Genomic DNA, 72,089 nt, shown 5'->3' with positions numbered 1-72,089 from the left:
ACAGTTTCAGCACCTGTTAGCTATACAATTGTCCACTGCAAATTCTTCTGTTAGTTACTAAGTATACAAATTATTAGTCTATTGTGCTGTGCCGCATACTGTATCACCAAACTGATTTCATAATGCTATTTTTTAAATACACTGAGCAGCACTGTTGACAAAGAATATTCTGCTTCCTACGTAGTATGCCTGAATTTGGGTTTAATAAAGAGAATCTGTGTGTATTTCTCTGTGTGTGTGTGTGTGTGTGTGTGTGTGTGTGTGGCTGCTGCACCGCACTCGCCCCGACTCTACTCTCGGTGGAAAGTGCCTCGTTGGGCAGACGCTGCTGCTCAGGCACGTTATGCAACACAGCAGCGCGGCCCGGGCCTGCGCGGCAGATGACGCCACTTTCTAGCGCTTGCGATAAAGTAACCGGCCATCCACGTCGCCGGGGAACAACTTCTTCACGCAGCCAAACGAGCGGTCCCCCAGCTTCGCTTCGCGGGACAGACCAGCGACCCTGCTGCTGCAATGGTGGACGGTGGGTTTCGTACCTGCTCTTGTTATCTGTGCCATCAGATTCCCTCTGGAGATATAAGCATTCTTCAACAAAAGCACCGACTAACGTCAGATTCCGCCAATCAATGAAAAGTGAACAGTGGGAAAACTGAGGAAGAAGGTACGTTTTTGCTGTTGTGTTCTTCGGTCCAAAGACTGGTTTGATGCAGCTTCTCTCTTTAGGATGGTTGTGCTTGAGGTGGCGTGCCCATGTGGGCGTTGAGACAAAGACACTTGTGTTTTCGGGATCGCTTGGGTTAGAAGCATCATGTGGACGCTGTCCGAACATTTCATGGTCCTGTATGTTGAAATTTGACGACTTTGTCTCGTGTTCCATTTCGAAGGTGGTTCCTACGCTTAACCTAAAAGTAGTTGTGGTGGGATTGTACTCTGCTCTTACCTTTGACACAAAATTCTACTTATTTTTCAGCTTTATAGATCTATTTTGTCAGCAATGCTAAAACTGTTGTGCAGAGCAAAAGACATGTTCCATGTTCAACGACCAGTATAGTTCTTTCATTAGCTCATCTGTGAATATAGATCATGGTTCACGTCACTATTCCACTTATTTAGCATTCCTACAGGAATTACAGACTATACACAGTTACTTGTGTTCTAATTGTGATGACTTGTGGTCCTTGTATTTCATGTGGTCCCAGGAAGGACTGCTTAATTTCTTTGCCGAGCTATGGTGTTGTTTTTCTTGAATAACAATCCACAGTTATTCCAATTTTTTAAATTACTTCTCATCCAGAAATAGTAATTAATCACATTTTCTTGTTGATCTTCCATGTGCTCATTCATTCTTTGTCTAAACTCATAACCAACGTGAACTCAAGTGAATACGTTCTACTTCAGTGGAATAGTTGTTTAGACAAGCTGCCATCAGCAGAATTATGCATATTACAGCAAGAATAGGGTAGGTTTTTGCTGCAGAGAACACAGGTACTGATTTTGAATATGCCGAAAATGACTATTGTGATTAACATTTCTTGTGAACGGGTGCTGCCTTATACAACAAGGAGTCTGTATGTCCATTGCTCGTATGCTCCCTATAAGAGAGGATTCTATACACATTCTTATCGAGTTAGTAAGCTTTGAATAAATTTGACGTAATTTTACATTGCAGAAATATATGTTCAAGATCATCTATAATTAACGTTCTGCTATGAAAGTCTTTCCTACCTCAGAATACGTCATAAAAAATTATTCATTTATGGGTCAAAATATTGCATGTAAGAACAACACACTCAGGCGCCAAAGAAACTGGTATAGGCATGCATATTCAAACACAGAGATGTGTAAACAGGCAGAATACGGCACAGAGGCCAGCAGCCTCTATATAAGACAAAAAATGTCTGGTGCAGTTGTTAGGTACAATGGCAGGTTACCAAGACTCAGTTGAGTTTGAACGTGTGAGAAGTGGCATGAGCCCCCTCTCACATTTCTGTCTTACTCTGTCTTACTAATTCGATTTTCCTCTCTAATTGCATGTGGTGAAAAGTTGCTATTCCTTCACATGAAGACTTCCCACGCGGCGTCTCTCGTCATCCGGGTGGTCCAGTGACAGGCAGGTTCTGCTGATCTAGAAAGGGTTAAGCAGATGGGTGTGAGGGAGTCGAGAGGATGCTTTACAGACGCCGACATTGTCATAAGAGCGGAGGCGACACGCCCACAGGGGCCTGACGGAACGGCTGGGCTAGAGATTCCGTTACTTCGCAGAAAATTAGTGAAAACACTTTCTGGCGGGCTACCAGCGAGGCGTGGGAATGACTTGTGTTCCCAGGCAGTCTTGGCGGGCAAATTCCCGCATTTTCTGCAAAATCATGACTGTGATTGGCTTGCTCAGGGGGTAGCTCCGTGACGTAGCAAAATCGGCGCCATCGGCAATAGAGGGGAATTTTCCGCCGGTTTTCGAGTTGCTGATTGGAACGTTTAACCATGGCCACTGTCGTTGGGGTGGGAATGTTCTGTGTTCGGCTTGTACGGGTGCTCTTGAGAGAGTCGGCTCTCGGCTTTCGGTCGGAGTAGGTTACAAGAAAAAGATGGCTCTGAGCACTATGGGACTCAACTGCTGAGGTCATTAGTCCCCTAGAACTTAGAACTACTTAAACCTAACTAACCTAAGGACAGCACACAACACCCAGCCATCACGAGGCAGAGAAAATCCCTGACCCCGCCGGGAATCGAACCCGGGAACCCGGGCGTGGGAAGCGAGAACGCTACCGCACGACCACGAGATGCGGGCTAGGTTACAAGACTGAGCTCTCGCTGCTCTGGACAGCCTGCCTTCCGTTGGCTGTCTAATATACTGTCATTTAATTGTAACTGTTTGACAAAGTTGCTCAAGTTTCGAATTCAACACAACTTTCCGAGTACAGTTGGCAATTGAGCGTTCTGCGTACAGGCGGCCTATGTTGTCCGTCTAGAGCAGTTTTGGCTAAAGTTGACTGTATCAGAGTTACTGTGTGACTTCTCTTGTTAAAATCACTCACTGTACCGTCAGTGCTTGTGTAGCGGGCCTTTTTCGTCTCCCTCAAAGGCGTATTTGTGTTGCTAGGGTGTCTTTAGTCTGGAACAACCAGACCAGGAGAATTTGTTTCGGGCTATACTCGTGACGTTATCATCACCACGACAGGACGTCGATTCAAGCAGCCATCGCCTCTGGCACGCCACATCGTGTCCTTGCAGTTAAGAAGACAGCTTGGTAACGTATGTCCGCAGCACCAGCAGATTAGGGAATTTTGCTCTGTGATAATCAGAGCTCAGCAGAGCGCGCCAGTTCCCGTCTTTTCTTACGTGGTTCTGTCTTGGATGTTCACTGTCTGAGTTCTCACTACTGTAGCAGCAATTAATGTTGGGTTGGCTGGGTGTTTCTCTTAAGATTTGAGTTGCAGGGAATTGGCTCCACACACCACTTGGTCATAAACGTCACAAGCTAGTTTATGGACAATTTCACCTTCACAGCATTTATTTGAATATCTAATTTGACGTATTGTAAATGTTTCATGTGTTTTGTTTATTATTTTGAGTTTAGCCATTATAGATCAAATTGTTATTTTGTACAGAACTTTCATTCTGTGAATCGGTAAAGCAACCCTTTCATTTCTCACTGCATTAATGAAACTTTCCTTTATCTAATTTCTATCCAATTAAATTATTGCAGGTGCCAAACTCTTTTCTACTCCACTTGCAGGGTTAATTACAGTCAGTCCGCGTTTCTTCTTAATCCACGTGCAACAGCAAATGTCGGAGTTAAAAAAAAGGGCGGGGGGGCTTAAAGCATCATTTCCATATGAAGATTCGAGAAGAATTTAGTGTTAAATACGCTGCTAACCCCGGCACCTCGCACTGTTTACCTCGCTGCTCAAAGTGTGACGTAGAAGCACGAAGGTAATTTGCATATTGTTACCTTTACAGCTGAGGGGGGACGTTTCCTCTGATATTTGAGCACTACTTTACTGGGCTTTCAGATCCGAAGGCGCACTCGTGTGTCCTTGATGACTGCATGACACAAAGCTTTACACCTCACCTGGTCCTGTCAACAAAAACATTGGACTGTTGATGTCTGAAAACATTTTGCCTGTTTGGACGAGTCTCCTTTCAATTTGTGTCGAACTCATGGACGTGTACGGGTATGAAGACAACCTCATGATTCCATGGATCCTGCATGTCAACAGAGGAGTGTTCAAGCTGGTGGAGGTTCTGTAATGGTGTGGGGCGTGTGCAGTTGGAGTGATATGGGACCCCTGATACGTCTAGGAACGACTCTCAAGTGACACGTACGTAAACATCCTCTGTAATCACCTGCGTCCAGTCATGTCCATTGTGCATTCCGACGGACCTGGGCAATTCCAGCCGGACAATGCGACACCCCACACGTCCAGAATTGCTACAGAGTAGCTCCGGGAACACTTTTCCGAGTTTAAACATTCCCGCTGGACACCACACTATCCAGACATGAACATAATTGTGCATAGCTGGGATGCTATGCAGCGTGCTGTTCAGAAGAGGTTCCACCACGTCGTACTCTCACGAATTTACGGACAGCCCTGAAGGATTCATGGTATCAGATCCCTTAAGCACTACTTCAGACATCAGTGGAGTCCCTGCCACGTCGTGTTGCAGCACTTCTGCGTGTTCGCGACGGCCCTTCACGATATTAGGCAGGTGTACCAGTTTCTTCGGCTTTTCAGTGTATGTTCAGAGCATTGATACTGAAGTCAGACAGTTTACGTACTGAGATTAAATTTAATAACGAGTAGCTGGTTTTCAACACATCGGATCTTCAGCATCCTTCAATAGCACTACATTTTGAAAGTTTCTCTTCTCTTATTATCGTCCACGTTCACTTCCGTACAAGGGAACACTCTTAAATTACAATTCGATGTTAACAAACTTCTTTTTTTTCAGAAATGATTCTCTTACTATCACCAATCTTCATTTTACATCCTCTCTAATTCGGCTATCAGCAGTTGTTTTGATGCTCAAATAGCGAATCTCCTTTGGTGCGTGTAATGTCTCATTTCATAACCGAACTCCCTCATTATTGGCTGATTTAATTCCACTATATTCTATTTCCCTTGTTTTACTTTTCTGGGTGTCGATCTTACACCATACTTTCAAGACAATGTCCATACCATTCAGGTGCTCTTCCAAGTGCTTTGCCATCTCTTACGGGTTTACAATGTCATCGGCGAGCCTCGAAGTTTTGTTTCTTCTCCCTGAACTTTAATTCCATTTTCCAATTTTTACTTGGTTTTCTTTACTGCTTGCTCAGTGTATACACCGAATGGTATGAGTGACAGGCTAGAACGCTACTACTGCTTCCCTTTCATTGTCTTCGATTTTCATCACTATAGACGGGTATCTATACGAGTCGTAAATAACCAATATTCTATCCGTGCTAACTTCAAAATTTCAAAGAGTATAGTCCACTCAACACTGTCGAAAGCTTTCTTTAAATCTACATATGCCATAAATGTAAGTTGTAACATCTCAATCCCGCGTCCGGCCATCCTGATTTAGGTTTTCCGTGATTTCCCTAAACCGCTCCAGGCAAATGCCGGGATGGTTCCATTGAAAGGGCGCGGCCGGCTTCCTTCCCCGTCCTTCCCTAATCCGATGAGACCGATGACCTCGCTGTCTGGTCTCCTTCCCCAACCAATCCAAATCCGTAACATCTAAGATAAGAGGAAGGGTGAGTATTAGCTCAGGTGTTCCCACGCCTCTCAAGAATGCAAAATGATATCCCCAAGATCAGCTTCTACCAGATATTACATTCTTCTACAAATAATTTGTGTTAATATTTTGCAACTACGACAGATTAACTTCATGGTTCGGTCTAATCGTATTGAAATGGTCAATGAACTAGGTTCTTAGGGAGTGGTAGGGATAGGGCGTCAAATATGCATCATTCATACAATTACAACATTAATAAGATAAACCAGCACTGCACTCATTAAGTAATAAGATACAAGCAGTTGCCTAAAATCTTTCTGTACAGTTGTAAATTCCAGCATGTAGCCAGTTAGTTTTCTTTTGCAATCAACTGAATGAAGGTAGGACTCAAACTCGGTACTAGTTCACAGTACTGGACACACCGTTCTACAGCACGCTAGCAAAATAGGGCGGTAACTGATTTCTAAACCACATTAATAGAATACGTTTAAGAAACTCAGTATAAGCAGTAAACAAAAGCGGGTGGCTCTTCAAAATTTCACAGGTTTATATACTGTATTGTCCACGCCCAGAAATACATTCGAAATAAACTTTCACAGTGGTAATAAATAACTTAAAACCCACAAATATAATTAAGAAACAGTTAAAACAACAGTGCTTGTACTAACGCCAGTAGCTATTAACTGTCGCGTAAGAAACCAAGAACAAGAAGTCCTGGAAAACCTCGTACAAGCGTAATACAGCTGGGTTGAAATTTGCAAGAAACAGTGATGACGGCGGAGGCGTACTCGAATAGAAGTAAGCGAACGGTGCGGTATCGACCAGAACAGCTTAAAATACTCACGTAATAAAAGTCTTAAAACAGACGCACTCGCTGAGCAAGTTCAGACCAGCCGTACAACTCGAATCTATTCTCCCAGTGCACACCGGTACTCAAAGGAATAAATGGCTAATTTAAACGTAGGGGAAATAACATTTAATTCTTACCCGTGATAACAGGAACAAGTCAACGGGTTGAAGCAGTTTCAAACACCGAATAAGAAACCGACTAGCGAGCGGAGTTCCGAAAAAAAATGGTTCAAATGGCTCTGAGCACCATGCGTCTTAATTTCTGAGGTCATCAGTCGCCTAGAACTTAGAACTAATTAAACCTAAGCAACCTAAGGACATCACACACATCCATGCCCGAGGCAGGATTCGAACCTGCGACCGTAGTGGTCGCTCGGTTCTAGACTGTAGCACCTATAACCGCACGGCCACTCCGGCCGGCTCGGAGTTCCGATAAAGAGCACTAAACCAGACTAGACCGTATATCAAAGTGAGCTCCGCGGGGCAAGAGCGCACAGCGACAGGAAATGTTCTGAAACGTGCTGACCAAGTCCAGTTGTTTCTCGCTCAACAGGGGCTGTTCCAAGTGGTCGCTGGTACATCAGTCATCCTTTGGTCGCCCCCGCGACCCGTCGATTCCTTCGACTGCTGTACAGTCATCAACTTCGCCTCCTGTCAGCACGCTCGCCGAGGCACCGCATCGGCGTCGTGCAGTCGTCCACAATATAGAAGCGCCGACTTCTAAGGCTGTCGCCGCGAACGCCATCTCGGCTGCAACGCACTGATGCCGTTGCTAGGTAACAGCAAAAGAGTGTAATGACATGCTATATCGATAAGAGCGGGCACTGCTCACATTCCTGTCAGGACCTCTCTTCTTTGGAATTGGTATTATTATATTCTTTTTGAAGTATGAGGTTGTTTAGCCCGCCCGGTTAGCCGTGCGGTCTAACACACTGCTTTCCGGAGAGGGAAGGAGCACATGGTCACCAGCACGAATTCGCCCGGCGGATTTGTGTCGAGGTCCGGTGAGCCATCCAGTCTCTGGATGCTTTTTAGGCGGTTTTCCATCTGCCTCGGTGAATGCGGGCTGATTCCCCTTAACCGCCTCAGCTACACTATGTCGGCGATTGCTGCGAAAACAAGTTCTCCACGTACGCGTACACCACCATTGCTCTACCACGCTAACATAGGGGCTACACTCGTCTGGTGTGAGACGTTCCCTGAGGGGCGGGAGGGGGGGGGGGTTCACCGTGGGCCGAACCGACCATAACCCTGCGTTCGGTGTGGGTCGGCGGAGGGGTGAAATGGACTGTGGTAGTCGTCGTGGGGTTGTGAACCACTGCGGCTATGGCAGGGACGAAGCCTCTCCGCCGTTTCTACGTCTCCGGTTAACCTACAATAAAATAAAATACAATACCATGAGGTTGTTTCGCCTGCCTCATACTGCTTGCACATCTGGTGGACTGATTCCGTCATGACTGGCCCTCCCAATGATCTCCGTAAGAGGGAATGTCATCTTCCCCAGGGAATCTTGTTTCCTCATATGTCTTTCAATTCTCTGCCAACTTTTCCTCACAATATATTTCCCAGCTCATCTTCACCTGCTGCCTTTCCTCTTTCTGTAATATTATCCTCAAGTGCGTTTCCGTCATATAGACCATCTATATATTCCTTCCACCTTTCAGCTTTCCCTTCTTTGCTTAGTACTACCTTAACTCTTGATACTCACATAACTGCTTTTCTTTTCTCCAAATGGCTGAGCTTTCATGTAGGCGGTACCTATCTTTTACAGACATGCACATTTCTGCAACCGTGAATTAGTCCTCTTAGCCATTTCTGCTTAGCCATTTTGTACTTAGCGTCAGCTACTCTTATTAGTTAAATTCAGTGCCTTGTATGCCTTGCAAGGATTTCTTTTAGGCCTTCTATTTTTACCAATGTTAACGTCTTTGCTGCCTTCACTATTTCAACCCTCATATTTACCCAATCGTCTTCGATTGTTTTCGTTTCCCTGTTTCTGTTGTTGCCTACGGCTTCCTCCGAAAATTTCGCCAACCTCTATTTCTTTCAATTTGTTCAGGTCTTCCCTTTTGAAATTCTTACTGAGCCTCACGTGTCACCTCTCTCGTTGAGGTGGACAATAACACAAAATATCGAAATATCTTAAATTTACTATCGCGAAATGGTGTGGTGGTCTCGGCCAATTTACATACAGGTAGCTTCATTACATTTTTATTTTGAAAACACAAGTAACATTAAATATAAAACAATGCTGATTAATAAATATTTGCTGTGTTAACAGTACAATGCAAAATCGTAAACAACACCCAGGCGATTTAACGTCTGCGCAGTTCAACGAAACAGTTAAGAAAGAACATGTTAATTTAAATTTAATATCAGTTAACGTGTAATAGTTTGGAAATTTGACAAATTAATTAAAATTCAGTAAAATGTTTAGTTAATTGTAGTTAATAATGTCTTTAAAACCTGAAATCATATAGGACATCAAATAATTCCAAAAGTGCCAGACATACCTCGCCATGCCCAATGTGGCCTCTACAAAAACAAATGTGAACAAATTCTGGCCACTGGCATTTACAGTGTACCACTAAAGGTGTTGATAAAATCGTCAACAGCATTCAGTTTCCTTATTCATCTCCAACCAAGGTACAGCAGGTAACCTTTGGTTGGCAGTCTGAAAATGAAGTGGTATTAGTACCATGCAGCGGTAATGTAAATTCGTTATTTCTGGTCAGTCTCACAGGACACGACCTGTAGTCTACACGTCTGATGTCTCTTGAGTGAATTAATATCTGAGCCACTAATAACTTATCAGCTAGACTCCGCTTAGCATGATAGCTTAAAAACTACAACGCAAACCACGTCTGCTTAAAGACGCCCATGGGATGTTGCTTTTAGGAAAAAAAAACAGTTTATCAAATAATCATTGCGGCCTCACACCGTTAATGTCACACAACTGCACATGCAGCTGAGAAATTGGCCAAAAGCATTCGGTGAATCTGGATATGTTATATAAAGTAACAACTAAGCACAATCACTCCTGTACTTAACCAAAAGCTCCGAATAAAACGTAGCAAGGTTCACAAAGTCTCCACTCCCCTTCGCTATCGATACTACGAATACATCACACTTATAACAACAGAAGTCAACATCCGTTATTCGGAACAAGGTTGAAGACACCGACCTCACTTAAAGAAAGCTGAGTAAAATAGCAGTTCATTCCCTTGTAACTTGTATCGGCAGAGCACATTACATGCCCTGCATGCCTTAAGACAAGTGCCACACCAATTCCCTGCCTCCGCAATGTCTTTCTCCGAACTACAAATCATCCAGTCAGTATGACGGAGAGGTTCTTCCTCGCATACCCTGGCCACTCTCATTATCTACACTATGAACGTTGGTTTACCTTGACACGAGACTTCACTTGCAACCATCAAAACCAAGTCGCATAATAATCTACAGCAACAGTGCCTCTTTTCGCAAATCGTTATCCACTGTCTCCAGTACACTCGCCGGGTCCTGCAGGTTCGGTCTGCAGGTACTGTTAGTTCTTAGTAAATGGCACAGTAGGCACTTCTTCTGACAACAGAACAAGCGGCAGATTCGAAATGTGCTGGGAAGTGGCACGCTGCCTATATGCAGTTTCTTCAGTATTAATCTGCAGTTCACAACCAATAAATTATGGAGTTCTTTCATGATTTTTTTAATATGATTAAATTATGTTCCGTGCGAAGTTCTATCAAGCGACTTGCCCTTTTACTTATTTTTCCTAGCCCATGTTCTCCTTCTAATTTTCCTTGTCTTCTTTTTACAATTATCGAATTCCTGTTACCCATCTCAATCAAATTTTTGTCTCACTTAACTACCTTAATAATTTCCTTTATCTCATCATACTTTCTTTTTATCTCTTCTTCATCTACGGAGCTAACTGATACATAAACTTGTACTACTGTGGTAGATATAGGTTTCCTGTCCATCTTGGCTACGATAGTGTGTTCACTATGCTGTTCATAGGTTCATAGTAGCCTATCCGCATCCCACTTTCCTCAGTCACTATTGGACCTACACCTGCATTATCTTTATTTGATTTTGTGTTGTTAATCCTATACTGACCTGACCAGAAATCTTGTTCGTGTCACTGCAGACAACTAATTCCTACTATATATAACTTTCACCCATCCATTTCTCTTTTAAAATCCTCTAACCTAAATACCCGATTAAGGGATCTAACATTTCGTATTCCGGCCCTCAGAATGGCAGCTTCGTTTATCCTGTTGTCAACATCCTTCTGCGTGGTCCTGTCCGGAGACCCTAATGGGGCATTGTCTCACTTCCGTAATATTTTAATAAAGAGGATGACATCATCATTAAGCAATTCTATGTAGCTGCATGCCCTGGGAGAAAATATGGCTTTAGTTTCCCCTTGTTTTCAGACGTTGGCAGTATCAACACAGCCAGACTATGTGGGCTAATATTACAAGGCCATATCAGGCAGTGGCCCCTGTAACTACTGAAAAGGCTACTGTCCCTCTTTAGGATACCACTTCGTCGTGGTTCTTCTTACGGTACGGTTACCGGTATGGTATAGGCACGCAAGCCCCCATCACCTCGTGAAGTTTGGGGGCGGGGGGGACGGGGGGGGGGGAGAGGAAGATTTGATTTAGATTATCAAGAGAAGTGTGTTAACTATTAATTCAGCAGATGTGTTTAGTATGAGGTATTAGGAAGAATACTGAGAGAAACAATCCCAGATAAAGCCATTAGTATAGGAATGCGTATGTTGGAGAAATATGGCTTCAAATGGCTCTGAGCACTACGCGACTTAACTTTTGAGGTCATCAGTCTCCTAGAACTTAGAACTAACGAAACCCAACTAACCTAAGGACATCACACACATCCTTGCCCGAGGCAGGATTCGAACCTGCGACCGTTGCGGCCGCTCGGTTCCAGACTGTAGCGCCTAGAACCGCACGGCCATTCCGGCCGGCCGGAGAAATATGTACGAGGCACTAACAAAAATGCACTCTGGACTAATTATGCTACGCTGCATTTTAAAAATTTTAGAACGATGTTTGATGACTGTAAGGTGATATTAAAAGTGTTTATCATCTGGTTTCAGACCTGACTGGTTTTTCTGTATCACGTCAGACTACTGCACAAATCATACCTGAAAGTTTTAGCTGAAATCACTTTTTTTTCTAACAGGTAATTTTTAGAATGCGCTTTTCACTCTGCAGCGGAGTGTGCGCTGATATGAAACTTCCTGACAGATTAAAACGGTGTGCCGCACCGAGACTCGAACTCGGGACCTTTGCCTTTTGCGGGCAAGTGCTCTACCAACTGTGCTACCCAAGCACGACTCACGCCCCGTTCTCACAGCTTTACTTTTGCCAGTACCTCGCCTCCTACCTTCCAAACTTCACAGAATCTCTCCTGCGAACCTTGTAGAACTAGCACTCCTGAAAGAAAGGATATTGCGGAGACATGGCTTAACCACAGCCTAGGCGATGTTTCCAGAATGAACTTGCCCGCGAAAGGCAAAGGTCCCGAGTTCGAGTCTCGGTCCGGCACACAGTATTAATCTGTCAGGAAGTTTCAGGTAATTTTTAATTTGCAAGAAAGATGAATTATTTACTTCCTAATCTTGTGTAGAATCACTAGACACTGCACTAAATTAGACGTAAAAAGAACTTGAGTATATCACACCTTGAATATGAATGTTTAATTCTGAACCATTGTACACTTTTGTTATCACATTTAATGTTTATTAAATGCCATTCTGGTTAAGTTTTAGGCCAATGGTCAATTGAATGTTTGGTGTGAATTTAAGTGTCATCAGCCAATGGCATTGTTGCTTGAAGTGAGATCAAGTGGTGTACTCAGATCACTGTTTCAGAGTAAGACTGCTTCCGTTTCCCTTTCATGCTATACTCCAGCAGTAGAGGGGTGCTCGCCGTCGTTGATAACGGCGCCACATGGTCCAGGTGGGCGGATTCCCATGTCTGGTGTCCACCTCGCTCAAACAACGCCGGCTCCTACAACTTTGCTTCGCATCTCAAGGATTTGACTTAACGAAATTTGAGTTTGAGAGATTAAATATAGGATAAAAAAAATGTGTGTCAGCCCTAACCCCCTCACTCGCAAACAACCCAACTCTCTACTCTCAAACAGTTTCAAAAGTGCAACACTCGTCTCCGGACACTGTCCGTTAGAGTGATACACGGCTGTGAGCGGTACTTTATTCCTTTTAGACTTACTGGACAGCAGAAGTCGATAGACCAACGAATCAGACAACTTCATTCACGGTGCGGTCACGGGCTCGTCCGAACACCATAGCTTGCTTCCTTCACTGTGTCACGACTCCATATCGACACAACTTTCTGCGCTGATTCCGTACAACTGACTGAACTGACTGGAGCGTGCACACACACCACTTCACTGCTTTAACGTACAGGGCACTTTCACAATGTTTCAAAGCTAGTGTCATAACAAAAAATTACTAGCCACTTTTCTACAGCGGGGTAAAAGTATTCGAAATATGACCCTTGGGCATCAATACGCAGCTGCCAGTGTTTTTTTTTTCATTGTTGTAGGCTCCTTGGAGCTCTTTGCGCGGAAGGCTGTCAAAGGACCTGGTCAAAGCGGCCTGAACTGCTGGAATCGTGCCGAATCGCTTCTCTTTCGGGTTCCTCTCGATTTGCGGGAATAAATAGAAATTCCTGAGAGGTGCTGTAAGTCAGGGCTGTAGCGTGGTTGCAGCAGTGTTGCCACGTTGAACTTGGACAAAACTGGGATGTCGCCAGTCACACGACCGCACCGCTGCCTGAGAGATCGATCCGCCGGATGTGATTATCTCGATAAACGGAACACAAGAACGGCTTTTTGCTAGCCGAAGAGTACACAACCAGTCGAAGTACTTGTGCTCGCAGCGAGGCGCCGCTAGGCCACTTCATGTGTAGCAGGAGAGTAGTGCAGTTGTGGCAGTCTACAGTTAGTAGCCGCGCTCAGTGGTCAGCAAGCGCCGATGTTAGTCAGACATCGTCTGCAGCTCTGTCATTACTGCCACCAAGTCTTTCCAAGTTAGTCTTCAAATTCACCGGATTCGACACTGAAGATTATGAGAGATTAATTCGTCACTTGTAATCTCCCCACCGCAATTTTTTAAAAGAAGATATAGCAATACTTAATAGAAATGGGGGCCAAGTGTAACCTCCCCACAAAAATTTTAAAAGAAAATAACGATACTAATTAGAAATGCTGATGGACATGGCTCTATGCGTAACCTGCCCACAATCAAATGTACTGACAATGGCAACAAATGTGAAATTCGCAATCTGACTCAATTATAAATCCTTCAAAAAATTAAAGTCCATTCAGTGACAAGAAAATTCAATTAAACCGAAATATCGGTCTTTGGCCCTGTGTAAAAACAATCAGAATTAAAGTCTTACCTCAGAATAAATGGATGTCACATATCTGCTCTTGTTGTTGCGCACCACTTGGAGGAACTACATTGCAAATAATAATATTCTCCTTTTTTTTTGTAATTCTAGTGAAATTTTTCTTCAAAAAGAAGTGGAATGAAATGGGAAGTGCAACGAGATCTTTAGTTCAAAAAAATTAAACTTTTGGGAAAATGCTTTTGAAATAAAAAATTATTATTGGGAGACTTGTTGGAGAATAATTACAATAAATAAAATTTTTCATTATCTAATAATTATATTAATTAACAGTATACCTTATTCCTCATCTTGACCATTGTTGCCGACCGCCTACATCACACAACCGCACTGGGCTGCTACTACTGACCGACCGCTCTGCATGACGACTACAGACTGAGTACTGCTCTCAACTAGACAGAGCTACAGACTCGCAACGACTGACTGACTGCTACTCTGCATAGCGACAACTCACTCGCAAAGACTACTACAGACTGAGAACCGCTCGCAACACTCGCGCGGTCAAGCGCATACTCTCTGGTCACAGATGCTACAATGCCTCGCCATCGCTGCTGCGTTACATACGTGTTTCATAACCCTCCACTCGGGGGGCAAAAATTTGGCAGCGATGGTGAGTCATTTGGACTTGCCAAGCGCGGCAAAATTTTTCTTTAATTAACAAAATCCTACAACTTACAGAATATTTAAATGTTGTGCACACGCACTAAGTACAAAATATATCAGACAAGGACAAAATGTGAATACTAAACATAGTAGCAAATCAGAAAAAAGTATATACAAACTTTTTGACAGATAAAGTGCACAGGCACTGAAAAAATTCTTTAGCATATGCAGAACAAATAAACAGACTGGCAAGAATAATTAGATGTAGTACATAAAGTAAATGTTGTGCACACGCACTAAGTACAAAATATATCAGACAAAGACAAAATGTGAGTACAAAACATAGTAGCAAATCAGAAAAGTATATACAAACTTTTTGACAGATAACAAAGTGCACAGGCACTGAAAAAATTCTTTAGCATATTCAGAACAAATAAACAGACTGGCAAAAAATATTATGTTGACAAGTGTACATGCACTGAAAAATGTCTTTAGCATTTTCACAACAAATAAACATAATGGCAAAAAAAAAAAAATTCATGTCCAAAGTGCACATGCACTGAAAAATGTCTTTAGTATTTTCACAACAAATAAACATAATGGCAAACATCATGTCGACCAGTGACATAAGTGTACTCACACTGGAGTTTAGCGAATCGAAAAATGTATAACCTATGAACATAAATGATGTTACCAAAGAAATTTTTTCTTTATGTGACAAGAATCAGGATAGGAAAGGGAAGGATTGCATCATGGTTGTAGCACTTTAGATTGCACACAGCTGCTCTGAAAGTCCATATCTTTCCACAGTAGTACAACACCAAGTGACACAACTTGAAGTTCTTTTCCCATCAGAATTTATCAGTGTAGCCAAGACACTGAACTGTCGTAGTAATGTTCCATGTTTTCATTTTGGCAGTACATTAGGTACACCAAACAGTGGGACCATAATAATGTCTTCATCGCTCATGGTGGTGGACAGCATGTCGTGTCAACACCACACTCTTACAAGGCACACCAACGTAGAATTAGTGCAAAACCAAATATAGTGCTCCATGATCACTGGGATAAACAGGACAAATGGACATTGCAGTAATTCAGGGTAGTCAGCTTATGAGGTGAAGGACATCAAGTCACATAATATTGACAATTACAGTCTTCATTGATAGTTCGTGGCATTCATAGCCCAGTTATTGAACATTTCTGTACCAAGTATGTAGTATTACAGAAAAATGTTCATTAATTGTTTTACATAGAATCAGTAGCCTTCTTTTCCTGGTTACAAAGCATTATGAAATAATCGCATTCTTTTCAGTTACAGAGTATAATCAAGAATCATTAACCTTCTCCTAATTACAGTTAATTAATCATTTGTCTTTAATTAATCATTTGTCTAATTACAGTTAATTAATCATTTGTATAATTACAGTTAATTAATCATTTGTCGTTAATTAATCATTTGTCTAATTACAGTTAATTAATCATTTGTCGTTAATTAATCATTTGTCTAATTACAGTTAATTAATTAATCATTTGTCATTTCAATATACTAAGAATTATTAGCCTTAATTAATTACAAAGCATTATTAAACAGTACCATAGTTAATTAATTATGTGTCATTCCAATCTATTAAGAATCATTAGTCTTTTCCTAATTACAAAGCATTATGAAACAGTCACATTCATTTCAAATTACAAAGTATCAACATTGGAAACAAGAGCTAATCAATGGCATAATTAATAACAATTCGTGGAGTGACATTAATTATTGGCACTCAGTGGCCAGCAAGTATTGAATAAAATCATCATTCAGTATTATTCAGATTATTACGAAGTCATTATTAAAAATCAGTTAATTACAGTCATAGCATTAATAATCATGGGCATTACACTCATTACAATAAACAGTGGCAGTTATTAGCTAGTGACAAAGCATCATTTTGAATATAGTCTCATTAAGAGGTCATTACTCGAGTGACATGCTATTCAGAGTTGATCAGTATTATTCAGAATTATCATAAACTAGTGACATTATGTGGGACTGGTAATACATTTTTTTGGTAGCAATGCATTGCGTTGGGATCGATAATTAATTGCTGAGGCATAATACTTTTTGCTTTTGACCTATTGCTGCAAATGAGGATAGGTAACGTCATTCGTCATGAGTCAGCTGTAGCAAGATTATGTAACAAGGCAGTACATGTGATCACATTTATAAATGATAAACACAAATGGGTAAAAAATATAAAAATGCAAGTACTAGAACAGGTATAATAAGTAACAGGTTTAGTAAGTGTCATGAAAAACTTCTCCTGGAAAAAATACAAAAACGGATTATTGACCTGAAAGAAGAAACGCACACTATGCTGAAAAGTAGTGAACTTCGAATTAACAAGTAGTGAAATGTGTATAAAATGTGTTCCATAGCTGTCCTTTCCAAAACTTTCCGTCATCCTACTATGCAATGTAACACCTGCTGTCAAAGCAAACTGCAACAAATACTTAAATAACTACGTAGCATAAATACATTACTTCAACATTATCCTCATCTGTAAAAAAAAAACTTCATTATCCATATCATCATAACCTCACTATTATCATCATCTGTAAAGAAAAACTTCATTATCCATAACATCATATCCTTCATCATTATTCATCAGTATTCATTATCATCTGCAAAAAATCACTTCATTACTCATTACATAACTATTCCTTATCTCTAGCATATTTCATCACTAAAACTAAGATGTGTAGTTCTCTCTGACAGCCTGCATCAATCACCTTGTATTCTGAAAGAAAAAATTAGTTAAGACTGCTATTCTTCGATGAGTATAGTATATTCTTGTTAATGTTTGTTAATCCTGATCCCTTTACTCTTCCTCATAAAGTTATTGCATCTCCTTTCGTTTATTCCGTAGGTGAAATTCCCATTTATGTTAAATTTATTTCTTAGAATCATCATTCCTTTCTGAAATTGATGAACAAAGATTAATGTCTTGCATTTAAATCCTATACCCACTAAATAATGACTGGTTTATGGTGACACAATTAACCATACAGCATAACATGACAGAAAACGTAATATGTCCAAGACATTGACAGCGAAAAAATGTACACAGAATAATACAATGCAGTAGCAAAAAAAATGTGAAACAGTCACGATGTTGAGATGTCATAAGGCAAAAAAAAAAAAAAAAATGTCAAAGTCGACTGGTGTGTGTTATATCTTAACTATTTCATAGTGCATACAAACAAAACTGGAGTACAGTCATATACACAAAAAAATGGAAAATGTGCACGGTCTGATGTGTAACGACAAGAAAAGCGACCTGCTAACCTTACCTTGCCGGGCACTTGCCAAGAGAAAAAAAAATACGATAATCATCAATAAGTAGTCACATAAATATAATTGCAGAAATAGTCGTAAATGTGTAAATTCATCTGGAAAAATATGCACGGTCTGATGTGTAACGACAAGAAAAGCGACCTGCTAACCTTACCTTGCCGGGCACTTGCCAAGAAAAAAATACGATAATCATCAATAATTAGTCAGGTGAATTAATTGCATTAGTAAATGGCATCATAGTGTGTTGAATCATACAGTGGTTTCACTCAATAAACGGTTTAATGTTTGAGATATGGTGATTGCCTTTCGATTTTCTGGTTCTCAAAGTTTCGACGTGTACAACATTGGGGTGAGGGATGCTGCGAATCCGATACGGACCTGCGTATAGAAGTTCAAATTTACTGCACTTACCTTTTAATTTGCTGGATAAATAGTGTGTACGTACTAATATCTTCTGTCCAACGTGAAAGTCGCGGCGTGTACAAACCTGTTTTTGCTGTCTTCTCCGGCGCTCTGCGGCACGTTCGATGTTGTTCAGCGCAATGTCAATTATTTCGTGGTGTCGTAGGCGACGATTTTTGGGGAATTCTATTAATTCTTTAATTTTGTTCGGTGGTTCAACGTTTTTCAGTATAACAGTCGGAGATAGCATAGTGGATTCATTTGGAATGGAATTAATTACATCTTGGAATGAGAGTATGTGTGTATCCCAATCAATATGTCTTTTGTGGCAGTATATTCTGCACAGCTTACCAATTTCCTTCATTAATCTTTCACAAGGGTTCGAAGAAGCGTGGTACTTGGATATATAGATCGGAGAAATGTTTCTAGCTCGTAACATGCGTGTCCATACACTACTACGAAATTGAGATCCATTATCAGAAATTACTTTCATTACATGCCCTACATGAGATAGAAAATGTTTTACAAATGCTTTCGAAACAGTTTTAGCAGTAGCTTTGCGTAACGGAGTGAAAGTAACAAATTTTGAAGTGAGCTCAACAGCGACAAATATGTAGCAAAAACCTCTGTTAGTTCTGGGAATCGGACCAAAAATATCTACTGCGGCCATGTGTCTTAATTTAACAGGTATAATGGGATATAAAGGAGGAATATGTGAAGTGGTGTCTGATTTAGCTTTCTGGCAAATTTTACAAGACGCTAAAACTCGTCGTATACGTTTTTCCATGTTAGTAAAATAACAGTTTTGTCTCAGTATAAGAAAACATTTTCGTGCTCCGTAATGTGCGTAACTTAAATGAGTGTACCAAATTAGTTTGTTAACCAGTTCGTCAGGAATGCATAATAACCAAATGTTGCTGTCAGGATGAGAGCGGCGAAACAGAATGTCATTGCGTACAGTGTAGTGGTTTCTAATCGTAACATTATTCTTATCTTCCCAAAGGTGTTTAATTTCTTTCCACACATTGTCTTTATTTTGCTCTTGTGCTATGTCCTGTAATGACGATGAAATAAAATTTTCAAAAGCAACTTGCTGAATGTACATGACGCTGAAATTTGTTTTGCAGAAGTTGGTTGCTACGTCTTGCTGATTGTTGCCGAGAGAACGCGATAGTGCGTCTGCTATAACATTTTGCGTGCCGGGAATGTGAACTATTGTAAAATTAAATTCCTGTAAATAAAGTTTCCATCTACTTAACCTGTCGTGAGTGAATTTAGCCGAAAGTAAAAATTGTATTGCTCTGTGGTCTGTGTAAACTGTGGTATGTCTGCCATAAAGAAAGTGCCTAAATCTCATAAAAGCCCATACAACACATAATGTTTCAAGTTCTGTAACGGAATAATTTCGTTCAGCAGGTGACAGAATGCGACTTGCAAATGCGATGTTTTTAATTACTGTAGAGCCATCTTCTTCAATTTCCTGGAAAATATGTACGCCTAAAGCGGTGTTGGAACTGTCAGTGGCAATGGAAAAATTTCTGGTAAGATCTGGGTGCGATAAAAGTGGTGCATTCAACAGAGCATGTTTCAGGTTCATGAATTCAGAATGAGCTTGCTTATCCCAAGACCAAATAGTGTTTTTACCCGTTAATTGGCATAGTCTAGGCGTGTCTAAAGCAGAATGGTGAATAAATTTACGAAAAAAGTTAATTAAGCCCAAAAAACTGCGTAATTGTTTCTTCGTCGTAGGAACACTAATGTCACGTAGAGCCTGAAGTTTTTCTGGATCAGGCGTAATGCCTTCTGCTGAAATCACGTGTCCGAGAAATTTTATAGAAGTTTTGCCAAAGTGCGATTTACTAAGATTAACTGTAAGTCCTTGTGCATAAAAGGTTTGTAACAGTTGTTCAAGAATCAGATTGTGTTCAGACCAGTTAGCTTCTGCAATAAGAATGTCGTCTACATACGTCGTGATCCTGTCCTTAAGTTCTGTCGGAAGTATTGTGTTCAAACCGCGAATAAAAGCTGCAGAAGAGATAGTTAAGCCGAATGGTAATTTGCAAAATTGATAACAGTCGCCGAAACAGAGAAAAGCTGTATATTTTCTACAATTCGGATGAAGTTGAATTTGCCAAAATCCCGATTTCAAATCTAATGTGGAATAAATAGCAGTGCCGTGAAATTTCTGTAAAAGTTCCTCTAATGTCTGTGGTCGATCTGTTTCATTAATAATAATGTCATTAATGTGACGTGAATCAAGTACAAGGCGAAGTGAGCCATCTTTTTTCTTAACAATATGTAGTGGGTTTATGTACGGACTAACTGCTGGTTCTATAATTCCTTGGTCGAGCATATCCTGCAATTCTTTTTTAACTTGTTCTCTGTGAATATATGGAATGGGATAATGCTTTGCTTTAAATGTGTCGTGCGGTTTGACTTGAAATTCATACATAAAGCCGGACATAGTACCAGGAATGTTGTCAAAAACTGGAGCTTGCTGTAAAAGAATTTTGTGTAATTGCGTTCGTTCGTCGTCTGTAGTTGCACTGCTCTCTTTAACCTTATCAGAAATTAACTGCATAACGTCGTAGTCAGCTTCGTCTGGAGTATTATAGTTATGTACGTACGTATCCGTGAACAATGTGGGATTACAGTCTATGTCACGTGTTGCGGAAATGACCTCTGTGCGGTTAATTGTTTGCTCTTCCGCAGATAGTGAGTGCTGAAATTCTAAAGCAAGTTGTACGTTTTCATCCTTTAACATTAAATAAGAATTCTGAAAATCGATAACTGCGTCGTGTTGTACCAGAAAATTCGTGCCTAAAATAATGTCTGTTGTCAATAAAGGAACAATCCAAAAATTAGAGTGGAAAGTATGACCTCCAATAAAAAATGATAAATGTGTCTGTAATTTAACGTCTACACCTTTACTCGACACTGCTCCTTTCACTTTTGTTTTGCCTAATGGTAATGTCGGATAAGTATTCTCTTTGTTGCACTCATTAAAAGTCTCCTCATTTATTACTGATATTGGTGATCCGGAATCAATTACTGCTGAAAATTTCGATGAACCAATTTTAATTTCGATAACAGGATGTGAAATGGTTTTCTGAATAACTGGTCTTTCCTGTAAAAGAGTGTCTCTGATGTCGTCAAAAGTAATTACATTTTCGTGAACAACATTTTGCGTGTCAAAGGTAGTGCTTGTGTTACTAGAAGATACGTCCTGTGCAGTATTTAGTCAGATTCTATCTGACGTGTTATTATTATTAGGAGGATTCTGTGGCATTTCGACTATTTGAACTGTCCTATTACTTCTTCCAGGCGTGTTACGCTCTGGATGGTACCTACTGTCGGGTTCATTCATGAGAATATGTTCTTGCGTATGATTTTGCTGCTGGTATGACCGACTGTTGTTAGATGTTCGCTGAAAATTGTCCTCATCATTTTTACGTCTGTCATGATAGTAATTTCTATACGGCGCATAGCGATGCGAGTTGAAATAGTGTGTTGTCTGTACGTAGTTATTTCTTTGCTGCCATGCGTTACTATTTGTTGGGGCTGGGACTATACGTGCACGCGGCGAAACATTAAAGTTTGGTTGACCTTGTAGACTGCATTGTTGGTTAGGTATGCTAAGCGGCTGACTTTCATGCTATTGTGGTGAAAAGGTCTATTGTTACCAAAAAATGCGTTTGCTGTTAATTTTACACATACTGATGATTACGATTTTATCCGTTATTAAAATTACGCTGGTTCTGGAGTGCCTACTAAAATTGTCACATTCGGTAAAGATTTGTCATATCCGGTTTTCATTACATGTTTCTTAATACTAGGTAGAGCAATAGTTAAAGAGCAGTTTTGATAGATATAAAGGATAGTAGAAGAGAAGGCAGCAGTGCAGAAAACTAAAGATGAAACAGCACTACTACAGCTCGGGGCCCTATGCTCGCTACGGCACATATTCATTAAAGCGTAATGAATCCCCTGAGGTCATTTACGCACTGCAAATAAATTTTAGCTTTTGTGTTACAGGCAATAGCGGTAAAATTTCAAAGGCAAATTGTTGTATTCGTGCTAATTCAAATTTCTTCATTACAGGCAATGCTGTTGTAAATACAAAAATAAATTGTCGCATCTGGTTCAAAGCTAGCTTCTGCATTACAGGCAATAGCGGTGAATGTACAAAGATAAATTGTCGTATACAGTGCAAAGCGTGTGCCTGTACGCTATCATTATTAAATTCCTTAGATTTTCTTACAAATGCAAATTGCTCGAAATCTACGTTCTCGTCACTTAGTTTGATAATACGTTCAGGTTTGTGTGAAAGTCTGTTTGTCTGTGTGATTTCGGATTTCAAGTTGCGTAGCTTTTCAGATTTTAAGTCGCGTGGCTTTTCGGATTTTAAGTCGCGTAGTTGCTGTAAATTGCTCACATTATACACGCTGCGTGAGTCTGACAAATGTTCATAAAGTGGCGTCTGTTGTGGTATGTTATTAACTGAAATGTTTTTCATCTCTGTTACTTCTTGTTGTAAATTTGATAACTTCCGACGTAACGTGTTGTTAGATGAATCGATTTCATTAATTGTCAGCTGTAAATTTTGAAATTCAGGTGTTTGGATAAAAGAAACCGGTGCAGTATCGTCTGATTTATTGTCATTAGTATTTTCGATAACATCAATACGACTGGCCAATTCATCACATTTTTCAGTCAGTATTTTAACCTGATCATCGGTTTTAGAATCAGACGCATTAATCTGTTTTTGCAACTTGCGCGTAGTTTCGCTCAGTTTTTTTAACATCAGCTTTGATGACATCGCAATCCTGTGTTAGATCTAGTTGTTCGAATCTATCTGTCACTGTTTGAATATTTACTGTGTGTGTATCCGTTTTTGCTTTAAGATCAGAAATTTCATCCCGTAATTCCTCGTTCAATTGTTCTATGGTATTAATTTTGTCGGACACTGTAGTAATATTATTGTCTACATACGTCTTCGCTTTCGCGAATATTTTACGTTTGTCCTCTTGTCTCTGTGCAGTGATTGTTTCCATGACTTGTCGTTTTACTTTGTTTTGATCTTGAATAAATCTGCGGAAACGCGTATCACTGTTCTGTATGTGCTGACTAAAGCGCTCGTTAATCTGAGTGTTCTGCTGTTCGAATTTCGCGTCTATCTTTGCGTCCATAGTGCGCGAAAGTTCTACCGTCATTGCTCTAAACTCGTCCCGTAATTGTGCAGCTTTTTCAGAGCATTGTTTAGCGACTCCGCTAATTTCGTCTCTGAGTGTTTCTGTTGCGGCTGTTTGCATTTCTCTTAATTCTTGCGCAACAGACTTAATTTCTTCGCTATTTTTTTGAGAACAAGCCTCAATTTCCACGCGCAACTGTTCCTTAGTGTCATGGCACTGCGCGGCAACGTCTCTAATTTGTTCACTAAGTTTGTCTTGTTTTTTGTCATTATTGTCAAGTTTTTCATTTAAGTGTTTGTTATCTTCCCTAAGTTGTTTGAAATTTTCACTCTGTTGTTTATTATCTTCCCTAAGTTGTATCAGTATTGCCATAATTGGATCCGAGCCAAAATTACCATTTCTATTATCTGTACTGTTCAATAGTGGATCTGGAATTGTTTCACTTTCTGTAACCATTTGGTCATTCTGAAATTTACAAAAAGGTTTGTCAGTCAAATGTATACTATCAGTCATTGTTTCGGAATTAAATACATCTGTCCTACTTTGTGTGATCTGTTCATTTTCATTAGACAGATTTGACTGTACATTACTTGAATTTTCCAAATCGGGTGTGTTAAGCTCTACAGCGCTCATTACCATAGAGCATTCTGCGTCATCAATTGTCGTCAAGTTAACAGACGAGACAATTGAGTTCGTTTGTTCATCATTAAGGTGAAAGTCATCATTAGCGGTTGGAATGCACTGATTGTTAGTGAACGCAGGATTGTCATCATTACGTTGCGTATCACAATTACTATCGGTCACGTTGTTTAAGTCGGTAATTTCATTCACAATACTTCGCGATACACTATTCACAGTCTTTCGCGGCATTTTTACAATAGTCAAAATTTTTCACAAAGCAAATAAGCACAATGCAAAAGCAACACACAAATACAACAAAGCAGCAAATTGCCGTTGACCTGTAGAAAGAAAGTCACAATATTATTAAAAGCGTTGCGCCAAATCCTAATTATCTAAGCAAATAAAAGCAGATATCTGACTGTCGCTCAAAAGACTCTCAACGAAATACGATCCTGGACTGGGTGTCGCCAAGTGTAATCTCCCCACCGCAATTTTTTAAAAGAAGATATAGCAATACTTAATAGAAATGGGGGCCAAGTGTAACCTCCCCACAAAAATTTTAAAAGAAAATAACGATACTAATTAGAAATGCTGATGGACATGGCTCTATGCGTAACCTGCCCACAATCAAATGTACTGACAATGGCAACAAATGTGAAATTCGCAATCTGACTCAATTATAAATCCTTCAAAAAATTAAAGTCCATTCAGTGACAAGAAAATTCAATTAAACCGAAATATCGGTCTTTGGCCCTGTGTAAAAACAATCAGAATTAAAGTCTTACCTCAGAATAAATGGATGTCACATATCTGCTCTTGTTGTTGCGCACCACTTGGAGGAACTACATTGCAAATAATAATATTCTCCTTTTTTTTTGTAATTCTAGTGAAATTTTTCTTCAAAAAGAAGTGGAATGAAATGGGAAGTGCAACGAGATCTTTAGTTCAAAAAAATTAAACTTTTGAGAAAATGCTTTTGAAATAAAAAATTATTATTGGGAGACTTGTTGGAGAATAATTACAATAAATAAAATTTTTCATTATCTAATAATTATATTAATTAACAGTATACCTTATTCCTCATCTTGACCATTGTTGCCGACCGCCTACATCACACAACCGCACTGGGCTGCTACTACTGACCGACCGCTCTGCATGACGACTACAGACTGAGTACTGCTCTCAACTAGACAGAGCTACAGACTCGCAACGACTGACTGACTGCTACTCTGCATAGCGACAACTCACTCGCAAAGACTACTACAGACTGAGAACCGCTCGCAACACTCGCGCGGTCAAGCGCATACTCTCTGGTCACAGATGCTACAATGCCTCGCCATCGCTGCTGCGTTACATACGTGTTTCACACTGCGAGATCTGTGACTTGTAAATTATGTCATTCTGCAGACGGTCAGTCTAGTCACGTCTTCTATAATTGTCAACCAGCAGATCATGGACTACAACAAAATTAAGTAATAAATACTTTCTATTTTGTACACCTGCTAATTAATTGTGTTTTCCTATTGTAGCTACCAAGCAGTCTTGTCATAGTAGAACCTACGTTTCGACCTCCTTAGCTACCTCATATTTGCTACCTGATGTTGATGGACTCGGTTATGGTGGAAGATCGAGAGGCATCAAAAACTTCTCCGGCGGCGACTGACGTGTTAGAGGGCGCATTGTTAAGGTGAAGAACTCAGTCTTCATCTCCGGACGGACGCAGAGGACTCGATCCTTCAAACTATGGAACACTCCAACATAAAACAGAAGAAATGCTCTTTCATCAAACTTTCATCAGTTCGGCTTGTTGAAGGTCTCCAAGGTCGGTCATTATTTCAACGTCCTCGTGGCCATCTTTGAATCTCTTGTGCGACATGAAAACCATTGCAAGTGAGATGGTTTCGTCTTTATAGTCCTCTTGAATCATACCAAAATCCTCTGTAACAGATTTGCGCACTTTCGCACAGAAATTTATCGAGTAACGCTGCTCCAAAAGATGCTACATTTTCGACTCTCCGAGTTTTCGACGGAGGTCACTGACACGCACTCACGCCACTAGCGATCTACTCGTTGCGGCGTCTTGGAGGAGACTGCCGCTGGTGTGGTCGGTTACGTGACACCTCCCACTACTTCACCCTGTTGGTGGAATCAGTCTGCGCTCACTCCTCCTCGCAGGAAAAAATCCTTCTTGAAAAATTGTGGACGCACCCTCTCTGTCGGCAATGAAGGGTCTCGTGATCGCTTTGTACCCGTTTTACGCCTCTGCAAAGCGACCAGTGCCTGTTTTCAGGAGGTGATATAGTCTGTCTGTAAACTCAAGAGCGAGCAGCGCTTTTGGTGGGGGAAGTGGCCTTTCCCGGAATAAACGCTGCCACCAGAGTAAAGGGGCACCCAAAAGTCTGTTACCCGTTACCTGTCTAGCGGTGTAGATCGACTTGCAGTGATATACGTCGTTTCTGTTCATACGATCTTAGTTTCCAGTGTCAGTCAGTAAACTTTGTATACTTACTGATGGATAATCGTTTAGCATTGCAAGAAAGTGTGCAGAATTCGAGGAAGAGGAGGTATTTACGGAAAAACGAGCGTTCGATCGTGTCTAATGTTATTACATTACCAGTTCCAATCAAAGGGCTGCAATTTATGCAAACGTCAGCCTCGTCCATAGGACGCATAAGGAAGGAACGCGAAAATAAGCCGCATGGTTTAGTGGAATCGCCACGAAGGAAAACTTATAATCTTGGGAGTAAACCCATCGTTATGGAGTTTCAAAATAACGTAAGACCTTTGATGCTTATGGAACACTAAATCTCTATCTAGGTCGCTATTCACCTGATTCTGAGACATATTGCTTGAAATTTGTGCGCAATTGCTATTCTAAACACTGCTGAAATTTTCTTCGAAACATGTACATCGATTCTGGACTTCTAAGCAAAAGGCTTGACATACGAGGTGCGTTCACGTAGTAATTTTTAATTTTTGGTAAGAACTTTATTTGTTAATCTACAACGATGTTATCCTCTTCAAAATATTCCCCATTACATACTACATACTTGTGCCATACTTTTTCCAATTCCCGAAATTCTTTAGGAACTGTTTCTTCGGGGTCGTTTATAGGCCTCTTAACTGTGCATTTTTAATCTCACCCATGCTTGTAAAACCGCTGTCCTTTAAGGCCTGCTTTGAAATGTTTATACCACTTGTATGCCCTTGGTTCATTTATAACAGGCTCACCAAAAGCAATATTTAACATTTCTAAAAATTTCGTAAACTTCATTCCATTTCTATAACAAAATTTAATAGAGATTCTCTAACCTATTTTTATACAAAACAAACAATCTTTGCTGCTACCAAAACACATGTAACCTTTTTGATAGCTGGTAACCGAGTAAATACCCAATATGTATAACATTGTACACACACTTTTGAGACATGTTTACGAAGACAGTGACAGAAAAGTAGTGCAAATCGGACTAATACAACACGCAGAATTATAAATTTATGCTTACTTTTTAAACACTTATCGTGTTGCAAAAATTGTTAAGTTTCAATGCAGTCCTTCAAAGAAAACTTCTACCTTCTAGTAGAAACACAAGGTAAGAACAAGCCTCAAACTGTACAGATTGATGGGGTTCGTTTTACGAATAGCAATACAGGAACATCAATACATTCGCATGAACATTCTTATCTTAATATTATTTACTCCATAATGTTGTGTTTCGGAAGAAGCTATCGTTTTTCGTATTCCTTATGGTCTTAATACATTTATCTAAAAATGAAAGCAGCCGAGACGTATCTACACACGGCATCGCCACACATTTAAAGCGCGCGCCGCGGCAGGGCCGGTACTACGTTGTGAAACAGCCTGTAGAAGCGCCCTGTGACGTAGCTGGGTTGGCAGAGTGCGGACTCGCTCGCTCGCTCTTCAGGTTACCAACAGACTATATAGTCCGGTGAGTCCATTACAGAATTAAATCATCAGCCTTGAACATAACTCTAAGAAAAAAATTATTCTTCCTGTGGGCTGTAGAGTTGATATTGACTGTGTCTTTTTCTTTTTTTCATCACAGCCTAACCAAACAGCATTGGAAGAATCGCCGCAGACGGACTGCAGCTGGGAGTGGTGACGGCGCTCGGAGGACGGGGCAGTGCTCAGCGGACAGGCAGCTAACAGCGGCCATTGTCGGCGATTCGTTCCTGTCACTCGGCGGCCGCAGGCGCGTCACGGCGCGGGCCTCCGGTCGCCGGGCGACTCCGGCAGGTGGTCGCCGACACGACAGCCACTGCAGTGCCGGCCGAGGCGGCGCGGCGCCCTCGAGAACAGAAAACATTCCACTTGTCACAGATTCCCATCTACGTACCACATTACAACATTCACGCATTCACCGCAACTCGACACTGTTAATTAGTCGTTCTTACAGTAATCCTACTTGTGCATTTACCGGATGGTTGTAATTAAACTTTCGCTATGTAAGACGTTGTAACACGGAAACTAATTACCGCACGACGATCAGTTTTTGTAACATTAATGTCACTGACATGGGGAAGAGGAATAATGCAGAGTCAATTCAATTAAAGCGCTTTTAATCTGATGCTACGGTCCATCATACTATTACAAAAGGGTCCCAATATGGTGCCCATCAGTGTCCAGAAGAGTCTGAAAGCGCGGAATTAAATTCTGCACAGCATAACGAAGCATGTCCGTAGCTTTGCTGACTACCTCTCTTGATATGCTGCGCTTCAGATCAGATTCACACATGTGAATGTTCCCCTGGTAAACCCTGTCCTTCAGGTTGTTGTTGTTGTGGTCTTCAGTCCTGAGACTGGTTTGATGCACCTCTCCATGCTACTCTATCCTGTGCAAGCTTCTTCATCTCCCAGTACTTACTGCAACCTACATCCTTCTGAATCTGCTTAGTGTATTCATCTCTTGGTCTCCCTCTACGATTTTTACCCTCCACGCTGCCCTCCAATACTAAATTTGTGATCCCTTGATGCCTCAGAACATGTCCTACCAACCGGTCCCTTCTTCTTGTCAAGTTGTGCCACAAACTCCTCTTCTCCCCAATTCTGTTCAATACCTCCTCATTAGTTATGTGACCTACCCATCTAATCTTCGGCATTCTTCTGTAGCAACTCATTCCGAAAGCTTCTGTTCTCTTCTTGTCCGAACTATTTATCGTTCATGTTCCACTTCCATATATGGCTACACTCCATACAAATACTTTCAGAAACGGCTTCCTGACACTTACATCTATACTGGATGTTAACAAATTTCTCTTTTTCAGAAACGCTTTCCTTGCCATTACCAGTCTACATTTTATATCCTCTCTACTTCGACCATCAACAGTTATTTTGCTCCCCAAATAGCAAAACTCCTTTACTACTTTAAGTGTCTCATTTCCCAGTCTAATTCCCTCAGCATCACCCGATTTAATTCGACTACATTCCATTATCCTCGTTTTGCTTTTGTTGATGTTTATCTTATATCCTCCTTTCAAGACACTGTCCATTCCTTTCTACTGCTCTTCCAAGTCCTTTGCTGTCTCTGACAGAACTACAACGTCATCGGCGAACCTCAAAGTTTTTATTTCTTCTCCATGGATTTTAATACCTACTCCGAATTTTTCTTTTGTTTCCTTTACTGCTTGCTCAACGTATGGATTGAATAACATCGGGGAGAGGCTACAACCCTGTCTCACTCCCTTCCCAACCACTGCTTCCCTTTCGTGCCCCTCGACTCTTATAACTGCCATCTGGTTTCTGTACAAATTTTGAATAGCCTTTCGCTCCCTGTATTTTACCCCTGGCACCTTTAGAATTTGAAGAGAGTATTCCAGTCAACATTGTCAAAAGCTTTCTCTAAGTCTACAAATCCTAGAAACGTAGGTTTGCCTATTCTTAATCTATTTTCTAATTAAGTCGTAGGGTCAGTGTTGCTTTACGTGTTCCAACATTTCTACAGAATTCAAACTGATCTTCCCCGAGGTCGGCTTCGGCCAGTTTTTCCATTCGTCTGTAAAGAATTCGGTAGCCCTACAATAAGAAATCACCTGGAGATCTTCAGCAACCACCCTGCGATCTTCATCCCTGGGCTTGGTGTACTCAAATGCTGAATATTGTGCACCTGTTTGGACGAACAGTCATCATACAAAGCTTGTTGACACCCAGCTGATTGCGACAATGCGCGTAATATCTGACGCAATCAGATCTACTCCAGTTTATTGGCTTCCACTGTTAACCGGTATAATGCCGCCTGATCTACGCAGATCTCCTGCCCTTATGAGAGAATTCCACAAGATCTCCAGGAATTCTAACCTACCCGTGCATAGCGACCTCCCACTTTTAAATCGTAAGAGACTGAAATCACGCCATCCAACTCTGTCCGATGCTGACATGGTTACTAAGGATTTCAAACCTCTTGAAGAGTGGAAAGGTCGGTGGGAAGCAGTGACAGATGTGCACCTGCATAACATCTTCTCAGGTGCTAAACTTCCAAGTGGATTCGACCTACCACGCAAGACCTGGACTACTCTCAACAGAATCCGTACCAGCCATGGCCGATGCAGGGATGCTCTCTTCAAGTGGAAGAAGCTGCCTGATCCAGCCTGTGACTGCGGGGCTCCATACCAGACTGTTCACCACATTATCAGTGAATGCAGGATTCGAGCCTATCACGACACCACAGACCTCTTCCTGCTGGCAACTACAGATGCAGTGCGCTGGATTGAAAGATTGGATATTCAGTTGTAAAGAGAAACTTACGTTTCTTGTTCGTCAATATGTACATATCTATGTGAGATTTAATTTGATGATATGTCTGTATTAGCCATATGCTAAATAAATAAATAAATAAATAACCGGGTGTGAGATCAGGTGATCGTGCTGGCCAAGCATTTGGAAACGATCGGCTGGTAATTCGATCGTTACCAAATGTGTTTCAGAGAAGTAGATGAACTTCAAGAGCGATGTGCGGTGGAGCCCCATCTTGCCTGAGAACTGTTGAGTTCAAACCGTCTGTCTCCCGTAGGGCAGGTATGTTATACTGGCGAAGCATATCGCAGATACGCTGGCCAGTCACACTGTACGTCTGTGGTGCTTGAGCTCCAACCTGTTCAAAAAAGAGTGGGCCAGTGATGAACGTAGTCTTGAAGCCACACCGTACGGTGGCGCATTCACCAATCAGAGGAACTTCGTGCACAGTAACTGGATGTGAGGATCTCCACAATCGGCAGTTCTATGTGTTCACCTCACTCGTCAGAGAAAAATGAGCTTCGTCTGTCCATAGGATGGTAGTGCCAGCCCTCGTGAATTTCAATCCTTGCGAGAAAGTGGAGAGAAAAGTCAGCAGGTCGTTGTGCGTCCTGTGGTGCAAGCTGCTGTACGATACGGATCTTGTACGGACACCATTTGAGAATAGTTCGAAGCACCTTCCGGACAGTGGACCACGGGACGTTAAACTGTCGTGGCACAGCACGCGCATTGCCTGACGATCATAATTGGCGCGCAGCGTTGTCTGCCATAGCAACAGCGATTTCATCAATTACCTGTGGTGCAACCGGTTGTCGGCCTCTTCCCAGAGCGGTGCCCAGTTCTCCAGTTGATTCGAACTTCTTCATCATGCTCCGCACAGCAGGTGGAGAAAGACGACCCTTCCGTAATCCTTTCAGCCGGCGATATTCTGGAAGTGCAGCTGTAGCATCAATGTTGTTTTGATAACAGAGCTCCCCCAATAGTGCCCTGCTCCTTTTGTCTAATCCCATGTGGACTCGTCAACGAGTGCACTGCGACTGGTCAGGTGTGTGAGACTATGAATCTCTATGACTGATCATGACACCTGGTGGTCATAGTTGGAACTAGTCGGTGGCTCTGTGACGCATGGAAATCATGCGGCCCGTGTTCTGAATATTAATGCTACCAAGTTTGGTACTCGTACGGTAATTAGTTTCCGTGTTAAATTAAGAAAGTTTAATTATAGCCATCCGGCATATTAACCTGTTAAAACTCTCTTATATTTCCAAAGCATTACGTAAAATATTGTAAGATTTAAATGTGAATGTAAACGTGATTGCTAACAAATGGTAACAAGCACTCAAGCAGCGCAATACAACTCCTTGGGTCACCATTAAAATGGGTTCGCTGTGGATTGTGACACGAGATTCTGCATTATTTAGGACCTGACCTACATCAGCTGTGATGCCAAGACATGATTCCCATCTTGGATTGCTCTTTAGCCACTGACTGGGTCATATTAACGTTAGATTTTCGAAAACACAAAGTGTGACTACTACCTTTCTTGGAAGTCTTACTTATTTCACCACACTGAGTGGATCCTGATCTTGTGCAGTTTCACAAAAACTTCTTCTGCTTCTTTTCTTGTATCTCTACCCCCTATCGACGGAGGGTCAGGTTGTTAACGGATTTGGCGTGGCTAGCTTAAGGGGTGGCCGAATGCAGCTCCTGACGCCATCCGTTAATACCCGGAACAGATTATGTGTGCCCCAAATGTCTGCGTGCAGGTCATTCGCGCGAAAGTAAGCGAAAAGTTTCTAAAGGTTTCACAGTCGTGTACTTGAGGCAGGGCTTGGGAACCAGCCCGGCTTTTACCTAGAGGGATATGGGAAACTGCAGGTTAATGAAAACAACCGTTTCAATTTACTTTATTTACAGAAATCTATTTGTTACCTTGCTTTCTTTGTTAACAAAATCCCCCACCTCACGTCTAAGGATCACGCCCAATCTTGAATGAATGCGAAAGCCCAAGCTCGAAAATCTGACATCTATTGCATAAAAACGCAAATACAACGAAAACGCAATTGATTCGGCGTGACCGTGTGTGGGCGAAAATTCTTACATCAAAACTTTCAAATGTCAAACGCTTAGATTGGTACCACAAGTTGAATGTCGATAGAGTATCAACGAAAATTCCGATTTCGTTCGTACTATGTGCTGCCGTCCAGCACAATGGGCGTAAACGTTAATTAAAAGTAACACCAGAACTGCGGAGCACACGACAAGTGCTGTGTCGTCCGAATGAGACACAGCCAGGGCAAAAGCACCACAGGCGCAAAGACGAGACCTGGTGCCATTGCCATAGTGTATAAATATCTATGGAATGAGCATAGCCTACTGCGCATGTTCTCAACATCAAACCAGGGGAGTCACGTGGTACAATGGAGTCGCTGTTTGCAATTTGTGGTAACAGCGAAACTTTAATATTACATGTATTCACCTGTTTTTAAATTTGTTTCTACATGTTTTATTGGTAATAACAGCTATGGTGCAGTATTGTTGTTGCTACGGATGTAAAGAGAAGTACGTGAAAGGAGGACCAGTTACTTTTCATAGGTACGTACAACAAATCTCTAATAGTTAATATCATATTGATGTGAGGCGCTTTATATGTTCAAAAATATTGAGACGCAGTACTGTAATGTCTTGTACTGTAGAGCAAATTTCTGCTATATATACACTCCTGGAAATGGAAAAAAGAACACATTGACTCTGGTGAGTCAGACCCACCATACTTGCTCCGGACACTGCGAGAGGGCTGTACAAGCAATGATCACACGCACGGCACAGCGGACACACCAGGAACCGCGGTGTTGGCCGTCGAATGGCGCTAGCTGCGCAGCATTTGTGCACCGCCGCCGTCAGTGTCAGCCAGTTTGCCGTGGCATACGGAGCTCCATCGCAGTCTTTAACACTGGTAGCATGCCGCGACAGCGTGGACGTGAACCATATGTGCAGTTGACGGACTTTGAGCGAGGGCGTATAGTGGGCATGCGGGAGGCCGGGTGGACGTACCGCCGAATTGCTCAACACGTGGGGCGTGAGGTCTCCACAGTACATCGATGTTGTCGCCAGTGGTCGGCGGAAGGTGCACGTGCCCGTCGACCTGGGACCGGACCGCAGCGACGCAGGGATGCACGCCAAGACCGGAGGATCCTACGCAGTGCCATAGGGGACCGCACCGCCACTTCCCAGCAAATTAGGGACACTGTTGCTCCTGGGGTATCGGCGAGGACCATTCGCAACCGTCTCCATGAAGCTGGGCTACGGTCCCGCACACCGTTAGGCCGTCTTCCGCTCACGCCCCAACATCGTGCAGCCCGCCTCCAGTGGTGTCGCGACAAGCGTGAATGGAGGGACGAATGGAGACGTGTCGTCTTCAGCGATGAGAGTCGCTTCTGCCTTGGTGTCAATGATGGTCGTATGCGTGTTTGGCGCCGTGCGGTGAACGCCACAATCAGGACTGCATACGACCGAGGCACACAGGGCCAACACCCGGCATCATGGTGTGGGGAGCGATCCCCTACACTGGCCGTACACCACTGGTGATCGTCGAGGGGACACTGAATAGTGCACGGTACATCCAAACCGTCATCGAACCCATCGTTCTACCATTCCTAGACCGGCAAGGGAACTTGCTGTTCCAACAGGACAATGCACGTCCGCATGTATCCCGTGCCACCCAACGTGCTCTAGAAGGTGTAAGTCAACTACCCTGGCCAGCAAGATCTCCGGATCTGTCCCCCATTGAGCATGTTTGGGACTGGATGAAGCGTCGTCTCACGCGGTCTGCACGTCCAGCACATACGCTGGTCCAACTGAGGCGCCAGGTGGAAATGGCATGGCAAGCCGTTCCACAGGACTACATCCAGCATCTCTACGATCGTCTCCATGGGAGAATAGCAGCCTGCATTGCTGCGAAAGGTGGATATACACTGTACTAGTGCCGACATTGTGCATGCTCTGTTGCCTGTGTCTATGTGCCTGTGGTTCTGTCAGTGTGATCATGTGATGTATCTGACCCCAGGAATGTGTCGATAAAGTTTCCCCTTCCTGGGACAATGAATTCACGGTGTTGTTATTTCAATTTCCAGGAGTATATATATATACTCCTGGAAATGGAAAAAAGAACACATTGACACCGGTGTGTCAGACCCACCGTACTTGCTCCGGACACTGCGAGAGGGCTGTACAAGCAATGATCACACGCACGGCACAGCGGACACACCAGGAACCGCGGTGTTGGCCGTCGAATGGCGCTAGCTGCGCAGCATTTGTGCACCGCCGCCGTCAGTGTCAGCCAGTTTGCCGTGGCATACGGAGCTCCATCGCAGTCTTTAACACTGGTAGCATGCCGCGACAGCGTGGACGTGAACCGTATGTGCAGTTGACGGACTTTGAGCGAGGGCGTATAGTGGGCATGCGGGAGGCCGGGTGGACGTACCGCCGAATTGCTCAACACGTGGGGCGTGAGATCTCCACAGTACATCGATGTTGTCGCCAGTGGTCGGCGGAAGGTGCACGTGCCCGTCGACCTGGGACCGGACCGCAGCGACGCACGTATGCACGCCAAGACCGGAGGATCCTACGCAGTGCCGTAGGGGACCGCACCGCCACTTCCCAGCAAATTAGGGACACTGTTGCTCCTGGGGTATCGGCGAGGACCATTCGCAACCGTCTCCATGAAGCTGGGCTACGGTCCCGCACACCGTTAGGCCGTCTTCCGCTCACGCCCCAACATCGTGCAGCCCGCCTTCAGTGGTGTCGCGACAGGCGTGAATGGAGGGACGAATGGAGACGTGTCGTCTTCAGCGATGATAGTCGCTTCTGCTTTGGAGCCAATGATGGTCGTATGCGTGTTTGGCGCCGTGCAGGTGAGCGCCACAATCAGGACTGCATACGACCGAGGCACACAGGGCCAACACCCAGCATCATGGTGTGGGGAGCGATCTCCTACACTGGCCGTACACCACTGGTGATCGTCGAGGGGACACTGAATAGTGCACGGTACATCCAAACCGTCATCGAACCCATCGCTCTTCCATTCCTAGACCGGCAAGGGAACTTGCTGTTCCAACAGGACAATGCACGTCCGCATGTATCCCGTGCCACCCAACGTGCTCTAGAAGGTGTAAGTCAACTACCCTGGCCAGCAAGATCTCCGGATCTGTCCCCCATTGAGCATGTTTGGGACTGGATGAAGCGTCGTCTCACGCAGTCTGCACGTCCAGCACGAACGCTGGTCCAACTGAGGCGCCAGGTGGAAATGCCATGGCAAGCCGTTCCACAGGATTACATCCAGCATCTCTACGATCGTCTCCATGGGAGAATAGCAGCCTGCATTGCTGCGAAAGGTGGATATACACTGTACTAGTGCCGACATTGTGCATGCTCTGTTGCCTGTGTCTATGTGCCTGTGGTTCTGTCAGTGTGATCATGTGATGTATCTGACCCCAGGAATGTGTCAATAAAGTGTCCCCTTCCTGGGACAATGAATACACGGTGTTCTTATTTCAATTTCCAGGAGTGTATATTTGCCCATGTGTTTACAAGAGAAATCCTAAACTAATTTGCAAGTGCGTTTAAGCTGCCAGTCAGTGTTTACGTATTCATGCTACGTTCATGTGCAGATAAAATTGATTTAAGACAGTGTGATTAATTTCCTCCAGTTTATTCCGGTCTTCAAGCCCTTGTGTGTATCTGAGTACTTCTGCATGAGACAGTTTCCTACATTATATAATTTTTATTCTAGTTTCCCGGAAGATGAAAAGAGTGTCAAAATAAGGCTCCACAAAATAAAAAGAAAGAATTTGGTCTCTACAAAATATTCTAAAGTGTGCTCTAAACACTTCGCTGAAGAACGTTTTGATAGGGAGAAGTTGGGAAATGAGCGGTTGAAGTCTAATGCTGTGCCAACAATTGTTGATTTCCGACACTACCTATTACCGAAAGTGACATCAAGAAAACCTCCAAAAATGCAGTGTCATTGTGACGCAATTAATTACAACGGATATTCGACAACATGAACAAGTGAAACTGAAAACCTAAAGAGGTATTGCTCGCTGTCACTTCTTTTTCCCACACGCGAAAAAAACGTTAGTGCAACTGAGATATGATACTGTGCCGAAAAAGCGCAATACCGTTGCTCTTCACAGCTTTAAAACTCTTTCAGTTCCATGTATAAAATTTTTAAGATATCTATAAAATTCATATAGAAAGTTTCACGATACTTCTGAAGGTGATCAGCCTGTTCTAGCGAAGTAATAAAGTACGCTAAGCGCTATACGGACTACCATCCGCCGTCCCAATGTCACGTGACATGAGCAGCAGGAGATGCTGCGGACATATTTCTCATTCTGTGCATCCGACTGCTCACTCCATAGATATTTATACTCTATGGTGCCAGTGCCATAGAGACTAGCCACTTGCGCCAGTTCCACCAGCGCCACTCTTGGCGTTGGTGATGAAGATATCGACCTTGCATGGGCCAATTTCTGGCCGAGTACAATTCGCTAACGACCGGACGATAACGGACGAAAGCCTACTAGGAAGACAAAAGAGCAGCTCTCGTCCACTTGGGTACAGATCATCGTCCAGCACTGACTTAGACAGGGAACGTCGTTTAGTGAGCAGACAGCTGTTGTAAATTGCATTTACTGTGTACTGTGAAGTCGACCTTGGATTATTTGCACTTAGCCATTGAGGCCCTTTTTTGTGTTATATGAGAAGCAGTGTTGCAGACTTCCTTATTCAACTAGTCACAAAGATAAGTTAATTTTTTTAACTCATTTGTGTGACTTTGTTACTAATTTGATGGAGTGTTGTAGAACCTTCGTTCTCCTGTCCTGTTACCTGACCCTGGAGCATAGCTGTGTAACAGTGACAGGGAGAAATTGTCTTAGCGGTATAATGTACCAGAAGCCGTTTCACGAACTCACAAACTCGGCCTACCGTAACAACAGTGGCAACTCGGCCTCCACAGCAGTAGCGACGAGGACTTTCCAAAACTGGCGACGATGGTAAAGAAAAAGCGTAACTGTAACTAATATGTATAGCTTCCATGGATAAGGTGACGGAGAGTTAGATAGTTGTGTCAAGAGTCATGGGAGCATACCCCAATGATGACTTTTTTTGCTGTATTACGCGTGAACGTATTATATGGGACTATTAGTACTTTCGCAGGTTCCGATTGTTTACGATTGTTCTGTGAAACTACAAATGCATTTGCTGCTTCATCACGAGTGGTACCTGTTCTGTCGCACATATCCGACATGACGCCACACCTATCTATACAAATGCACTCTATAGGCTTGCTACTTTCAAAAAGAATATTGCTACGAGTTCCGAAAAGTCCTTTTACATGTAAGGAAAATGTTCTCCCATGTAACAGTTTCACGCCTAAACGGCTAAAACAAATTGTCATCAGTGGGGTTTGAACGCGTGATTTTTGGCACGACGATCTCGGGTTCTTCCACTTCACCTACGCGAGATTTACTAAAGTGTCATTCACAGATACGCTTTTCCTATGCTCCGCAGTTCTGGTGCCACTTTAAATTACCGTTTACATATGTTCTACTGGACGACAGCTCATAGCATGAACTAAATAGGAGTTTTGGTCGACACTCTGTCTACATACAAAGTTTGGTACCGATCTGACTGGCATCTTGAGGTCTGGTTGTTAGAGCTCTTTTGTTACTTATCTGTTTAAAAATCATATCTCACATAATTCTAACCTGTCCTTTCTCTTTTGGAAAAAGAATTCAAAATGATTAACTAAATTTCATAGAGACAATCATTTAATGCTTAATGTTTCACTCAGCTGACAAAACAACTGCCCATAGATAATACTGAAGCGAATTATGGTTGCGTAAACACACTGGCAGCGAAACGAAATAACACACCAGGAATAGTGGCTCTAGGGATAAGGTATGAAATGATCAATTACAACGGAAGAAAAAATAATACAAGTCGAGCATGACCGTTAAAATATGTGTGCCTAACGGCTGTACCAAGAAAGACAAGGCGACCCATGCACAGGTAAGTTCTGTTCTCAATAGACAGGATCGTGCAGTTCAGATGCAAAGTGCTGAAGGCTAACGGAGAGCAGACCGCTTACTGGGGTAGAGTAAGTTAAAATTAGCCAAATTAATCGTTAAATGCGAAGACTACCCAGTCGGCATTCGTTACACTCGAAAGATCTAGTTCTCTTTAGTGGAACAGTTTGTAAATCTTTTAGCACAGATTGGTCGTCACGTGGCGTTCAACGTCACACAAACGGAGCGACCTGATCGTAGTAAAAGTTTCGTTACGGAAACAGGCATCTTACAACCCATGCTAGAATTATCGTGACAAGAAACCTCTGAAGGCGAGAAAGCAAAGAATAATGAACTAAGGCCAATATTGCAAGGGACTAGCAGCCATGAAAGCTAGTAAGTTTACTCTACTGTTAAATTTTTGCTCCCCAATCAAGAACTTTGTCTGGATCACGCTAAGTGCTAAGTGCTTAGTGAAACACTATCGAATAACTAGCGCAATGCACGACATAGAGAAGTTACTGCAACTAGCCCCGAAATCAACATGGACAATTACCACTACCGAAAAAACCTGAATACTATATCTAATGCAACTCACACGTTAATTAATCATCTCACTCAGATACCATCAAAACGGACTTAATTAACAACGGAACATGTTAAGCAAACGGATAGCTCACTGAATGCATCTTAACTTGATGTCCCCAAAGAGTAAATGTATTCATCCGCCAAAGACTCAGCTTCTATCCTGCAGATAGGAACGCCGCTTGAATTTTCTTGTTAGGAGAGGGGATGGCACCGGTTCGGCTAGCGAATCGGAAAGAGGAGAAAATCGGCATCCTTTCTTTCTGGACATTCAGGAACAACCGCGAAAGCTCGTGATTCGCTACAATTCATCCTACAAAGCGCCTGTTGTTGTTGTGGTCTTCAGTCCAGAGATTGGTTTGATGCAGCTCTCGATGCTACTCTGTCCTGTACAAGCTTCTTAATTTCCAAGTAACTACTGCACCCTAGATCCTTCTCAAACTGCTTAGTGTATTCATCTCTTGGTTTCCCTCTATGATTTTTACACTCCATACTCCCCTCCAATGTTAAATTTGTGATCCCTTGTTTACTCAGAATATGTCCTACCAAGCGATCCCTTCTTCTTGTCAAGTTGTGCCACAAATTCCTCTTCTCCCCATTCTATTCAATACCTCCTCATTAGTTACATGATCTACCCATCTAATCTTCAACATCCTTCTGTAGCACCACATTTCGAAAGCTTCTATTCTCTTATTGTCTAAAATATTTATCGTCCACGTTTCACATCCAAACATGACTACACTCCATACAAATACACTCCTGGAAATTGAAATAAGAACACCGTGAATTCATTGTCCCAGGAAGGGGAAACTTTATTGACACATCCCTGGGGTCAGATACATCACATGATCACACTGACAGAACCACAGGCACAGAGACACAGGCAACAGAGCATGCACAATGTCGGCACTAGTACAGTGTATATCCACCTTTCGCAGCAATGCAGGCTGCTATTCTCCCATGGAGACGATCGTAGAGATGCTGGATGTAGTCCTGTGGAACGGCTTGCCATGCCATTTCCACCTGGCGCCTCAGTTGGACCAGCGTTCGTGCTGGACGTGCAGACCGCGTGAGAGGACGCTTCATCCAGTCCCAAACATGCTCAATGGGGGACAGATCTGGTGATCTTGCTGGCCAGGGTAGTTGACGTACACCTTCTAGAGCACGTTGGGTGGCATGGGATACATGCGGACGTGCATTGTCCTGTTGGAACAACAAGTTCCCTTGCCGGTCTAGGAATGGTAGAACGATGGGTTCGATGACGGTTTGGATGTACCGTGCACTATTCAGTGTCCCCTCGACGATCACCAGTGGTGTACGGCCAGTGTAGGAGATCGCTCCCCACACCATGATGCCGGGTGTCGGCCCTGTGTGCCTCGGTCGTATGCAGTCCTGATTGTGGCGCTCACCTGCACGGCGCCAAACACGCATACGACCATCATTGGCACCAAGGCAGAAGCGACTCTCATCGCTGAAGACGACACGTCTCCATTCGTCCCTCCATTCACGCCTGTCGCGACACCACTGGAGGTGGGCTGCACGATGTTGGGGCGTGAGCGGAAGACGGCCTAACGGTGTGCGGGACCGTAGCCCAGCTTCATGGAGACGGTTGCGAATGGTCCTCGCCGATACCCCAGGAGCAACAGTGTCCCTAATTTGCTGGGAAGTGGCGGTGCGGTCCCCTACGGCACTGCGTAGGATCCTAAGGTCTTGGCGTGCATCCCTGCGTCGCTGCGGTCCGGTCCCAGGTCGACGGGCACGTGCACCTTCCGCCGACCACTGGCGACAACATCGATGTACTGTGGAGACCTCACGCCCCACGTGTTGAGCAATTCGGCGGTACGTCCACCCGGCCTCCCGCATGCCCACTATACGCCCTCGCTCAAAGTCCGTCAACTGCACGTACGGTTCACGTCCACGCTGTCGCGGCATGCTACCAGTGTTAAAGACTGCGATGGAGCTCCGTATGCCACGGCAAACTGGCTGACACTGACGGCGGCGGTGCACAAATGCTGCGCAGCTAGCTCCATTCGACGGCCAACACCGCGGTTCCTGGTGTGTCCGCTGTGCCGTGTGTGTGATCATTGCTTGTACAGCCCTCTCGCAGTGTCCGGAGCAAGTATGGTGGGTCTGACACACCGGTGTCAATGTGTTCTTTTTTCCATTTCCAGGAGTGTACTTCGAGAAAAGACTTCCTGACACTTAAATCTATGCTCGATGTTAACAAACTTCTCTTATTCAGAAACGCATTCCTTGCAGTTGCCAGGCTATATTTTATATCCTCTCTACCTCGACCATCATCAGTTATTTTGTTTCCCAAATAGCAAAACTCATTTACTATTATAGGTGTCTCATTTCGTAATCAAATTCCCTCAGCATCATCTGATTTAATTTGAACGCATTCCATTATCATCGTTTTTCTTTTCTTATGTTCAACTTATAGCCTCTTTTCAAGACACTACCCATTCCGTTCAACAGCTCTTCCATGTCCTTTCGTGTCTCTGATTTCTATGTCATCGGGAAACCTCAAAGTTTTTATTTCTTCTAGATGGATTTTAATCCTACTCCAAATTTTTCTTTTGTTTCCTTTACTGCTTCCTCAACGTATGGATTAAATAACATCTGCGATAGGCTACAATCCTGTCTCACTCTCTTAGCAACCACTGCTACCACTTCGTGCCCCTCGACTCTTATAACTGCCGTCTGGTTTCTGCACAAATAGTAAATAGCCTTTCGCTCCCTGTATTTGACGCGTATCAGCTTCAGAATTTGAAAGAGAGTATTCCAGTCAACATTGTCGAAAGCTTTCTCTAAGTCTACAAATGCTAGAAACGTAGATTTATCTCTCCTTAATCTACCTTCTAAGATTGTTATTAAGGGTCAGTATTGCCTCACGTGATCCAACGTTTTACGGAATCCAAACTGATCTTCCGCGAGGTCGGCTTCTACCATGTTTTCCATTCGTATGAAATGAATTCGTGTCAGTATTTTGCAGCCGTAATTTATTATACTGATAGTTTGGTAATTTTCACACCTGTCAATACCTGCTTCTTTTGGGATTGGAATTATTACAATCTTCTTGAAGTTTGAGGGCATTTCGACTGTCTCACACAACATGCTCACCAGATAGTAGAGTTTTGTCAGGACTGGCTCTCCCAAGGCTGTCAGTAGTTCTAATGAGATGTTGTGTACTCCCGGGGCCTTGTTTCGACTTAGATGTTACAGTGCTCTGTCGAATTCATTACGCAATATCATATCTCCTATTTCATCATCACCTACGTCCTCTTCCATTTCCATAATATTACCCTCAAGTACATCGCCCTTGTATAGACCCTCTACATACTCCTTCCACCTTTCTGCTTTCCCTTCTTTGCTTAGAACTGGGTTCCATCAGAGCTCTTGATATTCATGCAAGTGGTTCTCTTTTCTCGAAAGGTCTCTTTAGTTTTCCTGTAGGCAGTATCCATCTTACCCCTAGTGATATATACCTCTACATCCTTACATTTGTCCTCTAGCCATCCCTGCTTAGCCATTTTGCACTTCCCGTGGATCTCATTTTTGAGACGTTTGTATTCCTTTTTGCCTGCTTCATTTACTGCATTTTTATATTTTCTCCTTTCATCAATTAAATTTAATATCTCTTCTGTTACCTAAGGACCTCAAACCAAAAGGATAGGAGTATGAATCTAGAAGCTGGTAATACTGCTTCAGAGGAAAACCAAACTTTCTGGCCACTTCGAGAAATAAATAATACTCATTTATGTTTTCAACTCAACGGGCAAAGCAGGAAAGGGAAAAAGAAATGGACACAGGGAAGAGGCTGCTGGTTTCAAATAAAAAGAAAATATGACAAAACAGCCAGTTGCGGCCTTCTGTCAAGCATCAGAATGTGCTTGAGGTATTTCATATAATGAAAAAAATGAGGGCAAGAAACTCGTTCCATTAGTGGTTATGAAATACACAAAATTGTAGAAGGGAAGCCGAAAAAGCATACACTTTTCACCGTCTTACGAATAACAGATACCACAGGTTGTATTGTATTGTATTGTGGGTGGCGCCTGTGGCGAGGGCCCTTGGTCGGAGTGGGTGGCATCAGGGCGGATGACCCGCAATGAAGCGCGGTACATCGTCTCTGGTTGGTGGCGAGCTGCCAGCAGTCTCTAAGCGTTCTCGGGCTCAATTTAACGCTCAATTTAACGCTCAGAAATACGATCCGAAAACGTTCCCCTTCCTGGCCGCACCGTGAGAGGAGCGTAAAACTCAGGATGGTAGTAACAGTTATTCGCCCCAGTTCCTAGTTTGTACGAGAGCTGATGGGGAGTCTTTCATACCCGCAAAGTCTCATTTCTTCGTAGAGCATTTACAGGACATGTTTGGGGAGGTGGAAGGCTTGTTCAAAATGCGCTCTGGCTCAGTTTTAATAAAAACGGCATCCTCTGCCCAGTCCCAAGGGTTACTTGCTTGTCACAAGTTGGGGGATGTTAACGTTACCATTACGCCTCATAAGAGTTTAAATGTGGTCCAGGGTATTATTTTCCATAGAGACCCACTTTTGCAGTCTGATGACAAACTGCGCGCCAACTTAGAGCATCGAGGTGTTCATTTCGTCCGGCGCGTTCATCGGGGTCTGAAGGATATTGAGGTTGCTACCGGTGCCTTCATCTTGGCCTTCGAGGGTGATACATTACGGGAGAAGGTCAAGGTGATGGTCTACTGTTGTGATATCAAGCCCTCTATCCTTCCCCCAATGCGGTGCTTTAAGTGCTGGAAGTTTGGCCATATGTCTTCCCACTGTACTTCCAGCCTCACATGTCGAGATTGCGGACGCCAATAACATCCCAATACTTTATGTGCCCCGCCTCCCATCTGTGTCAACTGCAGAGAGCATCATTCACCTTGCCCGCCAGACTGCAGGATCTTACAGAAAGAGCGAAAAATCATGGAATATAGGACCCTGGACCGACTGTCCTATACTGAGGCTAAGATGAAATATGAACGACTGCATCCTGTGCGAATGACTTCCTCCTTTGCTGTTGCAACGACGACTGTGTTAGCCCCATCTGTTCCGCGACTTCCAGTCGGATCGCCGAACCATACAAAACATGCCCCCTAGCCCATAGGGGGACTATACCCCTTGTTGCTCCTGTGACACCTACCTTGGGAGCAACACCCCCCCCCCCCCCCAACCCGTCGGGGACGTCCGTCCCTGCTTCTAAGCCGGAGAAGCGTCCAACTTCTTTGGCTTCTCTCGCTCGCAAGGCGTCCCTTGGGTCACTCCCTTCCCAGGTTTCCACAAGCGAAAAGGCTGACGCCCAACAGTGGCATAAGTACCCACAACCAGCTGGTCGTAGGGCTTCAGATCCTCTTCCGTCCTGGAGACTGAATCGGTAAGGCCCTCCCAGCCAGTGAAACCCAAAGAGCAGCGTGAGAAATCCAAGAAGAAGACCTCTAAGCCCAAGGAACTCGCAGTGGCACCCACCCCACCGCAACCTTCGAGCTCTGCGTCTGAGGATGAGGTAGAAATCCTGGTGTCTGCTTAGGACTTGGATCTCCCCGGTCCCTAAGACACAATGGATAGCACTTGCACAGGTGCTCAGTCGGTGGCAGCAGGTGCTGCCTTCCCAGTTCCTTCACGCCTTTCTCAGCCATGGACAATGTCATCCTCCAGCGGAACTGCAGCGGTTTCTTCCACCATCTTGCTGAGCTCCGACAACTTCTCAGCCATCACCCTTTCCTCTGCATTGCTCTTGAAGAAACTTGGTTTCCAGCGATGCGAACCCCCGCCCTCCGTGGCTATCGGGGTTGTTATAGGAACCGGGCTGCTTATGGAAGGGTGTCTGGTGGCGTCTGCAACTACGTCCTTTACTCCCTTCACAGCGAGTCTGTCCCTCTACAGAAACCTTTAGAGGCTGTCGCCATTCGGGTGTGGATGCCTCAGGCTGTTACTGTCTGCAGTCTGTATCTTCCACCGGATGGTGATGTCCCGCAGCATGTCCTGGCTGCGCTGATAGCCCAATTGCCACCCTCTTTTATGTTACTGGGCGACTTCAATGCCCATAACCCTCTGTGGGGTGGATCAGTGGCAACAGGCCAAGGAGCTACCGTTGAGCGTATATTGGCACAGCTCGACCTTTTCCTTTTAAATGATGGTCCCTTCACACATTTCAGTGTGGCGCATGGCACGTACTCAGCAATCGACCTTTCGATTTGCTGCCCTAGGCTCTTCCTGTCTGTCCAATGGAGGGTGCACAACGACTTGTGCGGTAGTGACCACTTTCTGATCTTTCTGTCACTGCCACAGCGTCACTCTTCTGGGCGCACCTGCAGATGGGCTATGAATAAGGCTGACTAGGACATGTTCTGCTCCGTTATCGCTATTACGCCATTTTCCAATGACGCCATTGATGCGATGGTTCACTCTGTCACCACCGGCATCATTACTGCAGCAGAATCTGCCATTCCCTGTTCTTCTGGGTCCCCTTGGCGGAGGAGTGTGCCATGGTGGTCGCTTGATATCGCTGAGGCGATTAGAGATTGCAGGCTGGCGCTCCAGCGTCACAAGCGACATCCTTCATTAGAATACCTCATCGCCTGTAAACAGCTCCATGCGCGCTGCCCGCCGCCTCATTCGCCAACACAAGCAGGAGTGCTGGGAACGGTATATCTCCACCATTGGCCTCCGCACCTCTCCATCGAAGGTATGGGCCAAGATTCGGCGACTCTATGGCTATCGGACCCCCGTCAGTTTCCTTGCGCTTTCCCTGAATTGAGCAGTTTGTACTGACCCTGACACAATTTCCAACAGTTTAGCAGAGCATTTTGCTCAGAGTTCCACCTCTGCGAATTACCCACTGGCCTTCCGCTCCATTAAAGAGCGTTTGGAACGTCGGAGCCATTCATTTCACACGTACCATCCTGAATCCTACAATGTTCAGTGAGTGGGAATTCCAAAGTACCCTAGCCGCTTGCCTTGATACAGCTCCCGGGCCAGATCGCATCCACTGTCAGATGCTCAGACACCTCTCAGTGGACTGCCAGCGACGCCTCCTCGACTTTTACAACTGTATCTGGGTCGAGGGTGAGTTTCCGTCACAATGGTGGGAAAGTATAGTTATCCCCGTTTTGAAACCTGGCAAGAACCCACTGGAGGTGGACAGCTACCGCCCCATTAGCCTCACCAACGTTCTTTGCAAGTTGCTCGAACGCATGGTGAGCCGGCGGTTGAGTTGGGTACTCGATTCTCGGGGCCTTCTGGCTCCGTCTTAGGGTGGGTTCCGTAAGGACCGCTCTGCCACCGACAATCTGGTGAGCCTGGAGTCAGCCATCCGTACGGCCTTTGCCCGCCATTAGCACCTCGTCGCTGTCTTTTTTGACATGCGGAAGGCATACAATACAACATGGCGACATCACATCCTCTCTACGCTTCATGGTTGGGGTCTTCGGCATCAGCTGCCGATTTTTATATGCAATTTTCTGTCGCATCGTACCTTCCGCGTGCAAGTTGCGGCCTCCCATAGTTCCCCCGAGTTCAGGAGAATGGGGTACCGCAGGTATCTGTCTTAAGTGTCTGCCTGTTTTTAATTGCAATTAATGGGCTCGCTGCGGCGGTAGGAACGTCTGTCTCAGTGTCCTTGTATGCTGACGACGTCTGCCTCTACTATAGCTCCATTAGCATTGCAGCTGCTGAGCGTCAGCTGCAGGGCGCTATCCGCAAGGCTCAGTCTTGGGCTGTAGTGTATGGCTTCCAGTTTTCGGCTGCCAAGATCTGCGTTATGCATTTCTGCCAGGGACGCACAGTTCACCCTGAGCCACGGATTTATCTTGCCAGCGAACTTCTTGCTGTGGTGGAGACACATCGGTTTTTGGGTGTGGTTTTTGATGCCCGGTTGACTTGGCTCCCTCATATGCGGCAGCTTAAACAGATGTGTTGGCGGCATCTTAATGCTCTGCGATGCTTGAGCCACACCAGCTGGGGCGCCGACCGATCTGCCTGGCGTTAATACAGTCCCGTCTGGATTATGGGAGCCTGGCTTATGGTTCAGCATCCCCTCCTGCGTTGCAGGTGCTGGACCCCATCCTTCTCAGCGGAATCCGACTTGTCACTGGAGCTTTCTGGACCAGCCCTGTGAACAGCACACTTGTGGAGCCAGGTGTCCCTCCACTGTGGTTATGGCGCCAACGTGTACTGGCCGCTTATGCTACACACGTTTGTGGCTTTCCCAGGCATCCTAATTATCGTCTCCTGTTCCCTCAGTCGGTCGTCCATCTCCCATCTCCCAGAACGTCGGCCCAGGTCGGGTTGTACGATCGTGGCCCGCGTCAGAGAGCTTCTCTCCGGGCTTGAGATTTTCCCTCTTCCACCTCCTTTCTGGGCCCCTCTGCGTACACCCCCGTGGTGTGTGTCCCGCCCTTGCCTTCGGCTCGAATTGGCACAGGGCCCGAAGGACTCAGTCCCTCCAGAGCCCTTCCGCTGCCGCTTTCTTTCCAACCTTGCCGCGTATCATGGCTCTGGCGCTGTTTACACTGACGGTTCGATGGTTGCTGGTCGTGTCGGTTATGCTCTCACTCTAAGTGACATAGTACCACAGGTTAATGTACTCACTAATTCGTACAATAAAATCATTTCTCGGCACCAACGCTGTCGCTTGCTCTGAGTACACGAAAGTATGTATCCAGATAAACAAAGTTTAGACTCAGGATTTATAACGCAGAAAAGAACATAATTAAGAGCTGTTGCTGCTTAGTTTGAGTTACGGGAAGAATAGAGGGCATTAATGAATATTTCAGTGAATTTAATGTTCACAGTTACTGCTTGCAAGTTCATAAACTGATTTTGAGAACTGCAGATAATTTCTTTATGTAGAAGGAAACGTCCGAACTGACTCATCATTGTCCAGCTCAAACCACTGAGGACTGAAATTTTAAATTTTTTTAGAGTGTTGATTTTATACTGTGGCATCGTTTAAGAAGTTTTTTCGGAATTCCACGGCTAAGCAGATGAAATAAGGGAAGAAAGGTTTTTTTTAAAAAATATGTCGCTATTAAGGTAGTTTTAAATCTAGAACCACAAATACTGGCATTTGGTTTCTAGATCAATAACGAAGAAATACGTGTTTCAGAATTTCTGGAAATCTAACCCCAATGGTATTAAAATAGTATCTGAAAGTTTCTTTGGAAATATTCGTTATTCACCAACTACTAAAGTGTTTTTAAAGCTGCACCTATGAAAATCGGTACTTGACTTTTTGGCTAGAAATAAAAAAATGCGTGTCTCAGAATTTTTGGAAATTCAACCTCTAAGGGGGCGAAATAGGTGATGAATTTTTGATGAAAATATATCTTTATATTAAAAAATTTTTGTACCTAAATATACGAAAATCTTTATTTTACTTCTGAAGAAATATGTGTTATGGAATGAAAATTACGATGGAAATATTACCACAAGACCCCAAAACGTAGAATTAACGAAGGACTGCCACTCCAGCTACAAGAATCGCTTCTTGGTCAGAAGTACATTCGGGAAAGACCATGCTTCTAAAGCCTTACTTAGCGCGAAAGGTTTAGACGATGCTGCAATTTGAGAACATAAAAAGAATAAAAATTCGGAAAACGAAAATCAAATCTGTGCGTAGCATAAAGGTTACCCGTAGTAGCGGGCTGTAAGGTAGTCCAGCTTATAGGCGTATTATTTGCCACGAACATACTTGGATCATTCTGATAAAGGTGGAAGGGAACATGCTGTAGTTAAATGCAGGCTGCGGCATCTACGCAGTAGCACAGAGCTAATAGATTCGTTAAACATCAATTTATCATTGGCATGGGAATATGAATAATTCTTACAATACTCAGTTCAGTTGCTAATTATTTCGACTCAAAACATAACTAACCATTGCTGCAGACGGGAATACAATTATCAATACATGAAACACATGGCGCACTGGGCTACCACAGAGGAAGGAGTTGGAGAATAAGAAAATCTGTATGCTCTGGAAAATGTTGCAAACAATAGAAAATATTTTGTTATTCGCAAATGTAAAGCATTTTCCAACTGACTACTTGCACAACGTAACCAATAGCCATCTGTATGGCAAATATAACAAGATTAGTATTTTACTTATCAAAACAGCTTGGTCAGCTAGAACATGTGACATATTCAAGATATTGATAGAGAATAATCATTGTCACAGTATTAGAGCATATACACAACTAATATATGCAAGTAGTTCCACGTGTAAAGTCTCTTGCTTTTCATTATTGATACGAATGTCCGTATTTTGTTGTAATCTAAATGCTCTCTTTTGATGATCTAGAATGGGCTTTGGTCCGAGGTGTCTCCAGCGTCTCTATTAACAGTACATTCGTAGATGTAATCTTCATTCTCCAAGCTACGTCCTTACATATCTGTACTGAAATACATTTGTTCTTCTTCGGTAGTACTTGTTCACCTAAGCATAATCTATTTTAGAAAGGGTGTCTGCTCTGTACATAACAAGAAAAATATTGGGAGTCTCACCTTGCGACTAGCAGACGTTTACGTAAGAAGATGGTAGTACTCTGCAGGCCCTCAACGAAAGACAAGAGTTTTCTGTTAGCTGTTCTTTCTCTTTACAAAGAGCTAGAAGTCAGAAGCTTCTATCTCTGGGAGCATGGTTAATGATCGAATGTTTCCCAGGCTACTAATGGTTGAAACAACGGTTCACTCACTCTTAAACAGTAAGTATCACTTGCAGGCGCCGATTGCATTCTCATCACACTCGCCAATACATTGGTATACATCTACACTGAAATTCGGACGTTCTGAATGTCTTAGACTTTTAAAATCAAGGTCATGCCGTACAATTACCAGACAGTAGGACGCATCATCACAGCTTAGCGAATGGCTGGTTGCTACGAACCAGCTTTGAAATACCAGTGCGTAATGTTCTTTATTTGCCGCACATCTGAAAGTTTCCCCAATATTTGTAAAGGAAAAGCTTTCTTCACGCCATTTCCTAAAATTTATTTTTCTCAGAAATAATAATGCTACATTTTCTTCCAGTCCTACCATTTTTAATTCAGTACACGAATGTTTAAGCTCCGATTTGTGTCTATACTGCTGACCCAGTTATTCGACTAGATATTTGAAGATTTGGTGCTCAGTGTCCCATTAATCCTAAGATTGTTGCTGGCACCTTCCTGAAAAATTATTGCTTCTCCGGAAATGGTTGAGCCTGAATCGTACTTTGCTTGGAAGTAGTCATGAACGACGAGGTGACTTCGTTTATGGCTCAGAGGAAGAGCTGTACCTGACAAAACACATGCTTTATTCGTCACACATTTGGGACTATAGAAGTTCACAATCCTAGACTGAAATTAAGACATTGAAAATACTTGGTTGCTTGAAAATGATGAAAGGAAAAATGAAACAAATTCATCATGACATGATTAAAAATTCTGATTCTTCACGATAATAAAACCAACAGATGGACTTGTTTTACACTATGATGACTAGTGATGTATGACCATTCTTTCAATGAAACGCCACGCAAAACCAAATACTTATTTCCCCATCTCTAACACTCCTCTACTATTTCATGTTTGGAGACTTCTGCTCTTCCTGGCTTCTCATTTCTGATTTACAGAATCTCCTGTGTGTACACCAAGAAACAGATCCAAGTCTCAAAACTGGATTAGGTTTAGATGATTCTTTGGAATAAAAACAGAATCCTTGCAGTTGCGTCTAAACATGTCGAATCATTTCTTCTTTTACTTTCTATTGTTATGTAACACATATTAGAAGTAATTTACCATCATCATCATTATCATCATCATCATCTACAGTTTTTTGATCCTGACTGGTCCTGCTTGGAACATACAGCAAACATCTCCATCTTTCCCTGCCTCCCGACCATGTTTCCATATTCACTCTGTTCCAGTGTTCTTCTTTATTCATTACTCATTGCTTGATTCAAATGCTCCATCTGTCTCTCGGTCTCCGCTAGATCGGTTGCCCTCTATTGTCATGTCATGAGTTTATTTTGATATATTGCCAATTCCCATTATTTTAACATTTCCATATCATCTTAACCTTGTCTCTTTTACTGCGTCTGGCACATACTCATTCCTTACTCTATACACAATAGTAAGACATATTCTGTTCGTTTTATATTTCGTCTCGCAAACCTGTATCCTGCTCACCTGCCTTTCTTCATTACCCACATTTCTTATGCACACCTGAGTACTGGTGCATAATACGCCCGGAATAACATTTGCTTACTTTTTATTAGTAGACCCTTGCTCAGTACCAAGTGTCTTGCGGGAATCCATGTGCTTGCCTTCCTCTTCACAAATCTCATAATTATTCGGCCCTGCTGTCTTCTATTAAGCTCCCCAAAAACTCCAAACTTCCCACTTTCGTTAGTACTGGTGTCTAATACTTACATCGTTGCTACTCTAATCTTATTTTTCGTTGTTACGAACGTTTCACGTTTCTTTGCATTAAATCTAGATCAAACCTACACACCATTTTCTCCAAACAATTTAGCCTTTCCAGAATGAGATTTTCACTCTGCAGCGGAGTGTGCGCTGATATGAAACTTCCTGGCAGATTAAAACTGTGTACCCGACCGAGACTCGAACTCGGGACCTTTGCCTTTCGCGGGCAAATGCTCTACCATCTGAGCTACTGGCAGAAGTAAAGCTGTGAAGACTGGGCCTGAGTCGTGCTTCGGTAGCACATTGGGCAGTCCGCCTTTCGCCGCGGAGCAGCTCGGACTTGTTTACGTCTCGGCTGCGAACGTTCGCGGAAGAAGCGGTGTTTACACCGTCGTCACTCGCGTGTGTCACTGTTTGAATCGAACGCAATGGCACACAATTTCCGAAAAACCACGATACAGTTCACGTTCTGTAACGAGTATGCAAGACCGAAGGCTTTCGAAATCGAACGTTTCTTGAGGGACGAAGTGCATCTTAATTACACAGAGATTATTGGAATTCATTTATGAATCGTGAGCAGCACTCTTTACGTAAAGATGATTGACGACGCAGCGTGTGATAGGATCATTGAAGCCGCCAAACGAGGATTCCAGTTCCGACACTCCGATGGTCATTGAAACACGTATGTAACGTAGCAGCGATGGTGAGGCATGATAAAATCTTTGACCAGAGAGCCTTTTATCGTGGTTAGTCTGCGCTTGACCGCGCGAGTGTTACGAGCAGTACTGTGTCAGTAGTCGTCGGTAGCAGTCGGTCGGTAGTAGTCGTGCAGTACAGTTGTGAGCAGTCTGTCAGTGGGCAGTCTGTGAGCAGTGCAGTATGTCGGTAGTAGCAGTCGAGTGCGGTTGTGTGTGAGGAGTCGGCGGGCGTCGACATGGCATTCTGGTCAAGATACAGGACGAGGTATATTATTTTTAAATGCGCTCAGCTAATAATGTAAATTAACTGTAACTAATTTGTGCAATAATCGCCCCAATAATAATTTTGATTTCAAAGCAATTTTCAACAACAAAAAAAAATTTAATTGAACCAACGATTTCCTTCCATTTCCTTTAAAGAAAAGTTTCAGTTAAATTCCAAAAAAAAAAAAAAAAATATGATTTGCAATGCATTTCCTCCAAGTCGTGGCCAACAATAAGAGCAGAAACCTGACATGCAGTTATACTGAGGTAAGAAATTATTTCTGATTTTTGCACAGGGCCAAAGACCGATATTTCGGTTTAATTGAATTTTCATTGTCACTGAAGTTTCATTAGCGTTGAATTGTTTTTCATTATTTTCGTGACAGCTTATACTTTGAGTCAGATCGCGATACTCATTTTTGTTGTCATTAAATTTAATTGCTAGGGAGGTTATGTTTGGCTCCCATTTCTATTAAATAATATCTTTTAAATTTCGGTGGGGAGGTTACACTTGGCGACACCCAGTCCAAGATCGTATTTCGTCGAGAGTCTTTTGAAAAACATTCAGAGATCTGCTCTTATTTGCTTAGATATAATTAGGATTTGGCGCAACGCTTTTACTAATTTTGTGACTCTCTTTCCACAGATCAACGGCAATTCTTTGTTGTGAATAATTGACTGTTGTAAAAATGCCGCGAAAGACTATGAATAGTGTATCGCGAGGTATTGTGAATGAATTTACCGACTTAAACAACGTGACTGATAATAATTGTGACACGCAGAGTAATGATGACAATCCTGCGTTCACTGACAATCAATGCATTCCAACCACTAATGATGATTTTTGTCTTAATGATGAACAAACGAACTCAATTGTCTCTTCTGTTAATTTGACGACAATTGATGACGCGGGACGCTCTTTTGTAATGAGCGCTACCCAGCATAACACACCCGATTTGGAAAATTGAAGTAACGTACAGACAAATTTTTTGAATGAAAATGGTCAGTGTACTGAAAACACGACGGATTCATTTAATTCCGAAATAGTGACTGACAATGTACGTTCGAGTGACAGATCTTTTTGTAAATTACAGAATGACCAAATGGTCACACAAAACGAGACAATTCCAGATCGACCATTGAATGGCACAGAGAATATAAACGCTAATTTTGACTTGGTACGAATTATGAGAAGTTTGATACAACAGCAAAGTGAGAAAATAGACAACAATTTCAAACAACAGAGTGAAAAACAAGACAAACTTAGTGAACAGGTCAGACAACAAAGTGAAGATTTTAGACAACTTAGGGAAGATAACAAACACTTAAGTGAAAAACTTGACTATAATGACGAAAATCTCAAACAACTTAGTGAACATGCCAGACACTTAAATGAAAAATTAGACGACAATTCCAGACAGCTTAGTGAACAAATTAGAGCCGTTGCCGCGCAGTGCCATGACACTAGGTCTGTTGCTCAGGAATTAAGGGAAATGCAAACAGCTGCAACAGAAACACTCAGAGACGAAATTAGCGGAGTCGCTAAACAATGCTCTGAAAAGGTTACACAATTACGCGACGAGTTTAAAACAATGAAAGCAGAACTTTCGCGCACAATGGATGAAAAGATAGACGCGAAATTCGAGCAGCAGAACACTCAAATTGACGAGCGATTTAGTCACCACATACGAAACAGTGATACGCGTTTCCGCAAATTTATTCAGGATCAAAACAAAGTCAAACGTCAAGTCATGGAAACAATTACTGCTCAAAGACAAGAAGACAAACGTAAAATGTTTGCGAAGGCAAAGACGTATGTAGACAATAATATTACTACAGTGTCCGACAAAATTAATACCATAGAACAGTTGAACGCGGAATTACGTGATGAAATTTCTGATCTTAAATCAAAAACGGATACACACACAGTAAATATTCAAACAGTGACAGACAGATTCGAACAATTAGAACTAACACAGGATTGCGATGTCATCAAAGCTGATGTTAAAAAACTGAGCGAAACTACACGTAAGTTGCAAAAACAGATTAATGCGTCCGATTCTAAAACCGATGATCAGGTTAAAATACTGACTGAAAAATGTGATGAATTGGCCAGTCGTATTGACGTTATAGAAAGTAGTAATGACAATAAGTCAGACGATACCGCACCGATTTCATTTAACCAAACACCTGAATTTCAAAATTTACAGCAGACAATTAATGAGATCGATTCGTCTAATAACACGTTGCATAGAAAGTTATCGAGTCTACAACAAGAAATAACAGAGATGAAAAGTATTTCAGTTAATAACACATCACAGCAGACGCCACTTTGCGAACATCTGTCAGACTCGCGCAACGCGTTTAATGTGAGCTATTTACAGAGACTACACGACTTAAAATCTGAAAAGCTACGCAACTTGAAATCCGAAATGACACAGACGAACAGATTCACACACAAACCTGAACGTGTTATCAAATTCAGTGACGAGAACGTTGATTATAAGCAATTTGCATTTTTAAGAAAATGTAAAGAATTTAATAATGGCAGAGCACAGATACACGATTTGCACTGTATAAGACAATTTATTTTTGTACTTTCACCGCTATTACCTGTAATGCAGAAGCTAGCTTTGAACCTGATGCGACAGTTTGCTATTGTATTTTCATCAGCATTGCCTATAATGCAGAAATTGGAATTAACATGGATACAACTATTTGCTTTTGAATTTATACCGCTATTGCCTGTAACGCAAAAGCTAAAATTTATTTGCAGTGCGTAATAGACCTCAGGGGATTCATTACGCTTTAATGAATATGTGCCGTAGCGTGCATAGGGCCCCGAGCTGTAGTAGTGCTGTTTCATCTTTAGTTTTCTGCACTGCTGCCTTCTCTTCTACTATCCTTTATATCTATCAAAACTGCTCTTTAACTATTGCTCTTTGTAGAATTAAGAAACGTTGTAATGAAAACCCGATAAGACAAATTTTTACTGAAAGAGACAATTTTCATTAGGCACTCCAGAACCACGAGAACTTTAATAACAGATAAAATTTTAATCATCAGTATGTACAAAATTTCAGCAGTCGCAACCACATTTTGGGTAACAATAGACGTTTTTCCACCACAACAGCATGAAAGTCGGCCGCTTAGCATACCTAACCAACAATGCAGTCTACAAGGTCAACCAAACTTTAATGTTTCGCCGCGTGCATGTATAGTCCCAGATCCAACAAATAGTAACGCACAGCAGCAAGGAAATAACTACGTATAGAAAACACAGTATTTGAATTCCTATCGCAATGCACCGTATAGAAGTGACTATCATGACCAACGTAAAAATAATGAGCACAATTTTCAGCGTACATTTAATAACAGTCGATCTTTTCAGCAGCAAGAACATCAGCAACAACACATTATCATGAATGATCGAGACAATAGGTGTCATCCATAGCGTAATACGTCAGGAAGAGTTAACAGAACAGTTCAAATAGTCGAAATGCCACAGCATCCTCCCGTAAATAATAGCACGTACGACAGAATTTGACCAGACACAGTACAGATTGCATATTCCAGTAACGTAAGCACAACTTTAGACACGCAGAATGTTGTTCATGAAAATGCAATTACTTTTGACGACATCAGAGACACTCTTTTACAGGAAAGACCATTTGTTCAGAAAACCATTTCACATCCTGTCATCGAAATTAAAATTGGTTCATCGAAATTCTCAGCAGTAATTGATTCCGGCTCACCGATATCAGTAATAAATGAAGAAACTTTTAACGAGTGTAACAAAAAGAATACGTATCCTACACTACCATTAGGCAAAATGAAAGTAAAAGGAGCAGTATCGAGTAAAGGTGTAGACGTTAAATTACAGACGCATTTATCATTTTGTATTGGAGGTCATACTTTTCACTCTAATTTTTGGATTGTTCCTTTATTGACAATAGACGTTGTTTTAGGTACGAATTTTCTGGTACAACATGACGCAGTTATTGATTTTCAAAATTCTTATTTAATGCTAAAGGATGAATATGTACAACTTGCTTTAGAATTTCAGCACTCACTATCTGCGGAAGAACAAACAATTAACCGCACAGAGGTCACTTCCGCAACACGTGACATAGACTGTAATCCCACATTGTTCACGAATACGTACGTACACAACTATAATACTCCAGACGAAACTGACTACGACGTAATGCAGATGATCTCCGATAAAGTTAAACAAAGCAGTGCAACTACAGACGACGAACGAACGCAATTACACAAAATTCTTTTACAGCAAGCTCCAGCTTTCGACAACATTCCTGGTACTATGTCCAGCTTTATGTATGAATTTCAAGTCAAACAGCACGACACCTTTAAAGCAAAGCATTATCCCATTCCATACATTCACAGAGAACAAGTTAAAAAAGAATTGCAGGATATGCTTGACCAAGGAATTATTGAACCGGCAGTTAGTCCGTACATAAACCCGCTACATATTGTCAAGAAAAAAGATAGCTCACTTCGCCTTGTACTTGATTCACGTCACATTAATGACAATATTATTAATGAAACAGATAAACCACAGACATTACATGAACTTCTACAGAAATTTCACGGTACTGCTATTTATTCTACATTAGATTTGAAATCAGGATTTTGGCAAATTCAACTTCATCCGAAATGCAGAAAGTACATAGCTTTTCTCTGTTTTGGTGACTGTTATCAATTTTGCAAATTACCATTCGGCTTAACTATTTCTTCTGCAGCTTTTATTCGCGGTTTGAACACAATACTTCCGACAGAACTTAAGGACAGAATTACGACGTATGTAGACGACATTCTTATCGCAGAAGCTAACTGGTCTGAACACAATGTGGTTTTAGAACAACTGTTGCAAACTTTTCATGCACAAGGACTTACGGTTAATCTTAGTAAATCGCACTTTGGCAAAACTTCCATAAAATTTCTAGGACACGTAATTTCAGCAGAAGGCATTGCGCCTGATCCGGAAAAACTTCAAGCTCTACGTGACATTACTGTTCCTACAACGAAAAAACAGTTACGCAGTTTTTTGGGCTTAATTAACTTTTTTCGTAAATTTATTCATCACTCCGCTTTAGACACGCCTAGATTATGCCAATTAACAGGTAAAAACACTATTTGGTCTTGGGATAAGCAAGCACATTCTGAATTCATGAACCTGAAACATGCTTTGTTGAATGCTCCACTTTTGTCGCACCCAGATCTTACTAGAAATTTTTCCATTGCCACCGACAGTTCTAACACCGCTTTAGGCGAACACATTTTTCAGGAAATTGAAGAAGATGGGTCTACAGTAATTAAAAACATCGCATTTGCAAGCCGCATTCTGTCACCTGCTGAACGAAATTACTCCGTTACAGAATTGGAAACATTATGTGTTGTATGGGCTTTCACGAGATTTAGGCACTTTCTTTATGGGAGACACACCACCGTTTACACAGACCACAGAGCGATACAATTTTTACTTTCCGCTAAATTCACATACGATAGATTAAGTAGATGGAAACTTTATTTACAAGAATTTAATTTTACGATTGTCCACATTCCCGGCACAGAAAATGTTATAGCAGACGCACTATCGCGTTCTCTGAGCAACAATCAGCAAGACGTAGCAACCAACCTCTGCAAAGCAAATTTCAGTGTCATGTACATTCAGCAAGTTGCATTTGAAAACTTTATTTCATCGTCATTACAGGACATAGCACAAGAACAAAATAAAGACAACGTGTGGAAAGAAATTAAACACCTTTGGCAAGATAAGAATAATGTTACGATTAGAAACCATTACACTGTACGCAATGACATTCTGTTTCGCCGCTCACATCCTGACAGCAACAATTGGTTATTATGCATTCCTGACGAACTGGTTAACAAATTAATCTGGTACACTCATTTGAGTTACGCACATTACGGAGCAAGAAAATGTTTTCTTATACTGAGACAGAACTGTTATTTTACCAACATGGAGAAACGTATACGACGAGTTTTAGCGTCGTGTAAAATTTGCCAGAAAGCTAAATCAGACACCACTTCACATATTCCTCCTTTATATCCCATTGTACCTGTTAAATTAAAACATATGGCCGCAGTAGACATTTTTGGTCCGATTCCGAGAACTAACAGAGGTTTTTGCTACATCTTTGTCGCTGTTGAGCTCACTTCAAAATTTGTTACTTTCACTCCGTTACGCAAAGCTACTGCTAAAACTGTTTCGAAAGCATTTGTAAAACATTTTCTATTTCATGTAGGGCATGTGATGAAAATAATTTCTGACAATGGATCTCAATTTCGTTCCGGCATATGGACACGCATGTTACGAGCTAGAAACATTTCTCCGATTTATATATCCAAGTACCATGCTTCTTCGAACCCCTGTGAAAGATTAATGAAAGAAATTGGTAAACTGTGTAGAATATACTGCCACAAAAGACATATTGATTGGGACACACACATATTCTCATTCCAAGATGTAATTAATTCCATTCCAAATGAATCCACTATGCTATCTCCGTCTGTTATACTGAAAAACGTTGAACCACCAAACAAAATTAAAGAATTAGTAAATTTCCCTACCTGTCGTCGACTAAGACACCACGAAATAATTGACATTGCGCTGAACAACATCAAACGTGCCGCAGAGCGCCGGAGAAGACAGCAAAAACAGGTTTGTACACGCCGCGACTTTCACGTTGGACAGAAGATATTAGTACGTACACACTATTTATCCAACAGAATAAAAGGTAAGTGCAGTAAATTTGAACTTCTCTACGCAGGTCCATATCGGATTCGTAGCATCCCTCACCCCAATCTTGTACACGTCGAAACTTTGAGAACCAGAAATTCGAAAGGCAACCACCATTGGTCAAATATTAAACCCTTTATTGAATGAAGACACTGTATGATTCAACACACTATGATGCCATTTACTAATTTTTTTTATGACCACTCATGCAATTATATTCACATGACTAATTACTGATGATTATCGTATTTTTTCTTGGCAAGTGCCCGGCAAGGTAAGGTTAGCAGGTCGCTTTTCTTGTCGTTACACATCAGACCGTGCACATTTCCCATTCTTTTTTGGGTATGATTGTATTCCAGTTTTGTTTGTATGCACTGTGAAATAGTTAAGATATAACACACACCAGTTGACTTTGACATTTTTGTTGCCCTATGATATCTCAACATCGTGACTGTTTTACATTTTTTTTTTTTTTTTTTTTTTTTTTTTTTGCTGCTGCATTGTATTATTCTGTGTACATTTTTGCATCTGAACACTTTCAATGTCTTTGACATATTACATTTTCTGTCATGTTATGCTGTATGGTTAATTATGTCACCATAAACCAGTCATTATTTAGTGGGTATATGATTTAAATGCAAGACATTAATCTTTGTTCATCAATTTCAGAAAGAAATGATGCATGTAAGAAATAAATTCAACAGAAATGGGAATTTCACCTACGGAATAAACGAAAGAAGATGCAATAACTTCATGAGGAAGAGTAAATGGATCAGGATTAACAAGCATTAACAAGAATATACTATACTCATCATAGAATAGCAGTCTTAACTAATTTTTTCTTTCAGAATACAAGGTGATTGATGCTGGCTGTCAGACAGAACTACACATCTTAGTTTTAGTGATGAAATATGCTAGAGATAAGGAATAGTTGTGTAATGAGTAATGAAGTGATTTTTTTTTGCAGATGATAATGAATGCTGATGAATAATGTTATGAATAATGAAGTTTTTCTTTATAGGTGATGATAATAATGAAGTTATGATAATATGGATAATGAAGTGACTGATAATGAAGTTTTTGCTTTACAGATGAGGATAATGTTGAAGTTATGTATTTATACTATGTAGTTATTTAAGTATTTGTTGCAGTTTGCTTTGACAGCAGGTGTTATATTGCATAGTAGGATGACGGAAAGTTTTGGAAAGGACAGCTATGGAACACATTTTTATACACATTTCACTACCTGTTAATTCGAAGTTCACTACTTTTCAGCATAGTATGCGTTTCTTCTTTCAGCTCAATAATCCATTTTGTATTTTTTTTCCAGGAGAAGCTTTTCATGATACTTACTAAACCTGTTTCTTATTATACCTGTTCTAGTACTTGCATTTTTATTTTTTCACCCATTTGTGTCTATCATTTATAAATGTGATCACATATACTGCCTTGTTACATAACCTTGCTACAGCTGACTCATGACGAATGACGTTACCTATCCTCATTTGCAGCAATAGGTCAAAAGCAAATATTGTTATGCCTCAGCAATTAATTATCGATCCCAACGCAATGCATTGCTAACAAAAAAAATGTATTACCAGTCCCACATAATGTCACTGGTTTATGATAATTCTGAATAATGCTGATCAGCTCTGAATAGTATGTCACTTGAGTAATGACTACTTAATGAGACAAAAAAATTTATATATATATATATATAAAATAATGCTTTGTAACTGGCTAATAACTGCCACTGTTTATTGTAATGAGACAACTTATAATGCCCGTGATTATTAATGCTATGATTGTAATCATCTGATTTTTAATAATGACTTCTTAATGATCTGAATAATACTGAATGAGGAACAATGTTTTATTGTAATGAGACTACTTATAATGCCCGTGATTATTAATGCTATGATTGTAATTAGCTGATTTTTAATAATGACTTCTTAATGATCTGAATAATACTGAATGAGGAACAATGTTTTATACTATTCGATACTTGATGGCCACTGAGTGCCAATAATTAGTGTCACTTAATGAATTATATATTAATTATGTCATCAATTAGCTCCTGTTTTCAGTTATGAGATTTCATGTTTTGGTAAAGGGCCAATGAGAGCCAATAATTTGTATCACTCAATGTATTATGTTAATGCTAGGCCAATAATTGACTCTCCTTTTCAATTAAGACGTCTGATGAACATTATTCTGTCATACCAAATATGATTTGTAACTGGCCAAGGACTGCCACTGTTTATTGTAATACGATTACCCATGATGCCAATAATTTAATTTTATGAGCATTATTCTGTAATACTAAATACATGGTACAGAAATGTTCAATAACTAGGCTATGAATGCCGCAAACTACTACTGTAATTGTCAATATTATGCGACTTAATGTCCTTCACCTTATGAGCTATCTACCATGAATTACTGGAATGTCGATTTGTCCTGTCCATCCTCATGATCATGGAGCACTATAATTGGTTTTTGCACTAATTCTACGTTGGTGTGCCTTGTAAGAGCGTGGTGTTGACACGACGTGCTGTCCACCACCACGAGCGATGAGGACGTTACTATGGTCTCACTGTTTGGTGTACCTAGTGTACTGCCAAAATGAAAACATGGAACATTACTACGACAATTCAGTGTCTTGGCTACGCTGATAAATTCTGATGGGAAAAGAACTTCAAATTGTGTCACTTGGTGTTGTACTTCTGTGGAAAGTTATGGACTTTCAGAACAGCTGTGTGCAATCTAAAGTGCTACAACCATGATGCACTCCTTCCCTTTCCTATCCTAATTCTTGTCACATAGTGAAAATCATTTTTTGCTAACATCATTTATGTTCATGGGTTATACATTTTTTTTTCGATTCGCTGAACTCCAGTGCGAGTACACTTATGGCACTTGTCGACATGATTTTTTGCCATTATGTTTATTTGTTGTGAAAATGCTTAAGACATTTTTTCGATTTGTTCTGAAGTACAGTATATGTGCACTCTTGTCTTTTATATTGTATATACATTTTTATTTTGATGATATGTTCTGAACTACAGTGCATGTGCACTTATGTTATGTGTTAATATGTTTTCTACTGAACTTCAGTGCCTGTGCACTTTTCTCATTTTCAATATGATTTGTACTCATTCTGTATGTTCAATACTTCAGTCATTTGTTACTCATTGTATATACATTTCGTCATTTGCTGATATGTTCTGAACTGCAGTGCATGTGCACTCATGTCACTTGTCAACATGATTTTTTTTTTGCCATTCTGTTTATTTGTTCTGAAAATACTAAAGAATTTTTTCAGTGTGTGTGCAGTCTGTTATCTGTCAAATAATTTGTATATACATTTTTCTGATTTGCTACTATGTTTTGTACTCACATTTTGTCTTTGTCTGATATTTTGTACTTGGTGCGTGTGCACCACATTTAGTTTATGTACTACATTTGAATATTCTGTAAATTGTAAAAATTTCTTGCGATGGCAAGTCCAAATGACTCACCATCGCTGCCAAATTTTTGCCCCCCCCCCCCCCAGTGGAGGGTTATGAAACACGTATGTAACGTAGCAGCGATGGTGAGGCATGATAAAATCTTTGACCAGAGAGCCTTTTATCGTGGTTAGTCTGCGCTTGACCGCGCGAGTGTTACGAGCAGTACTCTGTCAGTAGTCGTCGGTAGCAGTCGGTCGGTAGTAGTCGTGCAGTACAGTTGCGAGCAGTCTGTCAGTGGGCAGTCTGTGAGCAGTGCAGTATGTCGGTAGTAGCAGTCGAGTGCGGTTGTGTGTGAGGAGTCGGCGGGCGTCGACATGGCATTCTGGTCAAGATACAGGACGAGGTATATTATTTTTAAATGCGCTCAGCTAATAATGTAAATTAACTGTAACTAATTTGTGCAATAATCGCCCCAATAATAATTTTGATTTCAAAGCAATTTTCAACAAAAAAAAAAACCATTTAATTGAACCAACGATTTCCTTCCATTTCCTTTAAAGAAAAGTTTCAGTTAAATTAAAAAAAAAAAAAATTATTTGCAATGCATTTCCTCCAAGCCGTGGCCAACAATAAGAGCAGAAACCTGACATGCAGTTATACTGAGGTAAGAAATTAATTCTGATTTTTGCACAGGGCCAAAGACCGATATTTCGGTTTAATTGAATTTTCATTGTCACTGAAGTTTCATTAGCGTTGAATTGTTTTTCATTATTTTCGTGACAGCTTATACTTTGAGTCAGATCGCGATACTCATTTTTGTTGTCATTAAATTTAATTGCTAGGGAGGTTATGTTTGGCTCCCATTTCTATTAAATAATATCTTTTAAATTTCGGTGGGGAGGTTACATCATATTGGCGAAGTTTTAGTCGCTCATTCGGGCCGGGGCGTGCGTACGATTCGAATCTTCGAGCTGCCTTTAGAGGTACCCGAATCATTGGTCACTGAATCACTCCAGCCATATGGCAGAGTTATTAGTCATACGGCCGAACGTTGGGCAAGTTTTAGCATGTATCCAGTGCTCAATGGTGTCCGACAGGTGCGAATTGCCCTTACGAAACACGTGCCATCGTACATAAACATCGGCGGCTGTAGAGCTATTGTCATCTATGATGGACAGCACCGGACATGCTCCGGGTGTGGTGGTGAAGGACATCTTCGATCAGCGTGTATGCAGAGGAGACTCGTGCAACCCCCCCCCCCCCCCCCCCCCCCCCCCCGCGGAGACTTCCAGAATCCGACTACACCAACGTCACTGTCGATGACTTACGTGACGGCACTTCGCGGGGAGGTGACGCCGAGGTCGGAGCGCACCATCGAACCGACGCCGCAGTTGATTGAGGCGCCTTCGGACGCCACTGAAGAAGGAATGGCTCCGACCAACCTCCAATCTCAGACACTACAGGTGGCGCAGAGAGAGGATGACAGCATCACAATAGGCATGGAAGCTGAAGTGGAACGGCCCCAGGGCATTGTGGCGGCGGCGGGAACGCAGGAGATGCAAGATTCGCCAACACTAGAGGCCGAGGTTAGGGCCCGCAAACAACACTCGCCAAAGCGCCGCAAGAAGCGCCGACTAAACTCTGCGGAGACGCTCCCTTCTCTTCTTGGGAGCCCAGATGAGTCTAACACTATGGAACTGTCTGACTTGGAACCACAAGCTTCGGATGTCGCAGATCATATGAATTCGGACAGTGAAATGATGTCATATCGCTCAGTCGACGCATCCGCTCAGGGGCCTGCTACCCCTTCGACGGTGGAGTCTACAGCTGCAAAAGAACAACAGATGTCACACATCAATGCCGCACAGGAAAATTTGGAGCACACCAATAATATCAGCTGGTATGAGCAGGACGACGAAATCACCGATGCGGACCATTCTACTGGTGGGGACTCGCATCCGTCCGCATCTCAAGAAACCTAATGCCGCAGGGACACGTTCCTCGGGCGACCCTCGGTGGATGTGCAAAGGGACTATCGATACGGTGAAACTTTGTCATTTTAACATCATGTGGAGATGACAGCTACTCGACCCCAGGCATGCAGAATAGGGACAGTGAATGTAAATACCATTAGATCGCCCGTGAAACAGCAGTTGTTTAGGCACATGATATACGCGTCGGATGTGGATATAGTGATGGTGCAGGAAATTTACATTCCTGAGTTCCAGGAAGTACATGGATACATCTCCTACACCTCGCCGCACTCGAACAACGACAGTGGAACAGCGATATTGGTCCGGGACGGGATTCCGGTCCGAGACCTGGCTTATCTACCTTCGGCACGAGGACTGGCGATAACTGTTAATGGAATTCGCATTCTCAATGTTTATGCCCCTTCCGGCACAGACGGGCGCATGCGAGATATTATTCGGAAGAGATTGTGATCTTATTTACCGGCAGATTCGATCATTTCATTATAGGTGGTGACTTCAATCGTGTTTTAGCCCAAAAAGACCAGACACCACATTACAATACCTGTCGTGAATTGCATGTGCTATGCCGGGATCTGGAGTTAAGCGACACTTGGGACATGATTCATAGGAACCGTGAGGAATATACTTTTTTTACCAGTCACTCGGCGAGCAGACTCGATCGAATATATGTTTCGGTTGGCCTACAGGATAAGGTGGTCGACGCGGAACGATGGCCTGCGGCATTTACTGATCATCTGGCTTACATTTGTACTATGTCACTCCCTAGGCAAAGTGTGTGGAGTAGCCGCGGGACATGGAAGCTCAATTCATCCCTTTTGGCGGACCCCGAATGTCGTCAGAGAGTCGAGGAGGTATGGGCCACATGTCAACGCCGTCTACCAACGTATACCTCCGTGCTTCAATGGTGACTCGAGTGCACTAAGCCGGCAATAAGAAGGGCTCCAATACAGTATGGTCGGGATAAGACGAGATGGCAAAGAGACACTCTAGATTATTATTACACCATGCTTCGTGAGCTGTCCTTCCAGGTGTCGTCTGCAGAACATCATGCGGAAGTTCATCGTGTCAAGGCACAAATCCTATCGATCACGCGACGACGACTGGGTGGCATACCAATACGGGCAAGATGTCTCGACACCATCACTGGGGAACGTACCTCGATGCACCATGTGTCGCGGGAACATAAACGTTACCGCCGGGCATTGGTAACAGTGCTCCACGGTTTAGATGGCCGTCAACTGACAACACAAAAGGACATTGCAAATGACTTTTTAGAGCATTTCCACCATCTCTATGCCGGTACACCGACGGACCGTCAGGTAGGGGAAGAGATATTGCAACATCTGCAAACGACACTGACAGAGACGGATAAGGCAGCGCTTATGGAGCCACTCACAGAAGACGATATAAAGGTGGCACTCACAAAAGGAGCGGCCCATAAATCACCGGGGCCAGATGGGATTACGCGAGAGTTTTATCGAGAATTAGTGGACATGATGATGCCACAGTTGGTGTCGATGTACAATGAGGCGATGAGTCCTAACATGCGCCTACCGTCGGATTTTGTGACGGGCTTTCTTCTTCCCATCTCGAAGATGGCGGGGAGTCGCAGTGTTAATCAATATCGGCCTCTCACTATGCTAAACACCGACTATAAAATTTTTGCACGGCTACTTGCGTCTCGTCTCAAGCTGGCGATATCCAGGACAATATCCTCTGATCAGGCTTGCCTAGGGGTGCGAAGCAACATCTCCTCGGCGTTAAGTGAATACCGTGACGTTATCGCCCTTGTGGAAACTTGTAAAATGCGAGCAGCGATGATATCTGTGGACTTCGATCGTGCGTTCGACAGGATAAACCATGACTTCTTGGCGTCAGTCATGAGCCGAATGGAGATTCCACCTGTTTTCATCTCCATCATTATGAGGCTAATACGAGGGGCTACATCGAAGGTGATTGTAAACGGTCGGGAAGCGGGCTCGGTTTCTATTAACAGCTCCGTCCGACAAGGGTGCCCACTCTCCATGATGCTGTTTGCGATAGCGCTTGAGCCGCTGATGTGTGCTATGAGGCGCTCACTTACTGGGATAGCGCTTAATGAGAACTCTTTCGTTTGTCGCGCATATGCGGACGACCTGATCCTTCTTGTCAGATCAGGTCATGAAGTGCGTCAGGCTGTTGAATATCTAGACTCTTACGGGACGGCAGCAGGCAGTGTCATTAACATGACGAAATCCAAAATTATGCACATTGGACAGGGTCTGGAAGACATACCGGGACCGTTTCAGACGGCGGAATCGCTGAGATGTCTGGGGATCACATTTACCCGTTCACTACGGCGGTCAGCGGCGGCGAGTTCTCGGCGGCTTCTGCAAAATGTTCGTCTGGCGATACGAAACAACTCACTGAGAGCCTTTGACACGATCCAGCGTGTGGCATACATTAACGTTCACATAGCGTCACGACTGCCCCATTTAGCGCAGATCCTACCAATACCGAAGGGAATTGCAGACCGCCTCATGGCTGCCTTTGGTTATTATGTTAGTACTGGGATGTCATTTAAAATCACATATGACACGTTAACGCTACAATTCCGGAACGGTGGCCTCAACCTCACAAACGTGTGAAACAAAGCTCTGGCGCTTTACATGCGAGTGATGATACGAAATTGGCAACAACGAAAGCACACCATAATGTCAGCTCTGATAGAAGTACTTGTTCCGCCTTCGTACGAACCCCCTATTGCGGTGGGCAATATTTTGCCTTCTCTTGCACACATTGCCTCATTTCTTGTTGATTACAGTTATGTTCGTCTGAAAGTACCTTCGACGAGAATACCCACGACTCGGGAGATCTATAGGTGCTTGATGGATCACCATGCACGCAACGTAATGGAATTCAAGTACCCGTCGAGAACGTGGAACCACATTTGGTGTGCAGTGCATACTCCATTACTGTCAACAGCAGCGAGATCGATGTGGTACATTCTTATAAACCGTAAACTTGTGACCAGGAGTCGATTACATACAATTCATATGGTCGATTCTCCTCTTTGCACAAACTGTGGCCTGTTAGCAACGGAAGAACATGGTTTTGTGTGTGGCGCAGCGAGGGACGTCTGGATGCTGACGCGTCGAATATTGGCCTTCCTTCGGCGCACTAACTACACAGAAATCACATCGGATGAACTTTTTCTACCGGACAAGACCTTTTTTCCCAAACAAAAGCCGTATGCGGTCAATTGAATCGCTGGACATGCGACGAAATATTTGTATTCGTACGATATTAAGTCCGTGATGGATTATTGGATGTATTTACAAGAACAACACGAGCTCATACGGAGTCATACGAAATACAGGACTTACTTTTCCAATTTTTTAGGAAGTGTTTTTCACAATCCGCCCGACAGCTGGGGTGTCCCAGAACTGAGAAGACTCCTGCAGTAGAACGACTAGAGACAATACTGCGCGGTTCAGTTATATTGGCATACAGCACACTGAGAAGAAAACTGGCCCCTCCCTGGTCGACGCAGGAGAAATACATAAATACATGCCGCCCACAAAGGCAGAAATGGTCAAGATTATATGACTGTCTGCCAGATTTATGATGCGACACCGCGTGCTGCAGGGATTGTGATGCAGATGATAACTTCATTTTCACTCCCGCCCGTGACTAGGATTGTCATTTACTTTATTCATGTTACACAAAAAAAGGGCGGCCTTTACATTGATTTTCTGGTTTCCAAATTGTTTTTGCTTTGTTTTTGCTTTCTCGATCCTTTTCTTATCCCTAAGATAGTATAATTGTACGACTAAAGATTGTCTGTTTACCCTGCTTTCCTGCTCCCAAATTAAAAAAAAAAATTAAAAAAAAATTGGTAGAGCACTTGCCCGCGAAAGGCAAAGGTCCCGAGTTCGAGTCTTGGTCGGGTACACAGTTTTAATCTGCCAGGAAGTTTCAATTTAGCCTTTCTTGTACGTCTCCGTTTCCGATTCCCACACCATTAAATCGTCTACAAATAAAATTTCTTTCATATTTTCGTCTCTTTGGTGTATTTGAAGGATGAAAACTCCTCAGACAATTCGAGGGTTAGTCACAAGGTTCTGGTAATCAGCTCGGAAAAGCTTGTAAGTCGGCTGTTTAGGTCTTTATGTTGGTAACACCACGTAGCGCTCTGTATGAAAATCACTGGCTGTGCTGTGTGCAGTCTGTGGCTGGTTTGCATAGCTGGAATTTGCTATTGTAGTGTTGGGCAGTTGGCTGTTAACAGCGTGTAGCGTTGCGCAGTTGGAGGTGAGCCGCCAGCAGTGGTGGATGTGGGGAGAAAGAGATGGCGGAGTTTTGAGAGCGGATGATCTGGACGTGTGCCCACCAGAGACAGTGAATTCGTAAGGCTGGATGTCATGAACTTTATATACACTCCCGGAAATTGAAATAAGAACACCGTGAATTCATTGTCCCAGGAAGGGGAAACTTTATTGACACATTCCTGGGGTCAGATACATCACATGATCACACTGACAGAACCACAGGCACATAGACACAGGCAACAGAGCATGCGCAATGTCGGCACTAGTACAGTGTATATCTACCTTTCGCAGCAATGCAGGCTGCTATTCTCCCATGGAGACGATCGTAGAGATGCTGGATGTAGTCCTGTGGAACGGCTTGCCATGCCATTTCCACCTGGCGCCTCAGTTGGACCAGCGTTCGTGCTGGACGTGCAGACCGCGTGAGACGACGTTTCATCCAGTCCCAAACATGCTCAATGGGGGACAGATCCGGAGATCTTGCTGGCCAGGGTAGTTGACGTACACTTTCTAGAGCACGTTGGGTGGCAAAGGGATATATGCGGACGTGCATTGTCCTGTTGGAACAGCAAGTTCCCTTGCCGGTCTAGGAATGGTAGAACGATGGGTTCGATGACGGTTTGGATGTACCGTGCACTATTCAGTGTCCCCTCGACGATCACCAGTGGTGTACGGCCAGTGTAGGAGATCGCTCCCCACACCATGATGCCGGGTGTTGGCCCTGTGTGCCTCGGTCGTATGCAGTCCTGATTGTGGCGCTCACCTGCACGGCGCCAAACACGCATACGACCATCATTGGCACCAAGGCAGAAGCGACTCTCATCGCTGAAGACGACACGTCTCCATTCGTCCCTCCATTCACGCCTGTCGCGACACCACTGGAGGCGGGCTGCACGATGTTGGGGCGTGAGCGGAAGACGGCCTAACGGTGTGCGGGACCGTAGCCCAGCTTCATGGAGACGGTTGCGAATGGTCCTCGCCGATACCCCAGGAGCAACAGTGTCCCTAATTTGCTGGGAAGTGGCGGTGCGGTCCCCTACGGCACTGCGTAGGATCCTTCGGTCTTGGCGTGCATCCCTGCGTCGCTGCGGTCCGGTCCCAGGTCGACGGGCACGTGCACCTTCCGCCGACCACTGGCGACAACATCGATGTACTGTGGAGACCTCACGCCCCACGTGTTGAGCAATTCGGCGGTACGTCCACCCGGCCTCCCGCATGCCCACTATACGCCCTCGCTCAAAGTCCGTCAACTGCACATACGGTTCACGTCCACGCTGTCGCGGCATGCTACCAGTGTTAAAGACTGCGATGGAGCTCCGTATGCCACGGCAAACTGGCTGACACTGACGGCGGCGGTGCACAAATGCTGCGCAGCTAGCGCCATTCGACGGCCAACACCGCGGTTCCTGGTGTGCCCGCTGTGCCGTGCGTGTGATCATTGCTTGTACAGCCCTCTGGCAGTGTCCGGAGCAAGTATGGTGGGTCTGACACACCGGTGTCAATGTGTTCTTTTTTCCATTTCCAGGAGTATATATATATATATATATATATATATATATATATATATATATATATATATATATATATATAATGACTTTTGAACACTATTAAGGTAAATACATTGTTTGTTCTCTATCAAAATCTTTCATTTGTTAACTATGCCTATCAGTAGTTAGTGCCTTCAGTAGTTAGAATCTTTTATTCAGCTGGCAGTATTGGCGCACACTGTATTGCAGTAGTTTGAGTAACGAAGATTTTTGTGAGGTAAGTGATTCATGATAGGTACAGGTTATTGTTAGTCAGAGCCATTCTTTTGTAGGGATTTTTGAAAGTCAGATTGCGTTGCGCTAAAAATATTGTGTGTCAGTTTAAGCACAGTCATCAATAATTTTTGTAAGGGGCCTTTCAAGCTGAGTTATGAAATTAAGTCTTTCTTTGTATGGAAGTACATGTCTGTAACCTTGGTACACATTGGCATCGTCGCGCGCAAGTCGCTAGCGGAGCCAAAGCACTATGATACAGTCTAGTGTTGAGGTGCGGTGTCTTGTGGTAATTCGTTTTCTGTACTTGAGGGGAGAAAATTCTGTAACAGTCCATGATAAATTGGCAAAATTGTGCAGCATCAGTGTAACATCACATGATGTAGTGGTTACATGGCTTCCAGTGTTCTCAAACAAATCTAAATGACAATGAACGAAGTAGCAGACCATATCTCTGTGAAGAACTGGGAAGCGCAACAGGAGGCAGGCCTTCCGCAATCAAGACGATAATGAAAAAAGTGAAAAAACAGTCACGGATCAGTATCCAACATCTTGCACGACATTACGAACACGACGGACCCGCCGTCAGCTGGTCTCCGGGATTGCTCGTACCAGTTCTGAAAGCCTGCTGATGGGAGGCACGAGCGGAAATGTTGCAGCCGTGACAGGCGGATACAGACGACTGCTTTAGCTGCACGATCACCGTGGACGAGTCCCGGGTGTGTCACTGTGATACCGAGACAAATGAGCAAAAAATGCAGTGGAAGCGTGTGGAGTCGCAACCGCCATAAAAGGCGAACACACAGGCATCATCG

The sequence above is a fragment of the Schistocerca americana genome, chromosome 5 (genome assembly GCF_021461395.2).
Source record: "Schistocerca americana isolate TAMUIC-IGC-003095 chromosome 5, iqSchAmer2.1, whole genome shotgun sequence".
NCBI lineage: Eukaryota > Metazoa > Arthropoda > Insecta > Orthoptera > Acrididae > Schistocerca > Schistocerca americana.
The sequence above is the reverse complement of the archived record's forward strand: the minus strand, read 5'-3'. Positions refer to the sequence as shown.